The sequence below is a fragment of the Cupressus sempervirens genome, chromosome 5 (genome assembly GCF_028749045.1).
Source record: "Cupressus sempervirens isolate cs-2001-9-10 chromosome 5, ASM2874904v1, whole genome shotgun sequence".
Lineage (NCBI taxonomy): Eukaryota > Viridiplantae > Streptophyta > Pinopsida > Cupressales > Cupressaceae > Cupressus > Cupressus sempervirens.
This window is the reverse complement of record NC_143122.1, coordinates 652,192,859-652,264,947: the sequence shown is the minus strand read 5'-3', so window position 1 is coordinate 652,264,947 and position 72,089 is coordinate 652,192,859. Positions and strand designations below refer to the sequence as shown.

At 34.1% G+C, this 72,089-nt stretch overlaps 1 protein-coding gene across 1 annotated transcript; it reads right to left on the bottom strand.

Moving 5' to 3' along the window:
- Positions 1 to 31,141: 31,141 nt before the first annotated feature.
- Positions 31,142 to 36,746, bottom strand: LOC149557581 (leucine-rich repeat protein 1-like). Its single transcript, XM_089832220.1, has 7 exons — positions 36,493 to 36,746; positions 36,259 to 36,391; positions 36,100 to 36,171; positions 34,681 to 34,824; positions 34,446 to 34,517; positions 34,277 to 34,348; positions 31,142 to 31,698 (listed from the first exon to the last, which is right to left on the bottom strand). Exons 1-7 carry the CDS (start codon positions 36,590 to 36,592, stop codon positions 31,629 to 31,631), a joined length of 663 nt encoding a protein of 220 aa, XP_089688346.1. The 5' UTR covers positions 36,593 to 36,746; the 3' UTR covers positions 31,142 to 31,628.
- Between the last annotated feature and the right edge of the window lie 35,343 nt (positions 36,747 to 72,089).

Genomic DNA, 72,089 nt, shown 5'->3' with positions numbered 1-72,089 from the left:
ATGATAAATCGTCGAGGCTTGGTAACCAGACCTAGGGTTGCATTTAACGTAGTCTTGCATTACATACCTCATTTGCATTAGCACGTAATTCGATGGTCATTCTGTTCATACTACACATACATCAGATTCCTCCACGGTTGCACAAGCATTTGGTTTGTCGATTCACTCTCCTAAATGGAATACCTATGACTATCAAGCAAAAACACGCAACACTACGTGAGATGTCAGTTCATACATATGCGTTCTATCTAAGTACAACATACATCTCATGTACATCAAAGTAAAACAAAATAGACAATGACATGTACACAAGAATACTCGGCTCAAAATCTCATATATATATATCAAAGAATGGGTCAGTACAAAAAATGGGCGCTACTCGAGCGCAATCGATCAAAAATGATATATGTGGTGTTGGAACACCAAATAATACATAGCCAAGGATCAAAATCAAAAATCATATACAGAGCATCTATCTCTGTCCGAAACCCTCACCTCCAAGAGGAACAGGGGCAGCTAGTGGCGGAGGCGGTGGTGGCATATCTGGCCTAACAAGAGGTCGTGCGCCTCCAGACTCTTGCACGTACTGAGAGAATTGCTAAACCTGCAATGTCTCATCTGGTACCGCGCTGGTATATGTAGCATAATAATAAGCTGCTCGCGCTGACTAAAAGCGGATCTCATCCTGTGCCAGCTCTAGCCTCCGCTCTACAGTCTCCACACGCTCCCTCTGACGATCTGTCTCCCGCTGTCTCTCTACTAGCTGCGCATCCCGGGCTGCTACTGCAATCTGCAACTCTCCCAACTAGCAGGAGGCAGCACGAACCCGCTCCCAGTACCTTTGTACTGCATCCTGCACCCCACCTACCAACTAATCCAGCATATCCTCATCTAACATCTCAGGTTTCTACTACTGTGGTGGTGCTTGTGGCTATGGTGGCACCTGCTGCTGTGGAGCCTCCTGCTGAGGGGCCTCCTCCTCTGTCCTCTGCCTGCGGTGTCGGCTCTGTCCACTCCCACTACCCTCAGCACCTGGATCTGATCCCATCTGACGTGAGGGAATCTACATCTGCTGAACTCGGTGCCGGACTCATGATTGCTGCTATGGCTGAACTAGCAATTGTGGCTATACCTGCTGCTGCTAGGGTGCCTATCTCTCTGTCTGCACTACCTGCCCTGCCATTCCCACTAGACTTGTAAAACATGGGAATGGATGGCTAATCAAAAATGCCTGATATGCAAGCATCATCCCTGCATCTACTACCTCTAGCAGGTAGTCCCACTGAACAATAGCTAGACTATGGATATCTATCATGGATCACCCTGGATCCATTTGTGGAGGCCATCCCCGCTCAATATCCCTCTGCACCCTAGCATAGGCACAATACTCATGTGAAATGTCCTGGGGATGGCCATACTGTCACTACACTCGCGAGATAACAAATCTCTTGATCACGGATGTCGTCCTGCCCGCCAGAGGTCGAGAACTAAACATCCATGGCAGCTCTCTAGGGGCATCATCCCAGTCCTCTGTCTCTCTCCAAGGTCGCCATACAACGGACACCAGGTCATCAAGATGTGTCCACCAATGCTCAGTCTTACCTAGGTGGGCCTGGGTAATATGCCCTCGATATCTACATATGTAGGGCTCCATAGGCTCCCGGGCATCCTCAAAAATTGGCCTACATACGGGAAGATGCTCCTAGGCTCAAATCTGCAAAACATAAACTCCCACTGCCATGGTCTTCTTCTTGTGGAAGACGACCTCGTGCATCTCATGAAAAAGGTGAGCCAGCATGCACTGACCCTACCCAAAGATCTCGAGTGCCTCAACCATCCTGCAAAGCATGGCACCCCACCCACACTCCAAACCATGCTATCCTCTGTCAGGACATAAGAAACAGCTCAGGAATATAGCTAGCACAGATGCCAGCCTGTGTGTCGGTCCATATGTGTGCATGAGCTCATCCCAACTGATGACCCTACCCCTCGGTAGCTCTCTCCTGAACACAACTGATAATGCCTCTATCCCTACTCGGGGCACTGTATCATAAATGACTCAGCCACCGTGAAAGGGAATCTGCAAGATACTCCAGATGTCCTCAAGAGTGATGGTCATCTCACCCATCGGCAAGTGGAAGGTGTTCATTTTCGAATGGAAATGCTCCACCAAAGCTGCGAGTAAGTCGTGATTCACCATCACGGCTGGAATCTGGCATAGAGAGGACAGCCCCAATCAGGCAATGTGCGCCCGATCTACGTCATCAAGACTCCGCAATAGCTCTCCATATGGTGGATAGTGTGATCTGAATGACACATCTCCAAAGACCTCCTGCACGCACAAACAAAAAATGACAAACAAATGATCAGTATCAAGTCAAAACGAAGCATCAAAACAAACTAAAATGCAATTTTGGAGTGTGAAAATCAAATTTTTAAGCATAACTATCATGGGATTTCACGCGAAATTTTTTAAATCTCGCGAGGAGCTCTAAAATTTTGTGCGAAATCATTATTTCTTCGCACGAAGATTCTCGTGTTCAAGCAAAGAAAGATCTGCTCGCGCGAAAAAAAACCTACTCACACGAAAAAAGAGATCCACGTGAGAAAAGACATTCTCGCACAAGACATGAATCACCTCGCGTGAAGAATCTCAATCTTCACGCGAAACCTAATTTGTCCCGCGCGAAGATCCTCAGGCCGTACGCGAAAAAATAGTCTACCCTATTTTTCGCGTGAAGAAAGAAGATCTTCGTGCGAGAAGAGATTAGCTTCGCGCGAAAACTAAATTAAACATTCCTAAACATGCTAAAACGTGCAATCAATGACCTCAAAATGCGTGAAAACAAAAGTACGAAGATGGGAAATCGATGACTCACCAGTGGTCCGTAGTCTGCTAGCCGATTGTGTCATCTGGAGCGCTCAAAATGATGATATCTCACGTTCACTGCCATGTCTCTATGAGAGCTCAAAATCACTACAAGACAAAAGCACAAATGAATTGAAAATGACCCTTCGAGCCCTTATATAGCTATTGACCCAAATTTTTCAAAGTGCTCGGATTTGCCAAATATCACACCCCTGGCTAATTGGACCATTCTGGATCCATTTCCTAAGAGCCTCAAAAATGCATTTTAAAATTTTGGGGACCAACGCGATCGAATGCTTGTGCAGCCCAAATCTTTCTGGTACTTTGTGATTCTTAGAATACTTTCAAATTTACATTCTCCATATTTTCAAAATTCATTTTGAAAATAGTCAACTCAAGTCAACTGTGGCTAAATTTGGTCAACTCTTGGTCAACCTTGGTCTTTGCGACTTCGCAATCACTTCAAATCAACCCTGAATCTTCTTTAGATCGTTCTGATCTCTTCTAGATTCAACTGAATCTCATATTTCTTCTATATCTATTGCTATATTGCTTCACATCTATTTCTGGTGTGTCATCTTTTGATTTCGCTCTTGAGGGGGCAGGATGATTACATCATTAAATACTTATTGCTCGGGGCATCTAGTTCCCATCTTATGTCCTTATCACTTGAGGCATCTCATCACTCGGGGCATCTTGTTCCCTTCTATCTGGCATCTTCGCCATCTATCTTATCTTTTCATCAATTGATCAACCTTATAACAACTCTTCTCAGAGTTCGATGGACAGGTATTGGGACAGTCTAAACCCTGACTCCTGAGGATCAAGCCTCGTTCTAGGGATGATTCTATGACTCATGATATGACCTTGTTATCTTTTATCAATCTTAGGTATCTAGGTGTTCTATCTGGATCCTTGAAGGTTAAGCTTCATTCTGGAGATAATCTTCTAAATGCTTTCAATTTCAGGTGTCTAGGTGTTCTATCTAGATCATTGAAGATTATGATTCGTTCTAGAGATAATCTTCTAAATGCTATCAATTTCAGGTATCTAGACGTTCTTTCTAGGTCCTTAAAGATTACGCTTCATTTTGGAGATGATCTTTTAAATGCTACCAATCTTAGGTATCTAGGTATTCTGCTTGGATTCCTTGGGATTAAGCTCTATTCTAGAGATAGTCCTTAAAAGCGTATTAATTGGTCTCCGTGTAATCAACTTCGGAACCAATCTCATGTTCAAATCATGCTTTCTAATTATCTTTGAATTGAACGTGCTACTCGCACATTCATTCAAAGAGGGGCAAAATGTAATACCCCAAAATTGGCTCATTGCCATCTCAACCAATTCTAGTCTATTTCTGATCAATCATAAAGTCCTATTCCATTAAGAAAATTCTTATTCTACTACTCGCTACTTGACTTAATTGTCAGATGTAGAAAACCCTAATCTGCATTCATCATGCTTATTATTTAATTCCTATAGTATTTACTCATATTAGTCACATTAAACCTACTTGATTTAATTATAATTTAAAGTATTTATACTTTATTAAATTAAATTACTTTTTAAGGCTAATGTACTATGAAATTAAATTTATTTAATTTAATAAATATGCCTATCTTGATTAATTAAAAGTAATTATTTAATTAAATGGGAAAGGTATTTCTAATTAATTAAACAAAATTATTTAATTAAATGGAGTACTTACTTCTAATTAATTAAACAAAGTTATTTAATTAAATTGGAAGTCATTCCTAATTAATTAAATGAAGTTATTTAATTAAATAAGAAAAGTGTCTCTAATTAATTAAAAGATTATTTAATTAAATATAAAAGGTAATTATGAGAGCATATCTCATTTTATTAAATTAAATATCTCGCCAAAATCTCTCTTCAGTTCAAAAAAGGAAATTTCCTGTTCACTATTGATCAAAAATGAGTTAAATCAGTTAACTCCTTATTTTACTCAAATTAAATCAGTTAACTTCCTTTAATTTGGGAATCTTCCTTTATGACTGAACTTCATCTTTAATCCTGATCGTTGATTGAAATCGATCTCAATTGTTGATGGATTTCAGGAAAGTATATTTAAGAGACTCTCATCTCTTCATTTTGAGAGAGGTTGAATGAGAATTTGCATCGAATTGTTGCTGGATTGTGCATTCATTTGAGCTCCCTACTTTCATACTCATTTTCTAGTTTAATTCTCATATAGATTTAATATGCATACATTTAGTATAATTTCTTTTAAATGTTCTTAGCTTAAATGTGCATACTCCATTCTAGATTAATCTGCATTCTCATATAGATTAGTCGCATTTTCTTTCAAATCCTTCGTTCTTACAGGGTCTGGTTGCTTAAACACCTCGAATCTGAGGATATCTGACAAGCAATTCCCTTTAGATAGAAGGCAACAGGTCGCCTTGCCGGCTGATTTTAGGATGAACAAGCCAATGTTCATTTCGGGATGAATCTGCATACAATGACCATGTTGAAGTGTGTGTGTTAGCATAGGCCGCATATTCACGCATACAGGATACACTAATTAAGTCTAGAAGAACAAGTAAGAAGAATTGATTCTGCCAAGCTTGATTGATTGGATAGTAGGTGTCGAGAAAAGTTAATGCAAGCCAAGCAAAATATCAATTGGAGCTAAGAAAAGTCAAAGTTTAGTGTATATCGAATGATACAGCGTAAGCCAAGTGATTTTTACTTGATGTTGATCACCAGTAAACTTTAGTGTTTGTTGAGTTATCTAGTGGATGATGAGTGGAAGAAGAGTATGGAAGCTGAGTGATAGCATATTGATGTCTAGTTCCAGTATTCATGTTAAATCATGGATTTGATGAATTCAAAGGGGATTGAAGAAGAAGTTTCTAGAAGTGACTAAAATAAAAGGATAGGTAGATTCATTGAATCCTACCCAACTCAAAAATGGAGGACTATAGAGGATGAATGACAAAAGATCTAAATTTTCTATTTATGATCTTTTCTATTTATAGAGGTGGCTAGTCAAAAGCAAAGGTTTTCATGTGCAAGAACCTAAGGAAGACAAGGAGTCTAGGGTATTGCTTCATTTAGAGGCCAAACATAAGAGACTACTATTGGAAAGAAAAGCAAGAAGGATTAAGGGTACAGATGCTTGAAGGGTGAACAAGTTATCAAAGTTGAGGTATATGAAAGCCAAGTAGAATGGAGGATTGAAATAGTGATGTATAATTTGCAAAGTGAGTTGTAAGTTGTTATCAGATCAAGCCTTACTATTACTTTCTAATCATTGTAACAACCTAGGTCAAATCTTTTAGATTAAGGTTGACATAACAATCATTTGTAAATCCTTTAACTGGGTGACATTCCAAGTGAATGATCTAAAGTCCTCGAATAAGGCTCACTCCTAATAGTGTGATTGAAATCCTCTAACTAGGTCACATTTAACAGTGTGCATTAAAACCTTTAACAGGGTTGGTCTTTCATAGGGCATCACTTTAGAAGAGTGAGAATGAGTAGCATGTTACTAGTGTTTTTTCCCAAATTGGGCTTCCACGTAAAATCATTGTGTCAAATGTGTTATTGTATCTTTTATGTTTCATGCTTACATTTCTACAAAGTTGATTTGATAGTAACTTATAAAGTTTAAGTGATTGCATGATCTAATGGATGCATGCATGAATACGTTTTATGATTATGGGTTCACTAAGCTGTGAAAAGTTTTAATTGTACATCTAGACCTTGGATAACTACTTCATGCCCCTCTTATTTATTATAAATAATTCCAATAATAAGTTCTACCTACTACACCATGATTAGATGATGCAGAAGCATGGTAATCAGCATTAACCAAAATTAAATGTCATTTTATTTGCTTCAAGTTTTAAATTTCTAACTATGTGCTCACCTCATGTTTCAGTCCAAAAGTTGGTCCATTGTTCAATGTGGATGGATGATGGACATGGATATCCATCTAAATACTATATTGAATAGTTTTGTCAAATGATTTAGTTGCAGTTGCTCTTGTATCTATGTGTGGAAAATGTAGAACACATGGGTAGAATGCCTAAAAGAAATAAATGTATTTTTTTGGTGGAGTGAAAAGTTGGAAGGCCATGTGTCTGTGCAGAAAAATTCATTCAAAAATTAGGTGCATCAACTGTTAATAGAAGGACAATGATAGCAAGAATTCACAAACAAAATACGTTAGTCATAAAGCCAAATTCCACTTCCTCTTATAGCAACCACAGAGCCCAAAATTTAATGAAGTGGATGTTTTGGAATGGTTTCATATTGATTTTTTTTAAATATTCTAGCAAGTTGTCACAACTACGATGACTTGTTCTAATGGGACATCATTGCCCCAGTAGTATTGTTGTCACAAACCCGTCACAATTGTGAAGGATAAATCCAATGGATAGTTTTCACACCCATGACACTAGTGTTGTATTTCATATGTTTTTTGATGGATTATTGTCAGCCCTAGAGCATTGGCATCACTATTGTGATAGAAGACTAGATATGTAAGATGGCATAATTGCGATGGTGACCTATCACAATTATGACAACCTGATGATGAACTCATGGCCTTGCCTTCTTCCAAATAGTGATAGCTTTTGGTGTCAGAATTGGGATGGATGAGCTTTCTGTCATAAGTTGTTACACCAAAAGTCTGAGGCCCATCCAATGAGAGTCAATTATTGGTAGGGCAATGGGTAGATGTCATGATTGTGATGGCCCACCGTCACAATTCGAGTCCAAATGTACTAGTGAGAGATATTTTTTATACTATTATATTTTAGTTACTATAGCATAAAACATCATAGACTTATTGGACCTAAAAACTCTTTGAAATCCTATAATATCAATTAGTGGTATTTGTAAGTCCTTTAGAGAAGGCCACTATTTAGATAAGATGAAGGAATGATAAGGTCTAAATGATCTTTTGGTTAAAATCCTCTAACAAGGTCACATTAACAATGTGCATGTAACTTGTAACAAGGTTGGCTCTTAGTCAAGCTCACTATAGAAGAGTGAATTTTTTTGGGTTGCTGGTCCTAAGTAATTGTTTCCTTCACATGATTTACACATTCAAAATCTTGTGTCAAATTTGTTATTGTTGTTATATATTATAAACTAAGTTTCATGTTATTTTCATTTGCTATAACTGGTAACAACTAAGTTAATGGTCAATAATAACTAAGTTTTATGATTGTCAATCAGTTCTAATAAAATGGGGAATGAATAATTTGGAGTAAAGTGATTGAAATAGTTAAGTGTGAAGTCGAATGAGTACACAGAATGATTGTTTATGAATGTTTTTTGGTACTAAATTATTTGAAAGAGTTGTAGGATAATTGGTTATAACTCAAAGATTGTTTGGCATCATTCTAAACTATCAAATTCTTATTCAATATTTCAATGTTTGACTTTACCCTTTGATGCTATCAATATACATATAGAGATTTTTATTATGGATTGATTAATTAGAATGCAAGTAAACTCAATAATATGAAAACATAGTTTGAAAATAAGAAATAATGATAACATCCATTTTTAATCAAATGAAAACCACGCATTATATATATTTCTTATTGATCATATAAGGCCATTCCTCTTTATTGGAGCTGTATATTGTTGTTACTAAATTGAAATATATTGTTGCTATATAAATGGTAACTGAAGCATGCACAATTATTTGAAAATCTTAAATTGAAAAACATATGTGAGTGATGTTAAATTATATGGATTTTATGTTTTATTTATAGAAGTGGTGGTAATTTAAGACTTCTAGTATTTTGTTTTGAAATAGGATTTCTTTTAGGCTTAATTGTATATCAAAGTGATAAGATTTTTTCATGTTGGAATATATAGATATATAATTTGATGTAGCGTTTTTTACTCAATAGATTTTCTTTTTTCTTTTTTCTTTTTGTTATGCATATAAGTATTGTGATGTGATGATTTACCATCCACTTCAAAGGTTTTCAAAGGTAGGGTGAGCTCCCATAACCACTGCTTGAAGCTAGGAGACTACTCTTCTACATAGCAATTAAAAGAGAAGTTTGAACAAAAAGAAATCATTATTTTACACACTTAGAGTTAAAGGTCAAACTAATCAAGAAAACCTTTACTAAATATTTTATTTTGTCCACCTTATAAAATTATTGTTGTATACTAATCAATGTGCATTTTTAACGATTTTACTTGTATAAATGAGTTCATGTGTAAAAGTGAAACTTCATCTTCACTTATGTTGAAGTAAATCTAAAACAAATACAAAGATATGATTGATAAACAACATACTTTCTACTGAAATTATTGAATTACAAAAATAATGACATCTTTGTTTTCATTGAACAATCATATTGTAACATAATGAATAACTACACATCTTGACCAAAAGTCATCCTTGAGCTAATTAATGCCCACTAATAACAAGATAATTTCTTTTGCAATTAATTCAAAAAGCATTTGCTTTCAATATAACAACACATTATAAATTATTGTTATTATTTTGATAGAAATGAATACTTATTTTATTACTCAGAAACCAAAAAAATATACATTTTCAACCTGATTCATGGGGGATATACCCATAAGGAAGAATCCATTTATGGGGGACATACCCATAAGAAAAAATCCATTCATGGGGGACATACCCACTAGTATAGATATCTTAAATAAATCTATCTAAAGAAATGTCAATAGATATCCACTACAAAATAATTATAATTTAATTTACTATATCTAATATTATTTATATTTGTTTTATCTTCATTTATTTAATTTTTTACTCACTTGATCTTTTTATTTTAATTTCTTAAAAAATGGATGATTTATATCTCTAAATATGCTAATTTAAATAGATATTTTATGTGGTATTTATTAAACTATTTCTAATAAGATTTCAACTTTTGACATATAAATAGTTGTCAAATTTAGCGTAGAAGAATAAAAGTTAACATTAACATGCTCACTCCATTCCATTCCCCCATTCTGCCATTGTAGAATGCCTATCAGCATTAACAAGAAAGAACAAAGAGGAGAAAATCCCCAATTAAAGGCCTTATGCAAATAACCACAAATTATCATTCTAACGAAACGAAACTTCGAAGATCAGCGTTTTTCGGGAACAGCATCACGCTTCATTTCCTTGTATGAGAACATTAATTCTAATAAATAAGAGTGGGAAATTAGAACGTTCCAAATTGTAGTCAAGGGCGCAAAGACCTCTCATCAATCCCTTGCACACGAAACAAAACACTAATAAATAAATTCAGTCTGGATGAGAAGAAACTTCACTAACTCATGGGTGTGGATCCGTACTCTCTACACAATCTGTGCAGGTCACTGCTTGCTCTTACAATCGCTGCAGAGAAGACAATATAGAGGAGGAGGAGGATGGTATATTTCCACTGCTTTCTTAGATGCGAAAAGAATAACTTCATATTCACCTGAAATGACTGTCGCTGGTGGAGTGGCAATATGTGCGTTTGGGTGGCCTCTCTAAACTGCACAACACACTCTTCTGCAATTATGGCGAGCATTCCAGTGAGAATAATGGCCGAAATAAGGAAAACAAGCCACCATATTTTGCAAATGAGGCTGTTGCGCTTTAACTCTTCAGATAACATGGGTACAGCTATTGCTATTTGGATTCCCACACAGAACTTAACGTGTTCTCGCAGAGGAAACTCCATGGCTGCGTATTTCTTAAGGTGTATTGTTGTGGTTTATATAAAGAAATCCAAATATTTGAAGGAAACGGCGACCGGTCAATGGAGATGGAATCCAAGGGCTGTAGGGAGTGGGCATGTCGCTATTAAGATTATGAACAATTTTGCTTTTGCTTATGCAAAAAAAGCAAAATGCTTTTGGTTCATAAGTATTTTGCTTTTGATTATAAGCAAAAGCATTTTACTTTTGGTTCATAAGCAAAAGCATTTTACTTTTGCATATTGTTCATAAGCAAAGCCATTTTACTTTTGGATATTGTTCATACTCTTAATAGCGACATGCCCACTCCCTACAGCCCTTGGATTCCATCTCCATCGAACGGTCGCCATTTCCTCATACCTTTGGATTTCAACAGCAATAGTCCTTAATAAGAATACAAAGTTGGGTGGTTTCCTCTCCAATAATTGATTTCTAAGATGCAGTCCAAGGCTTCTGGAACTAATCTGCACCTTGCACCTTATCTTACATTGCCCTCTTCTATCAGGACAAAGGTGGAGACTACCGGATTCTAACGCTTATATAGTTATTGGATTCTAACGCTTAGATATTAATTACTAATTAGTTCCTGAAGCGGGCAGGAAACTTATGGAAACTTGCAGTTCCATTAAAAACAATAAAAACACTTTTGCCCACCAATCAAGTTAAAGTAATTTTTAAACTTTTAAACTTTTATTTATTAGAATTTTGAATCTATTTATTCGAATTAAAAAACGATTCTTTTTCTAAAATCTCATTGGCCATTCTGAAAAATTCTGAGTAAAATGATTTTCATAAAAAAATTAAGAAAATGTCATATGTAATATTAGTGGGGATGCCCACCGATTGACCCGCTGATTGACCGACTCTCCTGTTATTTCCCTCATACAATCTGCTCGGCCCAATATGACAATTAAAATTATTTATTTAATACAACTTCCAATGATCATCTTATCATAGAACAAGTACGCACCTCAAATTTCAAATTTGGCTGGGTATTAGTAAATAAATTAATATATTATAATATATTTAATTATGTATTTTTAATAAATGAAGTGCTATTTTTAAATAAATAATAATATTAATTATTTTATATAATTATATTTTATATTAATTATACCAAAACAATAATTAATAATAATGTTTTAATATATTTTATATTTAAATCAATTTGTTAAATATATTTTAAATTTTATAATTAATAAATTTATTTCAATATAAATAGTGAAAAAATAGTTTTATTAGAAAGTAAATAGTAAAAAGCACTCTTATAATAGTATTTAAAATTTTAATTATCTAATATTTAATAGAAATTTTAAACTATTCCATTCTATTATTTTTTAAAAATAAAAATTATTTTATTTTACTAAAAAATAGAAATATCACAATTGTTTCAATATCCATTTGCAAAATATATGTGTTACTTCTAGTCAACAAATATTGTAATTTTTAACATACTTAAATTTAAAACATTAATTTGACAAAGCCTTATTTAACTCTGAAGACAGCAGTTTAACTCTAAAGACAGCAGCAATGCCAAAGATCTTAGGAATAAATGCAAGGAGCTTATTCCCAAGAAAATTGCTAAGGATGATGCCTCCATCCTTAAGGATTGGATTTCGGTCCAAGAGATCTCTGATGCTATATCTGTTGTTAAGAAGGATAAAGCGCCTGGGTCGGATGGCCTCCCTGCTAAATTTTACCAATCCAATATTGATTGGATTGCCAAGGATTTATTTGATCTATATTCAGAAGCCTATGATCATGGCACTCTTGGTAATTCTATCAATTTGGGGATTATTAAACTCATCCCTAAGGATGGAGACAAGTCTCTTATCAAGAACTAGCGGCCAATTACTCTGCTCAATGTTTCATACAAAATTCTAGCCAAAGCTTTGGTCTCTCGACTTGTTAATATTCTGCCCAAATTCATCTATCCTACCCAAACTGGCTTCATCAAGGGTCGTTATATTCTAGAAAACCTTGTCACTAGTTCAGAATCAATGGATTGGACCAAAACTTCAAATTAGAGCTCTGCTATGTTTCTTTTAGATTTTGAGAAAGCTTATGACCATGTTGAATGGGATTTCATCCTTTCTATTCTCCAGGCCTTCGGATTCCCTAATGAATTTATTAGGTACATTCAAGTCCTGCTTAAGGATTCCTCTACTAGAATTGAAATCAATGGTTTTTTATCTAATCCTATTCCCCTGTCCCGGTCCATTCGACAGGGATGTCCCCTTGCTCTTGTTCTTTTGTTCATAGCTTATGATGCCTTATATTATATCCTCAAAGACAATACTATCTCTCCCAAAGTTAATGGGATTTCTCTCCCTAATAATTTTGAGCTTCTCAATATCCAATTTGCGGATGATAACTCGCTCTTTCTTAAATTATCTTGTCTTAATATTCAGCATCTCAATCTGAAACTTGATTTGTTTGAAACCATCTCAGGTGCTCACATATCTAAATCCAAATCTATCATGCTTGGATGGAAAGAGGAACCTCCAAATTGGTTTCCCCAGTTTGGATACTCTTGGGGCGGAGCTAATAAAATTGTTAGATATCTGGGGGTTCCTTTTTCCATCTCCCCTTCACTCAAAGACATGTGGATTTGGGTTAAGGATAGAATTATCAAGAAGCTTTACAGTTGGGATAATAGGGTACTTTCGCTCACTGGTAGAGTGCAGGTGTGCTAGAAAATCTTGTCATCCCATAGTATATACTATTCTTTTGTTTGGATGTTCAGTAATTACCAATTGTTTGAAATTCAGAAGGCCATCAAGAGATTCCTATGGTCTGATGGCCAAGGTAACTGAAAGAAACATGTTGTTAGGTGGAGTTGGTGTCATATTGATAAGAAATCAGGTGGTTTAGGCCTTAAAGATCTTAGGATCCAAGGAATTTATCTTGCTGCTAAGTGGATTTTTCAGGCTCTTGATGGTCAGGAGCCGTGTACGATTCTCCTTAGAAATAACATTCAATCTGGTTATCCTAAGCAGGCCAAACATTGGAAGAATCTTCCATTTGTTGACCTTGTTGCTAGAAGGTTCCCTGTCTCTGTCCAAGGTTCCCTGGTTTTTAAGTCTATCTGGAAGGCTTGGGAACTTGTGAGGGGCTTTATTTATAATTCTAACTTTTCTAACAATAACTCTATTCACGATGAGCACTCTATATCATGGAATCTACAACATAATGGTAAGCCTCTTGCCATGACTCAAGGATGTTCTGCGAAACTTTGGAATAGCCATGTTATCAAGAGCTTTATTGATATCTTGGAAAATGATAACCTTGCTAGTTGGCAGGATATCAGGATTAAGTTCAATCTTCCTAACTCTCACAAGCATACCTATAATATGATTGTCAATGCCTATCACACTCTCAATCTTCCTCCTAGATGTGATGTGGACTCTCATAGATTTCTATCTTTCCATTAGGATGATGGATCCCTCCTACATAAAATCAAAGCTAAAGATATATAAGGTGCTTAATAAAGACCACTCTATTATATCACACCTAAATACCATTTGGTATATGAATTTGGATTCTCTTGAACGGCAGAAAATTCTTGATAGATTTTGGAAGTCTCATATTCCTCCCAAAATCTTGCATTTTAAATGGCAGCTTCTTGATAGAATTCCTGTTAAAAATGAAACTGGCGATACTGACTCTTGTTCTATTTGCAGGACTCCTGAAAGTTTAAGGTATACTTTCTTTACTTGTCAATTTGCTAGGATTATATGGAAGTTTTTTGGAATCTTTATAGTTGATCATGTCTCTATTCTTGATACCATTCTTGAAAACATATCTGGTCTTAAAAGAAGGATGCTAACTTTTTCTGGAATATTCTCTCTTCTCATATTCTTTGGTTTATTTGGAAATGTAGAAATAAGGACAAATTCCAAGTTGAAAAGGTTTCTCCATGATGGGCTTGCTACAATGTTCATATACAAGATGAAGCATGGGTTGGAATAGGCCAGCACTATTGACAACCAGCCTACTTTTGAAGAAGCTCTTAAGGAGCTTCTCAAAGAGATGCGGGATACTAGAGGCCCCTTGTTTGATAGACTTGATTTGTTTGCTCAAATTCTTGAGTGGAAGAGAGTCGTGTGGATGGAAGGAGAGCTAGGATGGATAGCTTGGTTTGATGACCATGATGATATTCTGGACTAGCTTATATGTTTTCCCTTTTTGTAATCTCATTAAAATTGTTACATGTTGTGCTAAGTTGACTGATTATGGTTTTCAGTTGAACTAGGTGGTTGAGGCTTGCCTCCCCCCTGCTTTTGATTTTGTACCTTCTTTTTGATCTTTCGATTATTTAAATTTTTTTTTTAAATATTAATCAACAATTGCATTCTTTAAAGAATTATTTCATAAGAAATTCTAAAATCTTTAGAGATACAAATATAATTGAGTTCAAAGCTTGGTCACTCTTTAAATGACTTTTACATTGAAATTATTTCTAAGCTAATCTTATTCTTCATAAGCAATATACCATTTTGAAAGTTTTAGTTTATTTAGTTTAATGTCAATATTTGTAAACTATAATACAATAGCATTCATTTTACAATTAAATGTACAACTTCGCTCAAGTCTTACCCCAAAACTCACCACATTAAAGGAGTGTGCAAGTCACGCCTTTTCTCCAAGTTAATTCCATGTCTATTTCCTTTGGAAACTATTTTTATTTTATTTAAATTTATTTTATGCTTACATTTCTTTTTAAAAAATCACATACCATTTAATTTATTTCCTTCAAGATAATGTTACCTATCTAGAATACATTGGCATATCTATTGGTATTTCTAAGATAATTAGAGATGAATGAAGTTTTTTATTTTTAAATTTATTTATTTTGAATATTTACAATAGTCAGTACTCGAAGGTGTTCTATTATTGTAAGCAGTCCATTCCCCAACCCTCTTGGTCTTCAAGTGGTTGCCCTCCTTAACAATCCGCATAATATAATCAGAGAGGATGATTAGTGGATGAATGGACCTATGCCTTGGGATTATGGGTGAAGGAACAGTTAGTACTAATATTTCTTTTTTATTAGATATGTCTCTTTTGTTGTTGTTGGCCTGATGTTTTAAGAGAATGATCTGAACAAGCCCAGATCCTATTTATGATGTGATCTCTATTATGCTTAATAGACGAAAATGTTTGAATAAAACAAATGTCAAAATAGGTATGCTAATAATAATTTCATGTTTATTTTTCAGAATTATTTTTTATTTTGTTTAAATTTATTTTATGTTTAGATTTCTTTTTAATGAGTCATTTAAAAATATATTTTTCTATAAGATAACTTATCTCTCTAAAATATATTGAGATATCTATTGATAATTTGGTATTTGTAAAATAGTTATATTTAAGATAGTTAAGTAAATGAAAAAATACAAAATTTAATTTAATTTTAGAATTTATTTATATTGAATGCTTTTAATAGTTATAGAATTAGTTGTATCAAAAAAAGGTTCATTAAGTACGACATTAATTATATGTTGAAGAACATGAAAATGTAAATATAAATATAAATATAATTGAGACATGTTGTTTATAAAATGTGTGTACCATGTTAAAATTGAGTAAATAAGTCTTCTCTCCAAGAATACAAACTTATAATCCTCTATCTAAAAGTCATTATAAACTCCATTATGAATCATATTTGAATATCTAATGGTTGAAATAAAGCTACAAAGATTCACCCATCAAATACAATAAAATGTCAAAAATTTAAACACTCCAGATTATCTTTTATTATCATTACATTTCATTAATCCCAACAACAATTAAAACTTGAATGAAAAGGAATTTTAGATAAGTTGTAGTTACAAGCTAAATAAGATAAAGGTGTAGAATGGCTTTGTGGTAGTAATACAAAGCTCTAGGGAAGTGTGATCCAACACCTTCACAAACAACAACTAATAGAATTTTGAGAGTCAAATTTAAACCACAAGAGCAATCTAACAACTTTGAATACAAATGAACCTTATAAATATTGTGATAAATTTTAAAGTATAAAAATAACCCTCAAATCAGTTGCAAATATAATAGCAAAACTCATAAGTTCATGTTTATAATAATTTATTGAAGAATGTGATTGGTATTATGTAATATTGTGGGTGTGGTGTAATCATCCTCTTTTGACCAAAAGTTAGACAATTCCTTTAATCCTCTTATTGAACCCCTCAGTGTGGGTTCATCTCCTCAGTCTTCCCATTCATTTTTTGAAGAACTCTTTCTTTGAAGTCCTTAGCAACACTATTTTTCATTTCTTAAAGGTCGATGAAGTTACAATAGTAGTAGGTTTCTGATGCAAGAGCATCTTGGGTGTGAGGGAAATCTTGCATCACCCAAAAATATTTTTACTTTTAGCTTGTATCTTTTTTTGTTTTATTTCAGGCTTTTCTATTTTAATCTGGGCTAGTAGACAGGGGGTTACTATTTTTGGGAACTTTCTGGTTTTAGTAAGTTTTTCATATGAGCTCGAAATGTTTGGATTTTCCACGGGAAGGTTCATTTCAGAATTATAAGACTGCCATAAAAACATCATGGCTCCAGCTTCCATATAGAAGTTATTGCACATTTTCGATGGAAAGTTTTAGAGAAAAATATTTGAACTTAGTTTTGAAGGCTTTAGAGACTCCGGAATGGGGTCAAACCCCAGCTAAATGGCTCTTTGCATCTCAAAAATTGTAGTTCGGGATCTACCCTTTTTGAAAAGTGGTTATAATAGTCAATTGAAGTTACAGTTTGTGAGTTATGATCTCTGAAAGTTAGGTTACCTTACTCATGGTCATAAAATAAAATTTATAATTCTTTGAGCCAACTCTAATGTAATAAATGTCATATATGTAATTTAGGGTTTGTCAGACTCAATGGTTAATTTCTAGAACCTTCCTAGGCAACATAAAATTGCCTATTTAGGAAAGGCTCATAAGATTGTTTAGGACAATTCTAGGTAGCTTTAGGTGATAGTTTGGAGTTTTGTCTTGCAGATTTTTGTAATGAAAGCACCCATGTGGGTTAGCATATTGTAATCCTAAATTCTATAATTCCGCATTTGTGGCAATAATAGAAAGCCCATACTTTTTTCTCACAAATTGATGTTGTTTCTTTTCTTTCAATTATGTGTTTGTGGTATTAAGGGGAGAACCCTTCATCAAGAAGTATTAGAGTTGGAGTTCCTAAGTGTGTGGAAAGAGCACTGATTGTGAGGCAGTTCACACTAGGACCATGGTTTGGGCTGAGCATGTAGACAAATCACCAATTGTGAGGTAGTTTTGCACTAGGGTTTCAACGGAAGTGCGAAAATGCCTCCACAAAGAGAGCATAGTGGAAGAGTTGTAGGTGTCACACATGAGGGTTTTAGAGCCCTTGAAAGACAAATGCAAGCTTTGGAAGAACAAATGCATAGAGGAATAAATCTTGTCATAAGAGATGAAAGTGAGGATGAGGAAAAAGTACAAGAAAATGTTGAAGCAGTGACAGTTCTAAGCCCAGAGGAATAGAGGTTTTTTAAGGTCATCTCCAAGATTGGGAAAAGACCTAAGTTTGAAGTTCCCACATTTTCAAAAAATCCTAACACAAAGGAGTTGATCTATTAGATCAATGAATTGGAGGAGTACTTTGAATATGTAGATATTGAAGATCTAGATAGAGTCAAGTTTGTGAAGGCCAAACTAAAGGGTTACACAAAGATCTGGTGGCAAGAGGTTTAGTTGAAGCAAAATAGAAAAGGAAATGATAAAATCATTAGATGGAATCAAATGATAGCTATACTTAAGTGACAATTTATTCTTATGGATTATGAGCTTGATCTGTTGAAGAAAATGCAAGGGTTGAAGCAAGCAGGAAGATCTATTCAGGAGTATACCGAGGAGTTCTACCAATTTCTCATTAGAACTAGCCATGCAAAAGTTGACAACGAGAAAGTTGCTTGTTACCTTAATGGGTTGAGGCCAAGCATTCAAGAGTAGCTAAGCCTGATTCAAATGACCAGTATTGAGGAGGCATACCAGTTCACCCTAAGAGTTGAGGAGAAGTTGAGCAAGAAATATGATAACAAGAATAGTGGAAGAGGTCACGGTGGAAGATTTGGTGGACAGTCCTATGGAGGCTGAAATGATGATCAGAAGAATAAGGATGAGGCTGGAAGTCGCAATTAGAACCAAAGGGGAAACAATTCCAATCATTTCCATGATTAGAACAATATAGATTAGAAAGGAAGAGGAAGAGGACAAGGATCTAGAAGAGGAGGCTTCTATGGGAAATGTTTTCACTCTGGAGAAGAAGCGTATAGAGCATTTAAATGTTCCCAATGCCAAGGAAGAATTGAAAGAAGAACTGAAGGTTAGGCTAGAGTTGTGCATGTCAATGAAGATGCCAGATCATCACATTCTAAAGAGGATGAAAGAGAAGTCCTAGTCAATAGAAGAGTCATATTAAGTGATGAGAATGAACTTGATCAAAGAAGGAGCTTGTTTCGCACAAGGTGCAAATATAAAGATAAGTTTTGTGATGTGATCATTGATGGTGGAATTACTGACAATCTAGTGTCAAAAAAGATGGTCACAAAGTTGAAGTTGAAGAGGCAAAAACACTCGCATCCATACCATATTGCCTGGGTGCAAGATGACTACAAAGTCATGGTCAGTGAGCAATGCTTAGTGAAGTTCAAGATCAGATGCTACTAGGATGAGGTACTTTTTGATATCATACCTATGGACATATATCATATGTTGCTTAGTAGGAAGTGTCAGTTTGATAGGAATGTTGTATACGACGAGCAAAAAAATACCTACACTCTAACCAAGGATGGAGTGAAACATAAGTGGAAGCCATTGAAGGAGAAAGAAGGAAAGGTATGTAGTGTTGCCAGAATATGATTCATTGATGGAAAGGAGTTTCTCAAAGGTATAAAGCATGATCATATGTGTTTTGTCGTAATTCCAAAAGATGATAAAGAAGAAGTAAAGGAAGTGCTTGCAGAAGTTGCAAATATGTTGGGAGGGTTTCTAGATATTGTATCAGATAATGTACCTAATGGATTACTACGAGTAAGTAAGATCAATCACCAAATGGACTTGATTATAGGAGCCAATTTTCTGAACAAGGCAGTGCATAGAATGACACCAGCAAAAAGTGAGGATTTGAATAGACAAGTGCATGAGTTGTTGCAGAAGGGGTTGATTCAAGAGAGTCCAAGTCCCTATGTTTTACCATCAATATTAGCACCAAAGATGAATGAAGAATAGAGGATGTGCACAAATTCTTGAGCTATCAACAAGATCACAATCAAGTATAGATTTTGATTGCCAAGGATGGATAATATTATTGATTTTTTAAGTGGAGCTATGTATTTCACAAAGATAGATCTCAAGAGTGGGTACCATTAGATTTGCATCAAAGAAGGGGATGAATGGAAGATTGCTTTCAAGATAAGGGAAGGATTGTACAAGTGGTTAGTCATGCCTTTTGGGCTAACCAATGCACTGAGCACTTTCATGCGGCTCATGAATGAGGTACTGAAGGATTTTCTAGGTAAGTTTGTCATTATTTACTTAGATGATATTATGATCTCTAGTAAGACATTGGAGGAGCATATGATACATATTTGCAAGGTGTTTGAGAAGTTGAGAGAAGTAAAGTTGCTAATAAATCTGAAAAAGTGTAGTTTTGTGAAGGAGTTGGTGTACTTGGGATTTGTAGTAAATTAGTAGGAGGTCTGAAAATGGACCTTGAGAAAGTGAAGGCTATTCTTGAATGGCCTACTCCAAGGAGTGTGACTGAGCTAAGGTCTTTAATGGACTGGCTAGTTTTTATGGAAAGTTTATCAAAGGTTTTAGCAACATTTGTGGGCCTTTGAATGAAATAATGTGAGGGGATAGGAAAGAATTTAAGTGGACCAGAGGAGTAGGTAAGAGTTTTAATCTATTGAAACAAAAAGTTATTGAGCAGCCTATTTTAGTACTTCCAGATTTTAACAAGGCGTTTCAAGTAGACTGTGATGCTAGTGGTACCACAATAGGAGCTATTTTGAGCCAAGAAGGTAGACCTATTCCTTATTTCAATGAGAAGTAGAATGATACAAAAAGAAAATATTTTATTTATGATCAGGAATTTTATGCTATAGTTCAAGCATTGAAGAAGTGGAACACTACCTTCTTCCTAAGGAGTTTGTTTTGTATACTAATCATCAAGTTTGCAATATTTGAATAGTCAAGGAATATGAAACCAAAGGCATTTGAAGTGGGTTGAGTTTTTGCAGAGTTATGCATTTGTTTTGAAACACAAGAGTGGGAAGTATAATAGAATTGTGGATGCTCTTAGCAGAAGACAAATTTTGTTGACAAAAATGCAGATTGAGGTGGTTAGGTTCAAGGAACTCAAGAATTTGTATCTAGATGCTCCTGATTTTGGTGAAGCATGGAAGGCTTGTACGATACCTGTTACACCTGACAAGACACTTTGGTTGATATAAAACCATTGCTTTGGTTGTTGAGAATTACTCATGGCCATAGTTGTAACAAAATGTGAAGAAGTTTGTGCAGAGTTGCAGAGTATGTCAGATGGAAAAAGGAGTGAAGTAGAATATGGGATTGTATCAACCATTACCTATACTAGAGAATTCATGGGAGGATGTCAGCATGGATTTTGTTCTGGGATTATCGAGGACTCAACGAGGACATGATTCTATTTTTGTGGTGGTCAATAGGTTTTCAAAGATGGCACATTTCATTTCCTACAAGAAGACTAGTGATGTTGTTCATGTGGCAGAATTTTTTTTCAGAGAAGTGGTGAGACTACATGGTTTGCCAAAGATTATAGTTTTAGATCGAGATACCAAGTTTATTGTATATTTCTGGCATACATTGTGAAAGAAATTGAAGATAGATTTGAGTTTAGTTCATCACATCATCCACAAACTGATGGACAAACAAAAGTGGTGAATAGGAGTGAAGCAGAATACGGGATTGTATCAACCATTACCTATACCAAAGAAGTCATGGGAGGATGTCAGCATGGATTTTTCTCTGGAATTACTTAGGACTCGGCGAGGACATGATTCTATTTTTGTGGTGGTGGATAGGTTTTCAAAAATGGCACATTCCATTCCCTACAAGAAGAATAGTGATGTTGTTCATGTGGCAAAATTATTTTTTACAAAAGTGGTGAGACTACATGGTCTACCAAAGAGTATAGTTTCATATCGAGATACCGAGTTCATTGGGTATTTATGGCGTACATTGTAGAAGAAATTGAAGATAGATTTGAGTTCAGTTCATTGCATCATCCACAAACTGATGGACAAACAGAAGTGGTGAATAGGAGTTTGGGAAATTTGCTAAGATGTTTGGTTAGAGACAAACCAAAGGGCTAGGATCTAATTTTACCACAAGTAGAATTTGCAAATAATAGTTATGTCAATAGGAGTGCTAGTAAATCACCATTCCAGATTGTATATGGGAGCAGTCCCAGAAATGCTTCTAAATTGCGATAGTTGGATAAAGGGGAGATAATTAGTACTAAAGTAGAAGAATTTGTTGAACATTTGAAGAACATCCATGAAGAGGTGAGGAAGCACATTACAAAGATGAATACACAATACAAAGCTAAGGCTGGTGAGAAAATGAGGTATAAGGAATTTCAGATTAGGGATGAAGTCATGGTTCATTTGAGGAAGGAGCGTTTTCCAGTGGGTACTTATAATAAGCTCAAAATGAAGAAGTTTGGACTATGCAAGATAGTGAAAAGGCATGATTCTAGAAATGCCTATGAAGTAGAGTTTCCTACTAAACTAAATATTTCACCAATAATTTTAACATTTCAGATTTGACAGAGTTTTATGAAGGAGGTGATGAAGATGCAGTTGCAGAAGAACAGTGGAGTATTCTAGCAACTACTTCAGATACAAAGGAGATTGAGGAGATATTGGACATTCGTACTACCAGAAGTACAAGGAATAGAACCTATGAAGAGTACTTAGTCAAATGGGAAGGGTGACCAGTTGAAGATTCATCATGGCTAGCAAGGGAGGAGGTTGACCGTCTTGGTTTTCCTCTGAACATCGAAGATGTGATGGAGTCACTTCTCAAATTACCCTGGGTGTCTGATGCAGGAGCATCCTAGGTGTGAGGGCAATCTTGCATTACCCAAAAATATTTTTACTTTTAGCTTGGATTTTTTTTTTTGTTTCAGGCTTTTCTATTTTAATCTGGACCAATACATAGGGGGTTACTATTTTTAGGAACTTGGCATTTTTAGTGAGTGAGTAATATGAGCTCAAAATGCTCTAATTTTCTAGAGGAAGGTTCATTTTAGAATTATAAGCCTACCATAAAAAGCTCATGGCTCCAACTTCCATATTAGAGAAGTTATTGTAGATTTTCAGTGGAAAATTTTGCAGAAAAATCTTCAAACTCAGTTTTGAAGGCATTAGATGCTCCAAAACGGGGTCAAATGCTAACTGAGTGGTGCTTCGCATATCAAGCATTGTAGTCTAGGATCTAGCCTTTCCTAAAAGTGATTATAATAGTCAATTGGAGCTACGATTTGTGAGTTATGGTATTTGAAAGTTAGGTTACCTTACTCATGGTCATAAAATAAAGTTTGTAATTCTTTGAGCCGACTCTAATGTAATAATTGTAATTTATGTATTTTGGGGTTTGTTAGCCTCAATGGTTAATTTCTAGAACCTTCTTGAACGACATAAAATTGCCTATTTAAGAAAGGCTCGTAGAATTGTTTAGGACAGTTATGGGTAGCTATAACTAATAGTTAAGAGTTTTGTCTTGCATATTTCTTTAATGAAGGCACCCATGTGGGTTAGCATATTGTAATCCTAAATTCTATAATTCTGCATTTGTGGCGATAATAGAAAGCACATATTTTGTTCTCACAAATTGTTGTTGTTTCTTTGCTTTTTGTTATGTGTTTGTGGTATTAAGGGAAGCACCCTTCATCGGTTTCTCTACCTTTGCTCACCTTTTAGTTGATGCTAATATTTCCACATCCCTTGGAAGACGATCTAGTCATTGGTATTTAGAATTTGAAAGTTAAATATGTTTAAGATAATTAAAAAAATGAAAACATATAAAATATCATTTTATTTTAGTATTAATTTTTTCAATGCTTTTAATAGTTTCAGACTAGTGCTTGTATGAAAAGAAGGTGTTATAGGTAGGTCAATAATATTATATGTTGAAGAACATGAAAACCCAAATATGATTACACACAAATATACTTAGGATGTGTTGGTTAGAAAATACTTGTACAATGTTAAAATTGGCTAGATAAGTTTTTTCTCCATCAATGCAAACCTATAAACCTCTATCGAAAATTCATCATGAAATCCATTAGAAAGCATTTTTCATATTTTAATATTTAATTTTTGAAATAAAGCTACCAATATTCACCCATCAAATACAATAAACTGTGAAAAATTAAACACTCCAAATTATGTTTTCTTATCATTACATTCCATTTAGTCCAATAACAATTGAAGCCTAAATAAAAGAAGGAAAGTTATATAACTCGTAGTAACAAGATAAATAGGATAGAGATGTAGTGTAGATTTGTGATAGTAACATAAAGCTCCAATGTAGTAGCATACAACCCATTCACAAATAACAAATAATCGCTTCTCTAGCCAAATGTAAATCACAAGATAAATTTAACAACTTAAAATATAAACAAACCTCCTCAATAGTGTGATAAAATTGATGAAATAAAAGAAGCCCCCAAATCACTTAGAGAAAATAAAATAGGAAAACTTAGAAGGTCATGGCTATGACGATATGTTATGGCTATAACAATCTACTAAAGAATATGATATGGTGTTGTGCAATACTCTGGGTGTGGGGAAATCACTCTCTTTTGGCCAAACCCTAGACAACTTATTTCATCCTCTTATTGAACCCCTTGGTATATTCCTTGCTAGCAATGTTTTGTAAATATTATGTTATAGGATAAAACTTAATTGAAATAAGAAATAATAATAATAATAATAACTAATTAGTTTGAATTAATATATCAAACCTTGTTATAGATTGGTGTGTCCCTAGAATGAAACTTCTCCAAATATTTGCAATTAATTAGAGAACTATTAAATGGTGTTCCTAGAGAGCCAACAAGATAGTAGACTAGGAAAAAATATTTGAAAGAGGAAATTGAGAATAGTTTTGAAATTATATCTCCTTGAGACCTGTAAGAAATTGAGCAAGAGACAATATTTTGAGAAGTTGCAACTTGGAATGGCATTACCTATAGCATGTTTGGTTAAAGGGGAATCTAAACTACTTCAAACTCCAAGCATGTAACCTTTATCAAGTCTTTGATAAATATCAAGGTAGACCCAAAACCCTATGTAATTGTGAATATTTAGGTATGTGTGTGTATTGCAATGAATCATTAAATCTAAATTATAAAAACATGACTATCTATCCACTTGATCATATGAATGAATGTATGATCTATCCTCTTTGAAGGAAAGTTACAAATGTTGTTGATGTTTGTATTGTTTCATTTGGTTTGTGAAGAGATTAACAACTACAATGTTTAATAACACATAATGATATGTCTATCATGGTTGAATAATCGACCAATTTTAGCTTTTATATTGTCAAAAAAATCAATAGGAAGGTATGTACTACACACTCCCAATTTAATTAAGAAATGAACCATAGTTTATACATTTAATAAAATATTGATAAAAAATATATATATTAAATTTTAACATTAGGAAATAGGCCAATGGAAGAAAAATTAGATTTTAAATTTAAATCTATTAATTTTAGAGATAAATAATTCAATTGTGGTAAAATAAAATTAATTCTTAGATCTTAAAATATTCAATTTATTGGTGGTGGGGGTGGGTGAGGTAACATATTTTAATATTTTACTCCTCTAATTTGAAATAAATTTCAAATTTTAAAAATAAAATAAATTTAAAAAATATATTAAAACCCCACAAGGGGCTGGTCAACCCCACATGGTTGAGGCTGAACCTTGGTGTGGTGAGGTCCTTAAGGTGGTCTCTTATTAAAAAGGAAAAAGAAGTTACTATGTGTTTCTCTTACACCCAAGGTTGCACAAGCACTGAAGGGGAAAGTATTCACACAATAATATGGGATGAACAAAATATTGAAGAGCAACGCAAAATATTATTTAACCTTAGAAAATAAATATTTTGTAATCTAATAAATAATAAACACGTTAGGTTTATGACAAAGTCTTCTTTCAACATCTTGAAACAAGTGCATTAGTAGTTTAAGATCAAGTTTTCTCTCAACTATTGTAACTTGCTAAGATATGTCACTAGGTTCAATTTTGGATCTTCTATAAATGGAGGACAAGTTGTGTTGATTTTATTAGTGGCCAAACAATATAAAATAAATATTTGTTTCAAAAATTGAATGCTTCTATCTTTCAATTAATCAACTCCAACTTGTGTGACAATTCTTTCAAAGCTCAATAAAATTGAGAATCGTAAAATGGTTTGGAAAGGTAAGACTGTGATCTAGTAGAGCTCAAAGTCATTTGAAAATTTCTACTTGTAATTTTTTTTATGTATGAAAGAATACTACAAATTTTAAAAGACCAACAACGAAATCAAAATCATGTTAGCTTTCAAATTTCAATGAATTGAAAATAATTAAATAATTTAAATATTTGGGATTGAGATCTATCAGACCAAGAAACCATTTTGCACAATTTTATGGATGAAAGAAGAGCACGATTTTTTTTTAAATAATAAAAATCTTTGAAAATTTAAGCAAACGTTGTCATTTTCATGGTAGCAAACAAGGTCTAGCATTCAAGGATTAAAGCATTTAAGACATCATCCATGATTAAATTCATATGTCCCTACATGAATGAAGACACACACGAGCTCTCTTCTAGTATCATCAAACTTTCATAAAGGCTTCAAGACAAGAATTTTTAGCATTGTTGAATTGACATCTTTTATTTAAAATTGAACGTTTCTTTTATACACATTTTTTTATAGGGAACATTAAATCCTAGAAGGCGTTTCCCTAGGCAAGCCCCTATACAAACCATAAACTTCTTTGTCTTCTTATTATGTGCAAGTTTTCAGATCTAAAAGAGAAGAACTGCACATCCTTAAAAAACTAAGACTAAGAAATCCAAATTTTGGAAGAGCGAAAAAAAGTTTGAATGATATGGCTTAGCATAGTCTAATACTTATTTTGTAAAACATTAGTGACGTTGTCAAAGTGACATCTAAACATAGAATCCATTTTTGGTGGAAGCATTAAACTCTTGGCTTGAATATTGCTAGAATCTTCAAGAGGAATATTTTGATATATATTCATAATTTGAATATAGCTAGAAAGGGATGCCTCTTTCTAAATATTGTAGGAGATTCTATGTTTAATCTATAATTTATCTTAGATTGAGCTCATGGGTTAGGATTTTGTTAAGATCTTAAAGTTCACAACTTAAGTGTGTTGGTTAAGTGGTGGTCTTATTGCCCTTGGTAGGGTCAAACCATGGTAATGATTCCCGGTTTTTGGCCAAGTTTGACACTAAAATAGATATTTTCAACAAAAAATTCATTTTCAAATGTATATTATTAAAAAATAATAAAGAATTTGATAATGATGTAAACTAGTGAATTTTAGCATATATATATATATATATATATATATATATATATATATTTTCATTTGAAGTCCATTTTTCCTTCTCCTTTGAGAAGTGATTTATACAAAATTTGACATTTTTAAAAAGTGATGTGTGTTTTGATCAACATAATTTTCTTTTTTAAATATGATAGTTTAAATTGTCTTTCATGGCTAGAATAACAATATCAATATCAAGTTTTGTTGGTTTTGTTCAATTTTGTCAAAGCTTTAGGTTTTATTTAGTGACAAAGTGACATTGACAATAATTAGACATAGGTTGCTTTTGATCAATATAACTTGATTTGTATATAGCGAAATGAAAATTTTCTTGACTTGCTAGAAAGCTAACACACATAGCTTCGATGATCATTTTTTTTTAAATGTTCTTTACTTTTATTTTTTTTCTAAAGCTTCAAATAGAGATGTCTAAAATGACGAAAAAAAATTTAATAAAACTAAAAATAAAACATCACAATAAACACAATATATGCTAAAAATATATTGATTGGAAAGCTTATTGAAAGGACAACACTTTTCCAAATTTAGTTTCAGAATTTAAACTTATTTGACCCTTGTTTGAGCCCTCGAAAGAGCAAAAATCAATAGAAAATATGAACAAATTTGGAAATTTCCTTTTTTTGAGGCTTCACCTGAAGATTTTTTTTTTGGGTCTTCACCAAAAGAGGCTTCGTATGAAGCCATCAAGATAGTTTACCACCTTTTGATGGGACTATTTCTCGGCCATAATGGTGGCCGTGAGGGAATGACCAAGGGGGCTTTGAGCGAAGCCCCTTGGGTAGCCAAAAAGCTTCGAGAAAAGCCCCTTGGTTGACAGGGGACTTCGTTTGAAGCCTCATGCTACCCTCGAAGCCCCTTGGCTGCGCTCTTGGCTTAGAAAAGCGTACTTATTGGCCAAGGGGCATTCGCACGAAGCCCGTCGACCCTAACCTTAGTCTTCCCCTCATAAAATGGGAAAACCTCCTATTTTGACAATCTCCTTACAAACCGGGCTCTAGACTTGCTCTAAGGATATACCAACCTAGATCTCTACTCTAAGCTCAACAACAATATTACAGACTGGTGCAAACTAGTGCAAATGGAATCTGTGATCTAAGCATATCAATAAGCTCCTCAAGACTAGTCAAAATCTACTGACATATACCTCTATATAGATGATCCTGACATCTCTCAATAGTTGATCTCAATTTAGCAGTCTTTGTGGTTGCAAACTACAATAGAGTTATCATATCAGGAATGCGAGGGTGGACAGGTGGTACATCAACATGTGGTCCCTATCCCTGGGCCTTAGCCTGTCCCTTCCCCTATCCTTGTCCCTAATCATGTCCTTGATCTTGAGGCCAAGGCTAAGGTTGTCCATGATCGTGGGATGCCATCTACGGGCACAACATATGCAAACTAAATGCTAACTTAATATTACAAGAACATAAGGGGCCAATAAGGGAATGCCAAATAATTACAAGAACATGCATTCAATAAGGGCTTGTGATAGGTTCTATCATTAATTTAAGGTCATAAGGGGTCCTATTAAGTCTTATAAGCATTTCTAAGGTCTTAACATGTCATATATAAGGTCCTATTATGTCTTATTCATAATCTAAGGTTTTAATCATAATAAACTAAATGTAGGAGAGAGAAATTGGAGAGAGAGAGAGAGAGAGAGAGAGAGAGAGAGAGAGAGAGAGAGAGAGAGGAGTTCAAGGAGAGAGAAAGTGTGTGAGAAGAAAGAAAGAGATGAGAGAGTGAGGAGGGATAAAGTGATAAGTGAGAGAAAGTAAGGAGAGAGAAAGTAAGGAGAGAGAAAGTGAGAACAGAGAAAAAGGAAAGAGAAAGAGAGGAGAGAGAGTGAGAAGAGAGAAAAAGTAAGGAAAGAGAAAGTAAGAATTAGGGGAGAAAGTGAGGAGAGAGTTCAAGGAGAATGTGTGTGTGTGTCTGTGTGTGTGTGTGTGTGTGTGTGTGTGTGTGAGAGAGAGAGAGAGAGAGAGAGAGAGAGAGAGAGAGAGAGATAAAGTGTGTGAGAGAGAGAGAAAGAGAGAGATAGGAGAGAGAAAGTGAGGAGAGAGAAGAGTAAGGTTGAGAAGAGAGAAGAGTAAGGTTGAGGAGAGAGATAATGAAGTGAGAGAGTAAGGAAAGGGAAAGTTAGGAGAGAGAGAGTGGAGAGAAAACACTCTAGAGAGTTTTTCTAGATATCCTAAGGTTTTATTTTTTTATTCATCTAGAGTTTTAAATCATTTTTTGTTTTCTACAACTAATCCTATTTTTGGTTTTTATTGCCTATCTGCCTAACATTTTACATTTCTAAACATATTATTTCTTCCATTGACTACAATTTTAACTATGGTTTTTCAAAATTTTCTAACATTTAAACTAATATACAACATATAAACATAAAACTAATTGATGTATACTAAAAATAACAAAATACCCATAAAAATTAACTAAATATTCATTAAAAACAACTAAATATTAATAAAAAAATACTATACATTCATCAAAATCAAATAAATATTCATTAAAAACAACTAAATAATCATTAAAAATACAAAAATGAACATACCTAATACCATAAATACTCAAAGGAGGTTGAAAATGGTAGGCCAAAACAATGATGCAACTAAAGACGTCACGAAGTTCACTCTAAGCCCTTCTACAAATCTGTCGCTATAACACTGAAGTCGAAAATGGTAAACCTACGTTTATAATACTATTGGAAAATTAACATTATGGTTTAAGAGGGCATGTTCAACTAGACCATCTCTAGAAAATGTATATAAATGAAGAACCAAGCTTTCTAGAACAACGTGTAGATTTATAACCCTTCAAATTTGTATTAAAAAAAAATGACATCACTCTATATTTTATATATCAAAAATCATTTTTATTTTGTCCACTCTGATATTTATATTATATAATTTTATAATTAATATTAATTATTTTATTTAGATTAGTTACAACAATATTACATTGATATAATTAATAATAATCTTAAGATTTTTACAGCCAGTATCCAGCCCTTAAAATCTAATCTCATCAAGGAAAGTTCTTCTAAAAACCTGAGTTCATCGTTAAATTTTAAAATATGATTGCTTGATGGTAAATACACGCCCAGTGAAACGACGTGGCTGCTGCTCTCTACCATTATGCGGGTTAGGGTGTTCCTGCTTTGCAATTTCAGCAGGTTTCATCTGTGTTTGCTGTTCGAATACTTCTTGGATGGACGAGGAGAAGCACATATTACTCAGCACATTAATGTGAATGAATGACTTCAACTATAAACAAAACAAATAGCTCCGAATCACGAAAATGTGGTTACCGAACTTACAAAACTAGTAGAGTGGATGAAAGTTAACCGAGCTCAATCTTGAATTTTGCAATGCTGGGTGTCAAGTCTCTGAGTTTAAAAATGAAAATGTAAGTGAATTATCAAAATGATGTGCTTCTGGATATTTTGGAGCCCTAAATACCAGAACTAACTAGTATATGTACGTAGGGAATAGGTACAGATAGTTTGACTTCTAAGAGAACGAGTCCAACTTCACACTGCTTTACAAAATATTGTATGTTCTCTCGAAACAGAAACAAATTTATACAGCAAGTGTTCTTGCTTTGCAAATTTGACTATTGCATATAAATAACTGTAAAGAAAATTTGAAAGGGACCTCTATATTTGTAGAACTACATTAGGCAAAGTTAGTAAAAGACAGTATGCAATGTGAACGGCAGTCTCAAAAGACGAATGCAACTCAAAAAATTCTTGACCATCAGATTTACAGGCACTGAGGCCTTTAAAATGCTTAACGATGTATTTAGATTACTGTAAAACATCTCATCTCAAATACTATTATACCAAAAAAGACTAATGTGAAAAATGGTACCATTTACGATCATTACATGGTTTCCCACAATAAATAGTGATAGATGCTCATATATTTCGCCTACAATTTTACATAGATCATAGCCGCCATAACATTACCTTTACATTTCATGCCTCATTTCATAGGCGAACTTTAAAACAACCATTAAGGCTATACCATTCCGCAAGATATCAATGCTATCAGAGCAATTTTAATACTCACACTATAGCTATCCCACCAAGCCTTTTTTTAAGTAGGGAATGAGCTGGCGTAATATTCTTCTGCTAAAGCACACAATTTACCTTAGCATGTTAGCACAGTTCCTTGCAATGATAACAAAGCATTTATTTAGATAACTACCCTGCACTTGGAAAACAAGATTGTTTAATCAATCTATGTTTCAGGCAGCAGTTACTTAAGATAATGTTATTAGAAGGGCGCCTCTCTTATTCAACCAGGACTTCACCCTGTAGAGTATTGAAGGAGAAAAGATCCAACTTATGCTTAGCAACATCCTTGTAGCTTCACTCAGCATCCAGAATCATATGATACCAACCCTTGCAGCTGTGGACCACTAAGCCGAGGGTTGTTGTCAAAGCTGAAATAAACAACAAAAGAAATGTTATATATCCATGTAAATTTCCCCAAGATTGGAAACTGTCACCTATTCAGGCTCACTGTGTAAATATTATTTAGATAGAGAATTAGTTTTGCTCATCTGAAAACGATAACTGCTGTAAACATTCACAGGAGGAAAAGATTGCAATAAGGACTAACTCAACCTATACTTAAATAGGAGGTCAAGCACGCCAATGTATTTCATAATGACTGCATTCTAACAAAATAAAACCAAGAAACACATATATAGAAATGGTAAAATTCTAACTTCAATTTTTCATGCCTGCTACATTTAATTCTATGTTAAAAAATAAATTAAAAGACATTAATTGAAACTGTGGTCCATAAATTCATGAACAAGATGTTGAACTGAAATATCCATTAATGGTACTCAACTGTATCTGCATTTGATTGTATTGGAGCTTTTTCATCTATGTCAATCTATGCATCTTTATTTACATGAATGCAGTTAATTCTATGCACTGATTTCAAATGGCATCCCCTTCTCACTAACCTAGAACTCAATGTGACTATGACCTGAACATGTAATACAGAACCAATAAAACCTGGGGACTCGCTCCCCCCCACCCGCTCCCAACCTTCCAGTTCGAAAAACCTCAAAGTACATGTCCCTGGGTCATCGCTGCTCCAGGTATTTGGAGTGCCCAAGTACCCTCACTTGGGTATGCCACAAAGCCATTGGGAGAGGTACTTATGTTTCTATTTGATTTTGATTTTTGAATGTTACTATTGGGCATGTACTATGTTACTTTGTTGAACGCTCAATGGTTCTAGCACTTCAAGTTCTATATGTATAGTATACAACACCCCCCTCCGCCTCCCCTGCCTGCCACTGCCATCCCCCACCATCCCGAAATTGAGGCCCTTTGTCTCCCCATTCCGAAACTCAACCTGACGTACCCAGTGCAAGTATTAAACTGTAAAGAAACAATCAGCCTATTCCAACATTCTAATAATTTTGGGCTCTATGTATGTTCGAGCTGGTAGAATCTTAACTCTTTTCCTGTAGTTATGACAGTCAATAAATATATGTCATTTTTGTAAACTCCTACAAAACCAGCAAAATAAGTTCCTCCAAATCTCTTTCCAGATATATTCAGAGATTTACATTTGTTCCTATGATCAGAAGTCCCAATCAAATTAAATAACTAGTCAACCTATTCCAGGCTTCTTAAAATTTTGGGCTTCAAACATGTGTTCTAGCTTCTGCAATCTTCAATCTTTTTTCTTAGTTATTCTGGTGATGGATAATTAAATGTGATGCTACAAAGTTTTCTCTAGAAGTTTTTTTCCATCCTTTCAAATACTGTATTGCTTATGCATGACCGGTTAATTACCGAAAGCCAAGTAGAAACATCACTAAAGCTACTTTTGTACACTCCTCCAAACCAACAAAAGAAATTCTTCAAAAAAAAATTTAATTTTTTTTTTGTTCTTCAATTTATTCCTTATCATTTAAATGCTAGAACTTTTTGTATAACACCAAATTGAACATTTTTTTAGCCAGATAATTTGTGATTTTGCCAAACTGGGGCAGTTATTTACAAACCTAACAAATCTGACATGAAAAAAGGTTAGAGATAGCACTTCCTAGAAAATAGTTGGCAAAAACCACAGTTTTCAACTGCGCACTATCCACAAGCATCAAAGCTTGCTTCTTGAATAACAATAAAACCTTTTACAAGTACAGTTTCCAGATAAGAATCTTCATTACAAATAATAGACCATACTCTCAAATTCTTTGGTCATAATCTCATAAATGATTCAGGTCAATATGGAACAAACTCAAGTTGCAATATTAAGACAATGGAGACTTGTTTTACAGGGTTGTCATATAGACCAATGTCTATGAGGGTCTGCTTGTGCATGTGAAAACAGAGCCTTTCTCAGCTCATATCTTGCTTTTCTTGTTTTCGGTTCTATTCCAAGTTTAACAAAATAGTGGTCTACAAAAGATAAGTCCTCCCTTTGCTGTTTAATCTCAAAGTTTAACATCCTTTTTCAACATTTTGCAAATAAAATAATTGGCATTAAACATTTATTTAGATAAATATCAATGTTTAACATCCTTCCTAAACCCTTCTCACCATAGTCGATCAATACACTGTAGTCGTGTCTATCATTAAGGACATAGGATGATGATTAGGGTGTGATGCTATTTCAGAAGCTATCCAGGTTCAAACCCTGTTTGTCCTGGTGCAATCATGGTGCTATCCAGGTTCAAACCCTATCCCAGTTATTGCCTAAATTAAGGACAAGGATGCAACAAAACCGTTAATTTACAGATCAAATATGTATATATGACCAGCTAGGTACATCATGCATTTATTGCCGACTCTTTTCACACGGTGTATAACTACATTAACTGCCACTCGATAAATGGATTTCTCTACCTCAACCTCCCAAGCCAAGCAATCTATATAGGAGAAGGAGAGAAGGTAAGCCAAGTGACTCGACCAACATAGGAGGTTGATGCTGGAACCCAAAGATATTACATACAATAAAACCAAAGAAAGTGAAAGGGACTAAGCTATTACCTCTCCAAAGGGAAATGCTGAAATGCCCCATTTGTAGGAATAGTTCCACACAAATCATTGTGTGAGACATCTCTGTAGCATGAAATATGAATATGTCAAAAATAATGACTGAAACTTAGCGCGAGTTAAATAAGTCAGAAAGAAAGCTTCAAAGAATTCATGTACTTACAAAATTTGGAGGTTTGGAATGGTAGTAAGCTCCCTTGGAATTTGCCCAGTCAACCTGTTGTTGTTGAGGCGCCTGTTCATCCAAAGACCAGTATAAACAAATGAAAACAATGTCATACAGCTCATCCATAGTTGAAACTCTTTTTAAGTTAGAAAATTAAACGACTCAACTAACGTGACCCATAGCTATAATTATTCAATAGGTGTGTTGAAAGGTATAAGATGAGTGAGCTTACAGAAATTGGAGTTTCTTCAATTTGCCCAGAGAATGAGGAATTTTTCCAGATATCTTGTTACCATACAGATCCATACTAATAAGTTTCTTGAAACTGCCAAATTCCTCAGGAATAGTTCCTACAATTTCATTTTGATAAAGCTCCCTAACATACAAGGCAGATCACAACCATATTAGAAAGTAGATGATTTCAGGTAATTTCCTTCAGAAAACTAAATCTCAACTTCCACAAGAAATGTTTCCAACCTCATCAAGCATATAAATAAGAAAGCAAGAAAGGATCCTTTGCTGTCTTCATTCTGGCATGATATTATCAACAACTAGAACAGCTTGGAAATACTAATTAAGCATTTCCCATAAGATAACATATGGCACAACATATTGGATTTCCAGATCAAGCCAAATGGAATTGTCTGTTACAAAAACCAGAAGAAACAAAATTATTAATGGATTTGTACAGTCAACTTTGGTTTGGTTTGTCGCAATCATAGGCCTAGTTCTCAAGTTACCCTCTACACTTTTGGTTAAGCAAGAATATAAATTTTTCCTTCTGGATTTAATTGTGTATGTTTTTTTAGCATAAAAAATAATCAACGCTATGCCAAGTTATTGTCTAGCTTCATACTAATGTTCATTTATTAGCAAGAATAGAATCTCTTAATTGGTCAGACTTAGGTGATTTGATTGGACATCTGGTTAGTTTTCCAAGTTTTTGTCTATTGCAGAGTCAACTGTTACTGTTTAGACTTGTCATGACTATGATGCTGACCATCCGTGGCCTGTGGCCGTTTGGATGGTAGAGATTTCATATGACAATAACTTCTTATTTATAGGAACATCTAAAATGCCTAAGATTCAACGTATGAATTAACCAAAATCATAATCATAAGGTTTCTTCCGCTTGTTTGTCTGGACACTTTAGAACTGGCATTTACACCTGTCAAAACCTATACGGTCCTCATCCCAAAAAGAGAAGAAAAAAAAGTACAAAGTCTACTCCACCAAGCCACAACAATTACACAACCTGTTCATCACGGGTTACGCCTGCCAGCTTTGGAACAGGGGTTATTGCCAGAGGTCCAGACCAAAGAACGTGGAATCCCAAAACTGTGTTAAATTAGAGAGTTCTCTTGCAAATTAAAATCCGTTAAAATCATGTCTGCTCCCTGGTGACCATGTAGAGACTTATATGTTCTACATTTTTTTAAAGATAGAATAGTACCAAATTTATTATTTCTAGACTTTTCAAAAAAGCGGGAGCTAAAGATCACCCGTTACCCCCAAGCAAGTGCAAATTCAATTTGTAAGGGGATTACACTAGCCCAAATCTAAATAATACGACTTCCTGGAAGACTAGAAGTCAAAAAATCATGTGTAGAAACAGAGAAAGAATAATTCCTGCCATGAAAAGAATACTTACAGGTACTGCAAATGCTCAAGCTTCCGAAGCTGAGGTACCAGACGCCCGGATATGTTACCGTTACCTAAATCCCTGAGAACGGAAACAAATTTGGTAAAACGAATAAACCCTCTTTAAGATATCATTGGAATTTGGGAGAAAACTGAACGTTACACTTACAGCCTAATTACATGATTGTTCAGATCACAAGTCACATGGAACCAAGTGCAAGGATTCACAAGAGTTGGGTCCCAGCTTTGCAGAATATTGTTAGGGTCTGACAAACCACTTCTAAAAACATGCAGAGCATCCCCTGCAGAAGAACTGTATTAGCAAACAAACCCTTGTGAACAAAACGGAAGAGAAATCAGACTAAAGTTCTTTCCTATTACTGGTGATGAACGCATATAAGACCTTCAGAATTGGAAGAAACAGACGGAGACGCCATGAGGGCCAGCATCACCACTATCAACACAACTGTGACAAGATTCCATGATAGATTTGTGGCAGCCATTTGGGATTTCTTATTTTTTTGTGTTTGAAGATCTCTTGCACTAAGAATTTCAGCTATCTCCACCGAATCCGAGCACAAACAAGAAAAGCAGTAATTCTCCACTTGTTTTGAGGAAAACCCAAATGCTGAATCCACAAAAGAAATTTAGGTACCCACTATGAATTATCCGATGTATTATTTTTAACATGTGAGGGGGCTCACCGAAGGGCATAAGGTATTCCGTATGATCTGAAAGATGCTCTGTAGATAGCCATAATAGGACAGCTATGGTAGACGTACATACCTACTACTACACATAGGTCAAGATCTTGGGGCTATAAATCCAAATGCTAGTGTGCCTCAATTTGTGCTCTTTACAAGGCCCACCTTATTTGCTGCAGTAATTGGGGCCTTTTTCGACTTTTTTGTCCAAATATGCCGACTCTGAGGTCGATCCATAATTGTATTATGAAGGATGGATGCAACCTACATGTCGTAACCGAATTCGATTGATCTTGAGCGTGATGGAGGAGGTGAGGAGAAGCGCTGTTTGATTGCTGACCGATTACAGACATGATAAATAGCACACGTTTAAAGAAGTGGGCATGACGTAATCCGATATGAGTATTGTAATGGCAAAAATTGCACGCTCGGACCTGGTTTTTTTTAATGCTTGAGCAGGCAATCAGTCTATATTTTTATTATTTTATGTGTTTTACTGTGAAATACGGTATATTCTGTGTATGAATCTGATGAATTTTATTTGTTTTCAGTTTTTTTTTTGAACTTTTGTCACAGACAGCTTTTCCGCGTGATCAGTTCTTTAAATAGTTTTCACCCCCTTGGATGGTATATTTTGGACACAATTATTCTGAATACAAATTGTACAGTGAAGAGTACGTGTAGGCCAGTTTGAGTGGGTAGTGCCCCAATAGCCGCTGCCGTTTGAGGGGCCTTTAAGTTTTTATTTAATTTTAGGAGGAGATCTCATATGAAGGGGAAAAAATTTAATTGGACAAATGCAAGAATACATACATGGAAAATAGGAGCTCAAACATAGGTCTTATGAAGGATAAATATTTTTTTTAAATGGAAAAATTGCAAGAATATGATTATACACCAGGAAAATAAGAGTTCTTATGTTTGAGCACAAACATATGATGGAACTAAAATTTGTCAAATATACGCACCAAAATAAAAAATTTCACCAAAATGCAATTTTGTAGAGAAAATCAATATATATTTGATGAGAGCACTAGAGAATTTTGAGTTGATTTGCCTTATAAATAATGAGACCTTTAGGTTTAAAGTATTCTTCAAAATTTTCTACCACCTACACCCACTCCATGGAACCCCACTCTAATATTTAGGTCGTGATGGCTAGATAAACATTCCCACCATTTGTGCAGGGAACCCTAAGATATTTTAAATGGGCAATCCTAAGCCAAATCTAATATCTAGAGACAATAGTTTCCTTTCCAAGAACGGGATAGGTGAGAGACTCAACGGAAGCTATTCTAATGAATCAACATCCCACCATTTGTGCACCAACTTTTTAGATATTAATTTTTAAGGAGTCAAATAAATTATAGCTAAAAATTCATTGATAAGTTTCACATATACCAATAGCTCAATAGCTCATCATTTCTTGGTTGTTTTGGTTCATAATTGGTCCATTTGTGCACTACTAGAACATTTGTCTATAAGTATTATTGGGACATTTCTAAATAGGTGGGCCACACTTTCAAATAGTCTATTTTCTCACTAAACAATTTCTATGTGGAATGCGTAAGCAATCAAAAAATTATCATTGAAATTGTATGTATAGCTTAGGCTCTACAAGTTTGTGGAGAACACTTCTCTATCATTTGAATACGACAATGGAAACACGTTACTTATTTGTCAATAAGCATATACTATTGTAATCAGTTTGCTTTAACTAGTTACTAATAAAACCAGTTTCAACTAAAACTTATTATTTTTTAGTTTTTAAAAGTTTTGAAATATTTTCTAAAGTAACATGTACAAATTTCAAATAGTAAAATGATGAAATTAATTTATCCTGTAATGCCCCGCCAAGGGATCCAAAGAATTAACCTAGAATTTCACTAAGTTTAGTAACATTTTTTTTTTAACATGAAAGTAAATACCATACATAACTTATTCACAATAACGGAAGCAATAGCAATGTCCATCTAAAAGTAAACATAACATACATAACCGATTTCATTCTTTAAGAATCCCTTAAGGTTGAATTACATACAAGAATCCATCTAGTACAACATCCACATGAAATAATAATGATAAGTCCAATGTTTAAACATTACATTTCCAAATGCTCAATCATCCTCTGTACATGTCACAGGGTATGACAAGCTCAAAGAATATACATATGTAGAATAAGGTACATCATCCTATTCCAATCCATGATACATCAAAGTAGAGATAATCACATGATACATCATCATAGAAGACATATACATCCATCATAAAGATCAAACAAAATAAACTAAGTGCATGGTTCCCCCCGACCGTTAATAGCATCATTAGACCATCGTGGGCCCTAGCCATCCCTCCGTGCGTAACATCCCAAATCACCGAAGAGATCATTGGTATTAACATAGTAGGAATGTCACTCCTAACATATACAACATCATATGTAGAAAGTAATCTAACATGCAAATATAAGCATAAGATAACATCATCTAACATATGCTAATCATCAATGAAAGGATACATATCCACCATCACGAAGGACGCATCAGCCACGATGTCTCAATGAATCTCAAAATGATAAGAGTGGAAAATACACTACCACCCGACCACGTGGTACCTAAGTGGTCCACTCCCACCGTGCTGAGGAGATAATCTCAAGTCCCAAATAGGCTATCAAAATCACATAGCACGTCTCTCTATAAGTCCAGGAATCCTAAAAGTATACTAACTCAAAGGTTCCAATCACAAAACTGACATCTACTTCCCAGAGGCACACGGTGACATGTAGGAACCTACTATGCAAGCGGGAAAGTGTCATCGCATTTATCACATACAAGTTACCCTGGCAGTTAGCTAAACTCCACGGGTCCATACTGATCTCATGCGGCCACTAGTATCCTCTCATACTGACAAGGCATACTATGGAATGCAAGGTCGCAACCATGCGTTCTCACTACTCCCATCCTAGCCTATACAAGCACTCAAGGCATGGGCGAGAACCAAAACTCTTATCTTTTTAGGTTCATTCAGTTAGTATTAGGTGTGAATGTTATCACTTATTAATCCAACTTACAATGAGTTACCCTGACAGCCTCTTAGGACCCTGGCCCCCATTGCAAGCCACTTCCCGTCACTACATGCAGATATCCTACCCTAATGCTCATGGACTCATAAATCTCAAAATCACAAAAATAATCCATAATAAAATCATCAAATATGCATAAAAGCATTAAATCTCCATGAGCAAACATCCATAGAAAATCATGAACACAACAGCTCTCTATTGGCAACTGAAGTATCACTGATAATCAAAAGTATCCAATGGTTCTCAATAACCAAAATATATCTCAATTATACTGATCGAAGACTCCAAAAATGGTTGAGTCAAACATGTCACAACATGACATCATCAAGAATATATCCACATTTCAGTCCCATCATGGCGACTAGAAAATAACTAAGGATAACTGATCGATGACAAAAAATAATGGTTAAGTCAAGTGTCTCATAAATAAGAAATCTCAACTATAACAATTAGTACTACAACCAATACATAGAGCATTCCATCACATAACCATGGTTGGGTTTATAAAGATCAAGATTAAAACATCATCATGAAATCACAATCACATAACTCCCAAGCCTTTGGTAGACGTCCTATAACTGGTCAACACTAGTCAACCCAAAACCCAAAACAATAGCATAAAGAATACACAATGTAAACACATGTTTTGGTTTTGCTAAGTTTTCAATTTTGAATTTAAATGCAAAAGTCTCGGTTTACGTTTCCAAGCTTAGAGAAAGAATTAGAGGATCATTTTTTCCATGTATTGTTTTTGGATGGATAAAAGTTTTCCTTTATAAGTCTAAAATCCAATTTCCAATTACAATATTCTATTGAAATTGTTCCCCACCAACTTTTAATTAAATTTCGTATACTTTATATATTTTATAATTTAAAACTATTAATTAAATTTTAATAGTTAAATTATAAAATTACAAAATTATTCATTATTATAAAAAAAAGAAATTTTTAAATCTTTTATCAAATAATTTTAAATTTATTAATAACATATTTACATATTACATATATATATATATATATATATATATATACATATACAATATATAAATATTTATTATTATCGCGTTTTATAAAATCGAATAACATCGAATTCGATTGAAACGAAATATCATATGAAAATTGAATTACGATTTCATTTATATCAAATGTTAAAAGAACTTTTAAACAAGCATATATACGTGACCCGCGGATCGCAGGGTACGCTGCAGTCGCAGGTACGCTGCAGACCGCAGGTACTCTACGGTACCGCAGTCCATTTGGCATTGCCGCCGGCGGGGGTGGGAAAAAATCACGTCCCCTCTGCCCATTCACATTTTAAATTATATTTTTAAATGTTGTGTTTTATTAAAACGCCTTCCTCGATCACGATGCGTCATTCGCTCGCTGTGAAATATGTGACATTCGAATTTTTTAATGAAATATATATATATATATATATGTATATATATGCATACGTATATGTGTGTGTGTGTGTGTATATATATATATATATATATATTAAAGTATATATATGTGTGTGTGAGTGTGTGTGTGTGTGTCTATATATATATACATAATTTAATCAAATATCACAGTTTATATATATATATATATATATATATATATATATATATATATATATATATATATATATATATATATATATAATTGAATTTATATATATATATATGCATATATGTATTCAGATTTGGAAATATAAATATATATATAAATTTCAGTTCTCAGAATTTTCCTATAAGTTTTTAAATCACAAAATTATCCAAATATTAATCTAATGGATTTGGCCACAATTTAAACCCTAGCCCCATTTTCCTTTCAGATCTATGCAAATAAAATTCTCAAATAAATTTAATTGCCCATATTGAAAATGCATAAAAATATGAAATTCCTCAGAAGACATATGGAAGACACGAAGAAGACAGGGAAAGCAAGATGCGAAAATAGCATAAGTAAAATCACAAGAATCTACTCGGATTCTGATGCTAAATTGCTCTTCCTCAGAAAACCCGTAGAGCAAGCTCCCTTCTTCAAAACTCTCGAATCCTCCAATGCTCCAATTGCACTCTAAACGCTATGTCTAAGCTTCTAGGAATGCCTGAATATAAAGAGCTCTTAGGAAACCTCGAGAATGCTTCTAGAAACAGCTAGAAGGTGTCACCAACTAAGCATAGGTCTTTTCCAACCTTTTTGATGAGCCATAGGGTTGTAGACACCATGTGCTTAATTGATGCACTAACCCCCATGTTGTTGACACTTGAGAAATAGAGAAGTGCGTTAATTCCCATGCAAGCTTATAACTCCAATTTACTTTTTATATAATTTTCATTTAAATTTTATAACTTTCATTTTAATTTTTATAACTTTTATTATTATTATTTTATTTATTATTTTATTATTATTTTATAATTATTATTAATTTTAATTTACTAATTTTCTTTTATTTTAATTCTTTTTCCTCAATTAATTCTCATTTAATTACTTATAATCAAAATATCAAAGATCATGATATTTTATTAATTTTCTCAAATAATTAATTTATTAATTAAATCTATTTATTAAGACTTAATTAATGGAAAATTCACCATAGACCTCCAAGATAAAATATGAAAACCTATCATAGAACAAATCATACAAAATCAGTCTAAAGGGTTAAAAATCACGAAATATGTCATCTGACACATTCGGTGGGTACTCAACTCTGATACTTGTCCTAACTCACTAGGACAAATGGTTTTTAGGGTTTTGGATTTGGACTTGAGAATTTATCTCCCTTCTCTTATCATTGAGATAGTATAATAGGGTACGCTCATCCTGGCAATTTAGGAAAGTCTATACCTGGTACCTGCAACCTGCAGAAAAATCATGCATGTACATACAATATATATAATGCTAAGCTAAACAGGCAATGGCAAGAAGTGGTGCATCGTGTAGATCCCGACTAAGCAGGTGACTACGACTCCCTTCCTTAACCACATCAGAAACGCCATACAATAAGAAAACACGCACACCATACACATGCAAGTATGGGGTAAGTAACCATAATAAAACACATGAGATAATAAACCATCTAACTAATCATCATTAATAACTGAAAACAATGTAATGATCATCATACATGCATGAAATTTAAAGTCTAAATGATCTCATCATATATCAACTGAATCCATATCATAATATCTGATAGTGTCAAAACAATACCACTAAACCATCAACATAAAACTAGTCTACATAGTCTGATAATAATAGCAACAATAAGTCTAGAAAAGATGTGAACGAGGGTAGGCACTACATCCACCCCCCCTTGGATTAGGCTTACTCCTGGAAGCCTACAAACAAATAGGGATATAACTCCCTCATTCTAGCTGCATCCTCCCAAGTAGCTGAAGAATCATCAGTAGGGTCCCATTGGACCCTTACCTGCTCGATGGTTCGACCCCTAAGGGTCAACTCTCGTTGCTCCAGAATACGAACCAGCTCCAAAGCCAGCTGCCCGTCCTCTACCTGCAACGCATTCCAATTAAGAACATGCACGATATCAGGAATATACTGCCTAAGCAATGAAACATGGAAAATATCATGAATGCGAGCTAGGCTGGGTGGTAGAGCAAGACGGTAAGCAACCGGGCCAATCCTCTCCAAAATCTCGAATGGTGCCACAAAGCGAGGTGCTAGCTTAGAACCCTTTCCATATCGGATCGGACTCTTTCGCGATCGCACTCTCAAGAAAACCTTATCACCCACAGCAAACTACTTATCTGTCCTATGAGCATCAGCATACTTCTTCTGCCTATCCTGTGCCGTAGTCAAATGCTCACAGATATGCACTACCTATTGCTCCATATCACAAAGCATCTCAAGACCCAACAGAATGCGATCTTCAAGGTTGTGCCAACTCAAGGGTGTACGACAAGGACAACCATATAAAGCTTGAAAAGGTGCCATGCCAATAGAACTATGATACCCATTGTTGTAAGCAAACTCCACTAGGTAGAGATAGTCCTCCCAATGTGTCTGCCTATCCATCACATACATTTGTAACATATCCTCCAAAACTTGGTTCACCCTCTCTGTCTAACCATCAGTCTCTGGATGATATGCCGAACTAAAGTTTAACTGTGCTCCAAGCTCATGCTGCAACGATGTCCAAAATGCAGATGTGAATACAGGATCCCTGTCAGAAATAATCTTTCTAGGAATACCATGTAATCTCACAATGTCACGCATGAAGACATTAGCTACAGAAGCTGTTGTGTAGGAAGACCTGATAGGTGAAAAATGCGCCACCTTAGTCAACCGATCAACGGTGACCATGATAGCATCATGACGTCGAACTGTCATAGGTAATCCTACTATGAAATCCATGGAGATGATATCCCATTTCCAAGAAGGAATGAGATTAGGCTGCAATAGTCCTGCCGGGTGCTGGTGTTCTGCCTTGACTCTTTGACACTGAAGACACCTAGCCACAAAATCAGCAATGTCTCGCTTCATCCCAGACCAAAAGAACAAACGTCTCAAATCAACATGCATCTTCTTGACACCTGGATGTGCTGAGTAAGGTGTACGATGGGCTTCTACCAGAATCAAGGTGCGAAGCTCATCCAGTAATGGCACATAAATCCTCCCCAAATGTCTCAAAAGACCATCTGATTCTCGAACATAACCTGCAAACTTACCTTCCAAGGGTATTCTTGAATCTATCTCTCTGCACACTTCTTGATACCATGAATCCGTAGGAAGTGCCTAAAGAATCTGACTCCTCAAATCAACACTAAAAGTCATCGATGATACCACATGTCTCCTGCGACTCAAAGTATTTGCCACCACATTCTCCTTACCCTGAATGTACTTAACCTCAAAATCATACTCGCATAAAAATTCCATCCATTGTCTCTGGCGAGCATTCAAATTAGGCTGAGTAAAAATATACTGAAGACTACGATGATCACTATGTAGCTCAAATCTGTGCCCCAACAAGAAATGTCTCCATCTTGTCAAAGCATGAACTACTGTTGCTAACTCAAGATCATGTGTAGGGTAATTTAACTCATGATCCTTGAGCTTGCATGATTCATACGCAATCACCCGTCCATTCTGCATCAACACTGCTCCAATCCCTTCGAGAGAAGCATCTGTATACACCATGAAATCACCTTTTGGATTGGGTATAGCTAGAATCGATGCACTAGTCAAAAGCTCCTTGAGCACCTGAAATGCTTCCTCACATTTCTCTGTCCACACAAACTTCTTACCTTTCCTCTGAAGAGAAGTGATAGGATGTGCTATCCTAGAGAAGTTCTAGACAAATCTGCGATAATAACCAGCTAGGCCCATGAAACTACGAATCTCTGAAACATTAGTCGAGGTAGGCCAATCTATTATCGCCTGAATCTTTGCAGGATCCACTGAAATACCATCACCTGAGATGACATGCCCTAAATACCGAATCTCCGATTTGAAGAATTCACACTTAGTGGCATTGGCATAAAGTTGATTGTCTCTCAAACACTACAAAACCAATCGCAAGTGTTCCTCATGCTCCTTCTGAGTCTTAGAATATATCAATATGTCATCAAGAAACATGAGAACAAACCTGTCCAGATATGATCGAAAAACACCATTCATCAAACTCATGAACACTGATGGAGCATTAGTCAACCCAAAAGGTACCACTGTGAACTCATAATGCCCATAGCGAGTTCGAAAAGCGGTCTTGTGAATATCTGCTTCCTTAATACGAAGCTGGTGGTATCCTAACTTAAGGTCAATCTTGGAGAATATTGTAGCTTCCTTGATCTGATCAAATAAGTCATCAATCCTAGGAAAAGGATACCTGTTCTTAATAGTCACCTTGTTCAACTGTCTGTAGTCAATACAAATGCGCAAAGAACCATCTTTCTTCTTCACAAAGAGCACTGGAGCTCCCCATGGTGATACGCTAGGTCGAATGCTCCCTTTGGCCAGAAGTTCCTCTAGCTGAAGACGTAGCTCACCCAATTCCTGAGTACTCATACGATAAGGAGCTTTAGAGATAGGCTCTACTCTAGGAATCAGATCAATACTAAAATCAATGTCCCTCTTTGGAGGCATGCCTAGAATCTCACTTGGAAAGACATCTGCATACTCCTGTAAAATTGGGTGATCTAAAGTCTTCCTCACAGGATCTTCCTCATCAAGATCATTTACCATAACAACAAATATCTAACATCCCTTACAGAAACTCCGCTTCATTTGCATAGCAGAAATCATCCGCAGAGATATAGGCCTTGGTATCCCAACTATCTTCACATCATTCCCTTGGTCATCTTGGTGCAAAATAATCTTCTTCCTGCAATCTATACTGGCTCTATGAGATCCAAGCTAGTCCATGCCTAAAACCACATCATAGGAGCCAAGGGGTATGACTCGAAGATCCACTGCAGTATCAAAGCTTCCTAATCTAATCCCACACTTATGAACTACAGAATCCGTGGAGACCTTGATCCCTGAGGCTAGTTCCACTTGCCAACCATGATCTTGCTTCACCGCATCCAGCTTACACTTAGAAACTATAGATGGTGAAATAAATGAATTTTTAGCTCCTGAATCAAACAATACTGAAAGAGATATACCTCGAATAACACCCGTGGTCTCAACCATTGTTCCCTGATGATCTGCCTGATGCTGATCAACTGCTACAAAAACTCTATGAGCTCTACCTGCATCACCAACTGTAGGTTCTGAAGCTGTAGGCCTAGGTCCTGAAAATTGAGGTGGTCGTTGTGGACACTGAGCTGCATAATGTCCAATTTGACCACATGAAAAACATTCTGTATTCCTGCCAGATCCTCTTCCCATAGGTGGTACATTAGATTGCTGGCGATTGTTCCTACTAACAAAAGACTGGCTACTCTGAGCTGGCTGATTGGGTTGATTCTATTTATTGTGTTGAGCATTGTGATTGTTCTTAAAGTTAGAACCTTTGCCACCACCTTGAGCCTAAGAATTTGATCCCTTCTACTGCTACGTCTGCTGATACTGTTTTCCCTTAGAAAAGAAAGGCTTCTTGTTACCACTTGAATTGATGTTGCCTTTAGATCCTGATGTTGTTGGTGCTCCTACAAAACCACCTTGACCAAGGTTGACACTTTGCTCAACAAGGATTGCTCGATGTACCGCATCCTTGAGAGTTTTTGGCTCAAATACCTTGACACCCCCAATTATATGATTATTCAAACCCTTAATAAAGTGTTGTGTCAACTGAGCTGAATTTTCACTAAATCCTGAAAAAGACATAAGCTCATAAAAATTACGCTCATACTCGATCACTGACATAGTGTACTGCTTGAGATTATGAATTTCATTTGCCCTTTGATACTTCCATTCCTCTGGTAGGAATCGTTCACGAAAACTCTCTAAGAATAGTTCCCACATGACACTGCTCATATCGATTCCTAGCTTCTTCTCCTCAATTGTCCACCAAGTGGCCCCAAATTCTCTAAATTGGTGATCACAAATCTTGCCTTAACATTGTTGTCAAAATCCTACATGGAAAAAATTCTTTCGAGGGAAATCAGCCACTGCTCGGCCACATAACCAGAACCTTGCCCATTGAAAGGCTTGACCTTGGATCTTGAAAGATCTTTCATCTGAGTGGACACAATGGACCTCTGACGATCCTTCCGAGGACTCCTAGACCTGGGTCTATGCTCTTGTTCTGTCTGATGCACTTTAATCTGTTCTTGAATAGGAGGTAGACACTCTAGAATAGTCTGCATCATCTGTCTCAGACTAACCTCATTAGACTCAACTTGGTCCTGTCTACGGCTCTCTTCCTGCTACCTACTAGAGTGCTCTTCCCTGCTCTCTACACGAGTTGATCCCTCATGGGTAGACTCATGGGTACTGATGGCTCCGCCATGACCATGGCCTCTTCCTCGGCCTCTACCACGGCCTCTAACAGAAGACCTAGTCCCAAACACCATCCTACAACAGAACAAGGTACTATTACAATCAAAAGACACATGTTTGCAATAGACTAAGTTCAATTCTATGTTTAGGTTTAAGTAAAATTTTCAGTTTTGATAACTAAGTGTTGAAGTATGAAAAATATAAAAGTAACAGTTTAGGTTTTGTTTCAGTTCACCTAGTTTCAAGTTGAAGAGATACACTTAATAGTTCACAGTTCTAGTTGTTCCAAAATACCCAGAGCTCCCAATGTAGAAACTCGAGCTCTGATACAAAATGTAATGCCCTGCCAAGGGATCCAAAGAATTAACCTAGAATTTCACTAAGTTTAGTAACACTTTTTTTTTTACATGAAAGTAAATACCATACATAACTTATTCACAATAACGGAAGCAATAGCAATGTCCATCTAAAAGTAAACATAACATACATAACCGATTTCATTCTTTAAGAATCCCTTAACATTGAATTACATACAAGAATCCATCTAGTACAACATCCACATGAAATAATAATGATAAGTCCAATGTTTAAACATTACATTTCCAAATGCTCAATCATCCTCTGTACATGTCACAGGGTATGACAAGCTCAAAGAATATACATATGTAGAATAAGGTACATCATCCTATTCCAATCCATGATACATCAAAGTAGAGATAATCACATGATACATCATCATAGAAGACATATACATCCATCATAAAGATCAAACAAAATAAACTAAGTGCAAGGTTCCTCCCGACCGTTAATAGTATCATTAGACCATCGTGGGCCCTAGCCATCCCTCCATGCATAACATCCCAAATCACCGAAGAGATCATCGGTATTAACATAGTAGGAATGTCACTCCTAACATATACAACATCATATGTAGAAAGTAATCTAACATGCAAATATAAGCATAAGATAACATCATCTAACATATGTTAATCATCAATGAAAGGATACATATCCACCATCACGAAGGATGCATCAGCCACGATGTCTCAATGAATCTCAAAATGATAAGAGTGGAAAATACACTTCCACCCAACTGCATGGTACCTAAGTGGTCCACTCCCACCGTGCTAAGGAGATAATCTCAAGTCCCAAACAGGATATCAAAATCACATAGCACGTCTCTCTATAAGTCCAGGAATCCTAAAAGTATACTAACTCAAAGGTTCCAATCACAAAACTGACATCTACTTCCCAGAGGCACACAATGACAAGTAGGAACCTACTATGCAAGTGAGAAAGTGTCATCGCATTTATCACATACAAGTTACCTTGGCAGTTAGCTAAACTCCACGGGTCCATACTGATCTCATGCGGCCACTAGTATCCTCTCATACTGACAAGGCATACTATGGAATGCAAGGTCACAACCATGCATTCTCACTACTCCCATCCTAGCCTATACAAGCACTCAAGGCATGGGCGAGAACCAAAACTCTTATCTTTTTAGGTTCATTCAGTTAGTATTAGGTGTGAATGTTATCACTTATTAATCCAACTTACAATGAGTTACCCTGGCAGCCTCTTAGGACCCCGACCCCCATTGCAAGCCACTTCCCATCACTACATGCAGATATCCTACCCTAATGCTCATGGACTCATAAATCTCAAAATCAAAAAAATAATCCATAATAAAATCATCAAATATGAATAAAAACATCAAATCTCCATGAGCAAACATCCATAGAAAATCATGAACACAACAGCTCTCTATTGGCAACTGAAGTATCACTGATAATCAAAAGTATCCAATGGTTCTCAATAACCAAAATATATCTCAATCATACTAATCGAAGACTCCAAAAATGGTTGAGTCAAACATGTCACAACATGACATCATCAAGAATATATCCACATTTCAGTCCCATCATGGCGACTAGAAAATAACCAAGGATAACTGATCGATGACCAAAAATAATGGTTAAGTCAAGTGTCTCATAAATAAGAAATCTCAACTATAACAATCAGTATTACAACAAATAAATAGAGCATTCCATCACATAACCATGGTTGGGTTTATAAAGATCGAGATTAAAACATCATCATGACATCACAATCACATAACTCCCAAGCCTCTGGTAGACGTCCTATAACTGGTCAACACTAGTCAACCCAAAACCCAAAACCCAAAACAATAGCATAAAGAATACACAATGTAAACACATGTTTTGGTTTTGCTAAGTTTTCAATTTTGAATTTAAATGCAAAAGTCTCAATTTACGTTTACAAGTTTATGGAAAGAATTAGAGGATCATTTCTTCCATGTATTGTTTTTGGATGGATAAAAGTTTTCCTTTATAAGTCTAAAATCCAATTTCCAATTACAATATTCTGTTGAAATCGTTCCCCACCAACTTTTAATTAAATTTCATATACTTTATATATTTTATAATTTAAAACTATTAATTAAATTTTAAAAGTTAAATTATAAAATTACAAAATTATTCATTATTATAAAAAAAGAAATTCTTAAATCTTTTATCAAATAATTTTAAATTTATTAATAACATATTTACATATTACATATATACATATATATATATATATATTTATATTTAAATATATATATATACATACATATATAATATATAAATATTTATTATTATCGAATAACATCAATATTTATTATTATCGCGTTTTATAAAATCAAATAACATCGAATTCGATTGAAACGAAATATCATATGAAAACCGAATTACGATTTCATTTATATCAAAAGTTAAAAGAACTTTTAAACAAGCATATATACGTGACTCGCGGATCACAGGGTACGCTGCGGTCACAAGTACACTGCAGACCGCAGGTACTCTGCGGTACCGCAGTCCGTTTGGCATTGCCGCCGATGGGGGTGGGAAAAAATCACGTCCCCTCCGCCCATTCACATTTTAAATTATATTTTTAAATGTTACGTTTTATTAAAATGCCTTCCTCGATCACGATGCGTCATTCGCTCGCTGTGAAATATGAGACATTCGAATTTTTTAATGAAATATATATATATATGTATATATATATGCATACTTATATATATATATATATATATATATATATATATATATATATATATATATATATATATATATATATATATATATATATATATATATATATATATATATATATATATATATATATATATATATATATATATATAATATTAATCTAATGGATTTGGCCACAATTTAAACCCTAGCCCCATTTTCCTTTTAGATCTATGCAAATAAAATTCTCAAATAAATTTAATTGCCCATATTGAAAATGCATAAAAAATATGAAATTCCTCAGAAGACATATGGAAGACACGAAGAAGACAAGGAAAACAAGATGCGGAAATAGCATAAGTAAAATCACAAGAATCTACCCTGATTCTGATGCTAAATCGCTCTTCCTCAGAAAACTCGCAGAGCAAGCTCCCTTCTTCAAAACTCTTGAATCCTCCAATGCTCTAATTGCACTCTAAACGCTATGTCTAAGCTTCTAGGAATGCCTAAATATAAAGAGCTCTTAGGAAACCTCGAGAATGCTTCTAGAAACAGCTAGAAGGTGTCACCAACTAAGCATAGGTCTTTTCCAACCTTTTTGATGAGCCATAGGGTTGTAGACACCATGTGCTTAATTGATGCACTAACCCCCGTGTTGTTGACACTTGAGAAATAGAGAAGTGTGTTAATTCCCATGTAAGCTTATAACTCCAATTTACTTTTTATATATTTCCATTTAAATTTTATAACTTTGATTGAAATTTTTATAACTTTTATTATTATTATTTTATTTATTATTTTATTATTATTTTATAATTATTATTAATTTTAATTTACTAATTTTCTTTTCTTTTAATTCTTTTTCCTCAATTAATTCTCATTTAATTACTTATAATCAAAATATCAAAGATCATGATATTTTATTAATTTTCTCAAATAATTAATTTATTAATTAAATCTATTTATTAAGACTTAATTAATGGAAAATTCACCATAGACCTCCAAGATAAAATATGAAAACCCATCATAGAACAAATCATACAAAATCAGTCTAAAGGGTTAAAAATCATGAAATATGTCATCCGCCACATTCGGTGGGTACTCAACTCTGATACTTGTCCTAACTCACTAGGACAAATGGTTTTTAGGGTTTGGGATTTGGACTTGAGAATTTATCTCCCTTCTCTTATCATTGAGATAGTATAATAAGGTATGCTCATCCTAGAAATTTAGGGAAGTCGATGCTCAGTACCTGCAACCTGTAGAAAAACCATGCATGAACATACAATATATATAATGCTAAGCTAAACAGGCAATGGCAATAAGTGGTGCATCGTGTAGATCCCGACTAAGCAGGTGACTACGACTCCCTTCTTTAACCACATCAAAAATGCCATACAATAAGAAAACACGCACACCATACACATGCAAGTATGGGGTAAGTAACCATAATAAAACACATGAGATAATAAACCATCTAACTAATCATCATTAATAACTGAAAACAATGTAATGATCATCATACATACATGAAATGTAAAGTCTAAATGATCTCATCATATATCAACTGAATCCATATCATAATATCTGATAGTGTCAAAACAATACCACTAAACCATCAACATAAAACTAGTCTACATAGTCTGATAATAATAGCAACAATAAGTCTAGAAAAGATGTGAATGAGGATAGGCACTACATATCCTCTCTTATTTGATAATAGATTTGAGATCTTATACACGATTTCATGGAAAAACTCTAGTTTTTAGACTATTTGTTCCATCCAATACCTCTCACTTAAGAAAAGTATAGAAATATTATATGTCATTAACTGATTTGATATTATCAATCAATTAATATAAAACTTTATTGTTCAGATTTTCAAATTAAACATTTTAATATTAAGATGAGAATTTTATGTAAATGAACCAACATATACATTAAAATTATGAAAATTTAACTTTTGTATACTATTTTAATAATTTAAAATAAATAATTCAAAAATATATATAGTAATCTAGAATTATAAAAAAGTAATTTATCATTTATCATTTACACTTAAGTTAATAATAAATAATTAGTTTATTTTAAAGTTAGATTAATAAATTTAATATAGTTAAATTATATATAATTGAATATTATAACAATAGTTATAATGAATATTTTAATTATAAATATATTAATAGTTTTGATTAAGTAAAAATAGGTTTTAAAGGACCTGAAACCTTTACAAAGTAGCTAACAAGAAGAGTAAAGAAGCCTAGAAGAACTATGGATCAACACATAACTAAGACAATAAGCCTTAATACTAACAACAGGAAAAGATAGCAAAAAGAAAGCAAAAAGATAGCACAATGACAACTACATGTTCTTTTGTACATTAGTAGCCTGATTTGCAAGGATATTCATGTTAACCATAGAGGCCTTCAAATCATCCATTTCTTTGGCTTCCATCACCTCAGTCTTCTTTCAGTTAGCCCAAGTTTGTTTGTTAGGGTCATGGTCCTCTTTCAAGTCCTTTAAGCCTTGAACTCTCCCCTGTTCTAGTTTATCTAGCAAAGTGTTAATGTTATCTCCCATAGTCTTCAAGATGGAGCCACTTTGGTGAGCAAGTTTCTTAACCACCTTCTTAGTGTTGACCACTCTGTTATCCATGTCATACAACCTTTTCTGCAAATCCTTCATCATATGTTCCATAGCTCTATTTTTGGCTTCCAAGGGTGGGATTCTCTTCATAAGATTCTTAACCTTTTCTACATTACCAATCACCTTAGAAAGTCTATCAAGATGTTGACTGAGAGTTCTCTCACCTCTAGTGGTCTTGCTTAACTGATCAAACTCTCACCTTATCTCCTACATCTGCTCCTCCATTATGCTAATTTCCCTTTTCATCATACCCGGATTACCAATGGTTCCCTTCAAATACCCCTATTCGTCACAGTCCTTGTTATGAACCAAATAATCCTCATCCCTTTCCATATTATCTCTTTCAGTATCCTCCTTCTTAAGACCTATATCATCAACCTTCCCTTGACAAAGCACATTCTTACCTTTATGCTTAATCCTCTTAATCAATGGTTCATCATCAAAGGGAATGTTTAAACCCCTATTAGTTTTCTTCCCCTTGTTTCTAGTAGAAGTACCAAAATTTCATGTGGTTTGCTTCTCTATACCCTCCTCTGACTCCTCAGAATCCGTGTCCATCTCAAAATCCAACTCCTTAGTCTTCCTTTTCTTTGCACATAAGCTCTCGAGCGCTAGCTTTTTCCTCTTCTTATCCTCCATCTCATCTTCTTCCTCCTTCTCATCATAGCCCTCATCCTATTCAATCCCCTTAGTATCACACTCCAAAAATTTCTTACTAAAATGGGGTCCCTCCACTTTCTTTTCTTTAAGAAAAAACCATCAAGCCCTCATGGCAAGCATGGTCACCCTTAGGATTGTTTACATAGCTAAAATGGTGTTACCCAATGATTGCTTGAGGTAGAAGGGGAGATTAAGTCTAACCCTATGCCTAAAATGGTTAACCAACATAAAATGGTGCCCAAAAATCTTAGTAAAATGACCATCAAAGGTTAGGTACCCAATCACCACGAACATGAAAAACCTCCAATGATGAGAAATGAAACCAAGGCTAAATTAGGTATTGGCAATTTTAACCAACCTATTGTGCTCCTTAGTCATCTTTGTTAACTCTTCAACATCACAATATGATAACTTCCTATCCATGTAGAAGTTGATACCCTCTGTATCATGTAACGCCCCACAAGGAACCCAAAAGAAACTAACCTAAAGTTTTACTAAGGTTTCCAAACAATTTTTTAAAGATATTGACTGAATAATATAATAGAAGCAATAATACACACATAAGCCCATACTGTAAAAAAACTACAATTCTCAAGGGTCCCATGACATTGAATCACATTTAAGTTTAATTAATACTAAATCCACTATATAACAAATCCACATCAAAGAATGACTACATTTAGAATTCCATTTAAATAATATACAATTACAAAGGATGCCACTTGGCATAACCAGAATGTACAATCATCCTATAACACCCTGCCAAGGGATCCAAAAGAATTAACCTAAAATTTTACTAAGTTTGTCAAACATTTTTTTTTAAAATCATGAAAGATAAACCATTCACATCAAACACATAATAGCTGAAACAATAACATAAAATCAACTGTAAGCATACATAACAGGTTACATTCCTTAAGGATCCCAAGATGTTGAGTCACATTTAATTTAATTAATACTAAGTCTAACCACTACCACATCCACATGAAAGAATAAATAGAAAGTCCAATGTCCATATTACACATTTGTTCCGAATGCCTCTTGGTAATTAAATTCAGAATGCTCAATCATCCACTGTACATGACACAAGGTATGAAAGGATTAAAAGAATATACACATGTAAAAATAAAGATACATCATCCTCATCGAATCCATGATACAAGTGCAATAAAGTAAATGAAACCAATAACATACATGATACATCCATTATTCAATAAAGATATAACAACCATCATAAAAGATATCCATCCATCATAAAACACATCTAATCTAAGTGTACAGTTCCTCCCAACCATCAATAGCATCATTAGACCGTCGTCAGCCCTAGCCATCCCTCCGAATGTAACATCCCAAGTCACCGAAGAGATCATTAGTATTATCATAGTAGGGATGCCACTCCTAAAACATACTACAACTTATGTAGAAAGAAATCTAACATGCTACAACATATGCATAAAGAAATCTAACATGCATGAATAAAACATAAGATGATCCTACAAATTAGATAACATCATCTGTCACATGCTAATCATCAATATAAAGAAACATACTACTAAATAACATCCATCATAAGATATAACATCTATCATAATGATCGAAGAACATAATGAAGATAAATGCCAACAAAGATAACATTGGAGGAGATAGTCTCAAGTCTCAAATAGGATATCTAATCACATATCACAAGATAAAAAACCACATAACATAAGTACTCTCTAAGTCCAAGAATCCTAAATGTATACTAACTCAAGGTTCCATCATAAAAAGGTCAACACCTATACCCAGAGGCACAACAATGACATGTAGGAAACCTACTATGTAAGTGGGAAAGTGTCATCGCACAAATCATGCTTGAGTTACCCTAGTAGTCTCTCAATAGACCTCAGCCCCCTAGTGATCCCTATGTAGCCACTAGTATCCTCTCGTACTGACGAGGCATACTACAGAATGCAAGGTCGCAACCAAGTGTTCGCTCTATTCCCATCCTAGTCTGTACTAGCACTCGAGGCCTGGGCGAGAACATACAATTATCTTATTAGGTTCATTTTAATCTCCATTTAGTGTAAATGTTTTCACTTATTAAGACAACCTAGAATGAGTTACCCTGGTAGCCACTTAGGGCCCCGGCCCCATTGCAAGCCACTTCCCAACACTACAAGTAGATAACCTACCCTAGGCTCAATAAAAGCACAAATCCATAATCACATAAAATCACCTCAATCCTGAACAAGTGACTAGAAAAAAAATACCAAAAGATAATCCACAATAAGAACATCAAATATCCACAATATCAAAGATAATCATAATATCCATTGGTCCTCATCGAGCAACCATATAAATCTCAATATCCATATCAATGATAAATCACCATATCCATTAGTTCTCAGCAAGGAACCAAAAAGGCATCTCAAAGAAAATAATATTGATCGAAGACTCCAAAATGATCGAGTCAAAACATGTCACAACATGATAACATCAAGAAATAAATGAACACTTCAGTCCCATCATGGCAACTGGAAAGTAGTCCAAGGATAATTAATCGATGACTAAAAAATGGTTAAGCCAAGTGTTTCAATTACATACACCTCAGATTCACACATGAAGATTGGAAAGCAATAACAATCAGTAAATACAAACATCTCATAGAGCATTCCATCGCATTACCATGGTTGGGTTTTAAAAGAATCAAAACCAAATAACATCAACATCCCATCACATTCGCATAACTCCCAAGCCTTTGGTAGACATCCTAACTGGTCAACACTCTAGGAACACCCAAACCCCAAACATGGATAGCATAAAGAACAAGATACAAAATCATATTTTAGTTTGCTTTCGCAATCAAATGGTTAAGCCAAATATTAGGTTTCAGTTTTCGTTTTCAAATACATTTCAAGTGTATAAGATTCTTCATTTAATTTACAACTCAACCCATTTATTTTTTTGAATAAAACATAGAATTATCCCTCCGTTATTTTAAAACAATTTTCTAAAATAATCATAAGATAATTATTTACTTATTTAAATCATTGAACTAGTTCCCATTGGCTTTTAGATAAAATCATTCACATTATTCAAAACATTAGAATAATACTTATCAACTTTCAAATAATTAGTTTACAATTTCCTTAAAACACTTCAAGGACAATCATTTATTTAAAATAATCCTCATTGATTTTAAGTAAAATCAATCTCATTAATAATTCAATTATTTAACTCCACTTATTAATATCTCTTTCTTTTAATTTGCTCTCATTTAAAAATCTATTTACTTAAATTGACTAATAATTAATTACACTTCTTCTACTATTAACTGGTGCAGGAGCACCAGGGCCAAGGACAAAAGGCTTAGAGGAACTAGGGTCGCTAAATAGATCCTAGGGGGATCAAAGGATGAACATGACCTTGAAGGGTCATTTGGTTGTAATAAGTCCACAATGGTCACTTAATAATGTTTTGTTTATGTTTTAAATGTTTTGATTGATCACTTTGTAAAAGGATCAATGATGTAGCCTTAATGGCATTTTGGGAGTTAGTGTACCTAGGGTTCACTTTGGGATTTTAAGGTAGATGAGTTATTTAAAGACCTTCAAAGGTCCAATTTATTTTAATATGGAAAGTAGAGCCATTATATGGTATCAAATGCACTTGAAGTGCCTAAAAATGTAAATTGCCAAAAATTGGCAAAATAAAGCCTACAAGGCTCGTAGAGGGTTTATGGAATTTAAGAGTGGTTTGAGGATTTAAAGTTGGGATAAAACTTTGGAAAATAATTTGGAATATTAATAAAATGCATAATGATGTAAGGCTATCAAAGTTGACAACCATGTTGTCAACTACACAACAAAACATTCAACTAAATGTAAACAGTCATAACTGACTGTAACCGGTTTGAGGAAGTTACAACTAGTTTGAAATGTATTATTAGCATTGATGAGAAGGAGGTTTAGGAGGGGAGGAATGGTAGGGAGTTTTTAGGGTGTCTGTGGTTGAAATGATGCAATGTAACAAAGTTTCATACAATACCAAATTAAATTCTCTACAAAGTCCTAGCTTACTACCGTAAGGGCACAGTTTGCTTTTTGTATTGAAAAAACTTCTCATTTAGATAAAATCTTAGTATAAATGTCTTAGATCTATGTTGGTTTAGTTTTTAATTCAATCCATGCTTTGATAGATTATTTTTGTGAAGTTTAAGCACAAAGAACTCCTGATTATGGAAAATGGAGGAATGACTATCATTGAATAAAAAAGTCCCAGTACAGGGGCCATATCTCCCTAATGAACTGTTGGATCAAGCCAAATTTGATATATGTTGGAGAGGGCCAAGTTGCACCAAATCTGACTAGAGTGATCAAATAAATTTGGTCAAGGTAAAAAGTTATGAATGTCTGAGTTCGGGTCTATGTAAGGGACAACAACAGGGCATTTTGTGATGAATTTCCTTCATAAATAAAACTAGGGTTTCCTAATGTTTTCTTCGCAACCAAATAAAAATTAACATACATATCTAGATTCCAATTTCAAGATTGAATATTTTTTCATGGAGTATATTCAGACACATATAACAGAGACGATGAAGACAGGAAGAGAAAGAATGCAAATGGAATATGCGAAAATCACGAGTGCACCTGGATACTGATGTTAATTTGCTATGTCTTACAAGTCCATAGAAAAATTCCTTCCTTCTCCAACATTCACCATTCCTCCAAGAATCAAACCAACTGAAACCCCCAAGTGACTAGAAGTGCTTGTAGAAGCATATGAGCATGTAGAAGCATATGCGCTTCTTGAATGCATGTAAGCTTGTTCATACACACTAGGAGAGCCTCTATATAAAGACCTCTAAGATGCATCTAGAAAGAACTAGGAGATAAGCATGACAACTAAGCACGTAACTTCCACGACAAGAAGATAGACATGATGAGGTCTCTAGAATGTTGTAGACACCATTTGCTAACTCCTAAGTGTAGACAACACATGCATAATTAGAGTGCAAACTCTTGTGTTGCCAACATGACAACTCCCAAGAGCTCGCATACTCCTATGTGAATAAATATTAAAATAATGCACATTAATTTATTTAATATTCACTTTATTTATTTTTATTAATTTATTAATTTTAAATCTCATGCACTTGTCATGTGGTCATGAAATTTTAATAAATTAATTTTTTTTCCATTTATAAATTTATTTTTGAAACTTAATTGATAAAATATATAATAATATTATTTATCATTTATTAAAAATGAACTCTAAATATATTATTATTAAAATAAATATTGTCACGTTCCAAATTTAAACTTATAACTTTCATCTCCAAATTTAATTCTTGTATTTAATTAATTTCCCAATTAATAAAATAAAATAAATATTAAAATATCATATTAATTTTCCATTAAATTAAACCATTAATTAAATCTTTTAATTAGGCTTAATTAATAGAAAATACACTAAAGACTCATAAAATAAAATACAAAAACCCATCATAACAAAACACATACAAAATCAAACCAAAAGGGTTAATATTATGAATTACGTCATCCAAAGTATTCGAAGGGTACTTGACTCAGATACTTGTCCTAATTTTCAATTAGGACAAATGGCTTAAAGGGTTGGGATTTGGACTTGAGAATTTATCTCCCCTCTCTTACCATTGAGATAATGTGATAGGGTATGCTCACCCTGACAATTCAGGGAAGTCGATACTCGGTACCTGCAACCTGCAACCTGCATAAAATCCATGCATGTACAAGCACAATATATACTAAGCTAAATAGGCAATGGCAAAAAGTGGTGCATCGTGTAGATCCTGACTAGTAGGTGACTATGACTCCCTTCCTTAACCATATCAGAAATGCCATAAAGAAAGGAAAAAAACACACACACCATACACATGCAAGTATGGGGTAAGTATCCATAAGAAAACACATATGATAATTAATCATCTAACTAATTATCATCAACAACTGCAAACATATACATGAACTATAAAGTACCAAGTAATCTCATCATCTAATAAACTAAATGTAAAAACAATATCTGATAATCTCAAAACAATGCCACTATTAATCATCAACATAAAACTAGCCCTAAAAGAGTTCGACAATGATAGCAAAAATGCGAACTAGGGGCAGGCACTACACATCCATTGTACAAGTCACATGATATGAAATACGGAAACAATATACATCATGAATATAATACATCATCTCATAAGAACTTTGATAAACAAATATAGTACAATAGAATATAATCATCTGACAAAAGTACATGATCGGAAAGAAGGATCAACTACCTAAGCACCTCCAACAATGACATCCAACAGTCGGATCTCAATGGTATAAGAAAATGCACTACCAATCGACCTCGTGAAACCCAAAAAGGTCCACTCCCACCGTGTTGAGGAGATAAACCCAAGTCTCATATGGATATCAATGACATAAGTCAAAACCAACATCTAAATCAAGGAAACACCTGAAAGAAAACTATCTCAAAGGGTACCAAGACACAAGTATCAACTAATCCTAGAGGCGACAAAGACACGTAGGAAATCTACTATGCAAGTGGGCAAGTGTCATCGCATGAGCCAACTCTAAGGTTACCTTGGTAGTCTTTTAATACTCTGCCCCCCTAGTGTCTTTATGTGGCATTAGTATCCTTTTGTATAGACAAGGCATACTAACGAAGCAAGGTCACAAACTCCCATCCTAGTTTTTACTAGCACTTGAGGCATGGGCAAGAAAAAATAATGACTCTTGTTAATTCATTTTAAACGCATTCAATAAAATGTTATCACTTATTAAAATAACCTACAATGGGTTACTTGCCAGCCTCTTTAGGGCCTTGGCCTCCATTGCAAGCCACTTCCCAACATGATGTACAAATAACCTACCCTAAGATCAGCAAAAGAAAAAGATTTCAAATGACTATAAATCAAACATCAGGTCTTAAATAAGCAATTGGAAAGCATTGAAATATTACTGATCATAACCATAGATTGCACCAATACAATCATCCTAAATAGGACTGATCCAAAATCAAGTACACATATACCGAATCCATGTCATAACATGACATCACCAAAAATAAATCATTTAATCACCTCAATCCTATACAAGCAATTGGAAAGCATTCAAGGATAACTGATCAAAGACTCAAAGGCTATATCAGGAAAGACACATCATCCACCTCAATTCTATACAAGAACTGGAAAGCCAATCAAAATCTCTGATCAAACTCATCATAGCACACACATGACACATCACCATGGTTAGGTATAAAAGATTTTAATCAAAATTCATCATGACATCACAAAACAAAACTCCCAAACCTCTGGTAAACATCCTAATTAGTCAAAGCTAAGTAAACTCAAGCCCGACATAAGTAAATCACACCTTGCATACAGTACATACAATGTAATTTTCATAATTCATACGATTTTGAAAACACAAAAGTTCAATTTTCACTATAGCTTTTTCAAATTTTCATTTTCATTTTTAGGTATTACTGATTCGCTAAAGTTCTCAAGTCCACATGAGTCTCAACACTCAACAAATCATAAAAAGTTGTTTAAACATAAAACTGTAAATGTAAAACCACACATATCTCATCAAAATCTTTTAAACATTTGTTTTCCTAGTTCGTTAGGTTTTCTTCAAACATAAGAGTTTAGTATACAAACATGGTTTATGTTCTCGTTTCCAAGTATTACAGTTTATAGAGTTTTTTATTACAATCAGGGTTAACGTTTTTGTTTTAAGTCTTAGACTTGCCAAAGTTGACAAATTTCCCCTTAACATATAACTGATTATTTAATTAAATCACTAATAGATTTAAAAATAAATAATCCAAATATACCCAATTAATTATGAAAACTAAAATCCATTATCCAAAAACTTGAAATAATACTAACGTAATAAACTAATGCTTTTATTAAATATTATAAAATAATTTAAATAGTAATTATTAAATTAATTAAAATAATAATTATTAAATTATTAATAAACTAATACCAATTTATTAATAATCATAATTATTAAATAATAAATAAAGATTATTTTAAATTTATTATTAATATTTAATGTTAATTAAATTACTTAATAATGATTTAAAACTATATTATTTAATAACCATTTAAAACCTATAAAAAAATTGTTTATTAAAATATTAAATTTTAAATACTTTAAAAAAACTATCAAACAAACCTCTAAGCAAAAATCGGCATGTTTAAAGGCTTGTCAACCTACAACAAATCTGTTGCTATAGCAGTAGTACATAGTATTGTTGTTGTTGCAGTAGTACTTGTTGTGTAGCAATACACAATATCATCACCGGGGGATATAAGGTAGGAGGAGGGGAGGTGGGGTGTGGTGGCCCCCCTCCAATTTGATTTATAATATATATATATTTTAAAAAGATTTCCTCAAATAAATCCAATGAGAAAAATATGAGAATCCAACGAATTATATATATGTTCTTGAATTCTTTACCAACCTTATTTGTATCAAATACAATTCTCTAAAAGTTCTTTAACAAGAGTTTCCAATCATCAATTCATTTACACACATTTTTAGAATGAAAAGCAATACATTTATGAACAAAGGTTTCAAAGTTTTTGATTCATTTACTGATGTCTTCGAAAACAAACAACAATAAAGATACAGACAAGGGTTTCAGATTCTCAAGTTAAATACAAAGGTTTCTCAAATGAAGAACGATAAATCACATACAAGGATTTCATCTCAAAGAAATTCTGAAAACATAAACACAACAAACACGAAGAAGATAGATAATTACAATGCAAGAACTGCTGTGCAAAAATCACAAGATCCTACCTAGATCTAATGCTAAATAATGAACACACAAAACATGCAGAATTTTTTCCTTCCTTTCAAAAAATGCTTTTCTTAGAAATTGCTCCCTCCAAACATCGGTTATTACAAAATGAGCTATAGATCTCTGATAAATAGTTGTCCCCTAAATTTAGGGCTTCAATTGTGCAATCACACAAGAAGACTTGTTGATCTTTATCTTTTATTATTTTATTATATTTTAGTATCCATGCACAACCTTTTTGACATTTAATTAAAACATCTTTATTAAATAATTTTCTTTCTCTCTTTAATTAATTTATTATATTTTGATTTCATGCATAAGCTTTATGAAATTTAATTAAAATAAACTTTATTAAATTTATGTTTTCTCTCTCTAGTTTTTTAATTTTTTAAATTTTTTTTAAATTGGTAAACTATTGAATCCTTTGATTATATTTAAAAAAAAATAAAGATACATCATAAGTATCTCTGTTCAAATAGAGACTAGTAGGAAAGAACAAAGAAGAAAACCTCTAGTCTTGCCCAGGCCCGTAGTCCTTTATTACTACAATATAAAAGGGGCATACCCCAGTTTCAAATTTGATTTTTATTACAACGGAGTGGACAAGAGTCCTAATTTGTATTTTTTCTGTTTCAATTAGACCAATCTAGTTTTATTCCTGTTCCAAGAGAACTCCTCTAGCCAAAGTTTTAGATTCTTAGCGGGCATCCCTTCTTTGTTGTTTTATTTGAAACTCACATGCCTTACTATTCTGCTAAATAGTAGACTGCAAAGAAGAAATTGTTAGTATTATTACTTAAGAGAAATTTGAAAAATGTCTTTCCTAATTAGATGTTGATGCGCTTTGCTAACCCATAATCAGTTAAAAAATTGAACATTTCCAAAATTGATTGAAAATTTCTCTTAGTCCTAACATTCTTTAATAAATTCAAATATCATCTTAAAATTAGAATCCTACTAAAGACCATGTTTTAATTTAACATTATGAATTCCACAGAGTCATTAATACTAACATAATCATATAGGGGATATAGACTAGAATGCCTTAAAAGAGGTCCTATTATTGGACTTTTCTAACTTGATTTATTTTTGGTTATATTATAGAGTAACTTAATTACCTATTTTAAAACTATTTAGTTTATTAGTTGTTATTTGTATGGTCCTAATCTAAAATATCTACTATCCTTGTTATAGTCATAGTCCTAATTTTTTACTCAAGCGAGGACCTTCCCTAGCTTAATAAAGCTAGCAAAACTACACCATTCAAAATTGAAAATCTACTTAAAATGTTTGTTTCTACTTTAGATTTGATTAGGACTTCTCTACAATCTATAATATAGAGATTTCAAGAAGACATTAACTAATAGTGAGTAAGGAAATACAAATTAGCTTCATTTGATTTTATTTTCAGTTATTGAAAAACTAAGCTCATTACCGCTATAATTGATGAGAGACTACACAATCGAGCAAGATAGGAGGAAAAATCAAGAGCCTCACAAGCATCAAAGTTCAAAAGTGATAGATAGTCAGAAAAAACAAGACCACAAATATAGACGTATCATCCATATATATTAAGCAGGTAAATTACATATTAATAAGGTTCATGATAGATATAAAACCCTATATACAAACCAATATTAGGAAAAGGGACTAGGAAGCAAAATAGAACCAATATCTATAATCCTTCCATGCTCTATAACAAGCTAGATACAAAATAGGAAGAAATAGAATGGAACATAAACAAAAAGATAACATATTGCCGCATTGAGAACAGGGGGGCAAAAATAAGGGACACCCCCAACCAACCTTGTTGGAAGCTAAACCAAGAGCAAGTCACCAATGCAATGTATGAAAGCCCACCTAGCCTGGATGCCTACTTCTAGTAAACAATAATAATCTCTGATATATCATTGGGCTTCTCAAGCTAGAAGTTAGGAGGGAATTCAAATGCATTTTTCTCCCTGTTGGATTTCTCTATGTTTAGGGTATAGAAATTCAAAGCCTCCAGGTTTTCCAGAACCACCCTTCCATGAATATAAGCCTTAAAAATGTTAAGGTAGTTTATAAGCTAGTCTTTACTGACATCTTCAACAATCCCTCTCCACCAGAGGAGGAATTGAATGCTAGCCTCCATTTTCAGCCATTCCTTGTAGAAAGCCAAGTTCTCATGAATGACTAGGGAAGGACACCGAAAAACTACATCCAAGTCAAGATTGCGAGGTGGATGTGCCATTTATCTTTCTGGGAGGGGAATCCTAAGCTTGTCATCAATGCTTTTGATGGCTTCTTCTAGCCCCTTTCACGAAACTGGGTCAAAAATATTGCAACAAAGCATAATCATAACTCACTGCTCCACCCTAGCTTTGCCCAAACAACCAATAAATGTCCCAATAATATCACTGTTGGTCCACCATATATAATCATATTTGAAAGAGCCTTCACTAATGGCCCAACTAACCATGATCCTAGTCATATCATCAATAGGCTTCAAAACTCTACTTCATCTCTTCGTCTTTATATTTCCCCAAAATGCCATTGTTTGCACCTCTGAGGTATGAAAAAGATAGATATTAGAATCCATCTAAAAGGTTAAATTTGCTCCAAATGATAGAGATGGAAAAAGACAAAAAAGGTATAAATGGAAAAATTTATTAAGGAAGGACCTAGAAAAGATTAGAGGTAATGACATCATCCATAAATGATGCCAACTAGGGCTAAGGCACAAAGGAATCCAATGGGCATCTAATGATGGAAACACAAAGAAGAATGCCAACAAAACAATCATGAAATGATAGGACATAAAACACGACTAGGACCAATATAAGGGGATGGATTACCGACTATGCCTGAAGATTAAGCAAGGATAGAAAAAGGGGATCTACTAAAAGGAGATAAATGAAGGAGATGTAAAATTAGCTATAGTAATGGCCTAAAAACTAAAACTCTAATCCACCAAAGATTACAAGCCTGCAAAAACTATGATTATACATTTGTCACAAACATAGCATAACTGGGAGGAGAAAAAGTATTAATATAGTATTATATGGGGAGGAATAAGATTACTAATAGAATAGTATAAGGATGAGGAGGGGATTAAAAATAAAAAACCTAGATACTTAAGGAGATATTAAAAAGCTTCACCATCTAGAAGCCAGCTGGTCTGCCATCTTATTTCCTACCAGATAGATATGAAGAATATGAGCATCAGTAAAATAGTACAAGATTTTGAGGACTTCTTCCAATTTTGAATTAAGGACCCAAATAGGAGAAGAGTGTTTCCTAATGGAATTAAGGACAATTTGAGGGTTACCAGCAATAATGACCTCTGATACCCTAAAACACTAGTAGAAGGGTACTAGAAAGAGTAACAAACCAACCAAGACTCAATTAAAACATAGTCCAAGGATAATCGATAATTATAAAGGATATAATAAAGAACTTCATTAATTTGGTAAAAAGTGGTGAGGTGACCCAAGGCTTTTGATAAGATTGCTGATCTTTGATAACTAGATAAGTTTTTCCATTAGCCCCCTCATTCGCCAATCGGTCTGCCTTCTTGTTACCTTCCAGAAAAATGTGATAAATCTAAATATCTACAAACCTATCAAGAATATTGAGAACCTCTTCTAATTTTGAACTCAAAACCCAATTGGGCATACCTCTTTTCCTTATAGTGTTTAATATGATCTGGGAATCTCCTTTAATGATGATTTTGGATAGTCCTAATTTTAGGTAGAGCTAAAGCCCGTCTTGCAAAACTTCAAGCTCAGCTAAGTTATTAGTGGTTGGGTCAATAGATTTAGCCCTTTTAGCTACCCAATTGCCTAACTTGTTGGTAATGATGCAACCAATGCTCAGTAAGCCTAGGTTGCCTCTAGAAGCTCCATCAAGATTTAACTTAGACCATCCCTTTGGAGGGGGTGTCCATCTACAATTTTCCCTTACCTCTTTATTCTTCTTCTTATAAGTGAGCAGAGGATAAATAAGGTTAGTCCACTTTTTTCTGATAAAGCCATCCCAGCTTGAGAATGATCCTTCTTCTTTTTGGGACTTCTTGAGGTGGGAATTTAACATCTCGACTATGCTTGCTTCTAACTTTTTAACAATCTCTTCTAGCTACATTTCTTGGTCCCTGAATAATCTTCTATTTCTTTCTTTCCACAACTCCCACATGAGGATAGATGGGAAAATGTTCCAAATTCCACTATAAACACCTTTACAAATATTAGTGGGATAACTATTAAGAAGATCAACTAAAGAATTCAGCATAGAAGCATGCTAGCCTAACATGTGTCTGAGCCAATCCCAATAATGTTGGCTGTAAGGGAAACTGAATAAGATGTGATTTTTATTTTCACTATTTTGTCTACATAACACACATCTAGAGGGACCTTCAAAACCTAGTTTATGGAATCTATTAGCCATGAGGATCCTGCTTTGGTATGCCAACTATAAAAAAGAACCCAACCTTTGGTAGACATGAAGGATCCCAAAAAAGTTTGAGTGGGAGTTCCACTTCATCCCATCTTTGGGAGTGAATAAGGGCCTTGTATTCATTTTTAACATTATACTTGCCATCTTTTGATGCTGCCAAAATTAGATTATCATTCCTCTCTAATTGTTTGATTTTCCTAATCTTGATGATCTTTTCATATATCTCTTTTGTCAAAGGTTCCAAATCTATATCATCCAAAGATTTTCATAGCCAACTAGTAGTACCATTAAAAGTGTTCTTAGTTTTGTAATTACTGACCTTGCATCCCCATAATTTGACTAATTTCTCTTTGAGCACTACACGAATCTCCAAGCTATCTATAGGAGGATGCCCATCCCATGAGTCCTCCCAGAATAAGGCTTCATCCCCCTTACCAATGTCCCAAGTGAGATATTTATTGATGAGGGCTTGAAATCTAACAATAAAATTCCAACTCTCTAATCCTTTAGGGAGAGTCTTTATCCTAAAAATGGAAAAGGGGTATGTAGCATTAAGATACTTGCTATACATAATTTTAGCCCACTTGTTGTTTATTTTAACAAAGAGGCACCATATTAGTTTGGCCCCAAATGCTTCATTTTGCCAAAATAAGTTTTTAATGCCTACACTTCAAGAATCCTTTGGTTTACAAATGTTTTCCCATCTTATGAGGACAAGGTTTTTGGAATCCTCACAATCATTCCAAAGGAAGCTTCTAAGAATTGCTTCAAGCTTCTTATTGATATTCTTAGGTAGAGGGAGGTAGGATAATGGATAAATAAGGATGACACACATAACTGATTTACTCTTGGTGATTTTGCCAGCTTTCAAGAGCCATTTATCTTTCTAGCCACCTATCCTAGTCTCTAATCTATCTAAAATATCTTGCCATACCTTGATCGATTTTGTAGTGCCTACCCTCGTTCGCATCTTTTTTGGACATATTATTGCTATTATTATCAGACTATGATAGACTAGCTTTATGTTAATGGATTAGTGGTATTGTTTTGACACTATCAGACATTATGTTATGGATTCAGTTGTTATATGATGAGATCATTTAGACTTTACATTTCATGTATGTATGATGATCATTATATTATTTTCAGTTATTGTTGATGATTAGCTAGATGGTTTATTATCTCATGTGTTTTATTATGGATACTTACCCCATACTTGCATGCGTATGGTGTGCATGTTTTCTTATTGTATGGCATTTTTGATGTGGTTAAGGAAGGGAGTCATAGTCACCTGCTTAGTCGGGATCTACACAATGCACCACTTCCTGCCATTACCTATTTAGCTTAGCACTATATATATTGTATGTACATGCATGGTTTTTCTGTAGGTTGCAGGTATCGGGTATCGACTTCCCTGAATTGCCAGGATGAGTGTACCCTATTATACTATCTCAATGATAAGAGAAGGGAGATAAATTCTCAAGTCCAAATCCCAAACCCTAAAACCATTTGTCCTAGTGAGTTAGGACAAGTATCAGAGTTGAGTACCCACTGAATGTGTCGGATGACATATTTCGTGATTTTTAACCCTTTAGACTAATTTTGTATGAATTGACCTATGATGGGTTTTCATATTTTATCTTGAAGGTCTATGGTGAATTTTCTATTAATTAAGTCTCAACAAATAGATTTAATTAATAAATTAATTATTTGAGAAAATTAAATATCATGATCTTTGATATTTTGATTATAATTAATTAAAGGAGAATTAATTGAAAGAAAAGAATTAAATAAAAGAAAATTAGAAATTAAAATAAATAATAATTATAAAATACTAATAAATTAATAAACAAATAATAATAATAAAAGTTATAAAAATTAAAATAAAAGTTATAAAAATTAAAATGGAAGTTATAAATATTTAAATGGAAATTATTTAAAAAGTAAATTGGAGTTATAAGCTTGCATGGGAATTAACGCATTTCTCTATTTCTCATGTGTCAACAACACGGGGGTTAATGCATCAATTAAGCACAAGGTGTCTACAACCCTATGGCTCATCAAAAAAGTTGGAAAAGACCCATGCTTAGTTGGTGACACCTTCCAGCTATTTCTAGAAGCATTCTAGAGGTTTCCTAAGAGCTCTTTATATTCAGGCATTCCTAGAAGCTTAGACATAGCGTGGATAGCATGGAGAACAATTGGAGCATTGGAGGACTTGAGAATTCTGAAGAAGGGAGCTTGCTCTGTAGGTTTTCTGAGGAAGAGTGAATTAGCATCAGAATCCGGGTAGATTCTTGTGATTTTACTTATGCTATTTTCGCATCATGCATTCCTGTCTTCTTCGTGTCTTCCATATGTCTTTTGAGGAATCTCATATTTCATTATGCATTTTCAATTTGGGCAATTAAAATTTATTTGAGGATTCTATATGCTTAGATCTGAAAATGACACGGGGCTAGGGTTGAAAAAATCTTAGTCAAACCCATTAGATTAATTATTGGAAATTTTGGAAATCCAAGGTTTATAGAGAAATTCTGAAAAATGGAAGCTTGTATTCATAAATTGTCATTTTGCTTACACACACACACACACACACACACACACACATATATATATATACTGTGATATTTATAATTCTGTATATTATTTATATATATATATATACACATACATATACTTTTATATATATATGTATAGATGCATATATATATATATATATATATATATATATATATATATATATATATATATATATATATATATATATATATATATATATATATATATATATATATATATATATATATATATATATATATATATATATATATATATATATATATATATATATATATACATATGTATTTACATGTGTTAAAAATCGGATGACATACTGCGGGGGAAAACATTTTATGAAACGTTTTTAAAAAAAAAATTCCATATCACACAATCCAATTTAAAATCGCGTAAGCGATTGTTAAGAAATAATAATATTCATTTACATTGTGATTTTGGGAGGGCGGGTATTTATTACCCCACCCACCGCAGGCCTGCGAGATCGTAGGGTACTTGCGATCCACAGTGTACCTGCGGTGCGGACGTATTGATAGCCGCACAATTTTTTTTAAATCGCATTGTGATATATGCCAATTTTTTAATTATACTTGCAACGTTATTTCATATGCAAATTTGATATGAGTTCGATTTTGTCATTTTAAAAATGTTGCAATGTTACTAATTTTTAAATGTTATTATTATATATATATTTATGTATATATATATAAATATATATATGTATATAAGTATATATGTATATATAATTAATTATAAATGATTATTATTAAGCTCTAAATTGATGGATCACTCTTTTAATGATTTAAAGTATTGTTATTGAGGTTATGAAGAGATATTAATAATTAATTTAATTAAACATTAGTTTTAATTAAGATTAATTATTAGAATATATAATCAAAGTTTTGATTATTGGAAATGTTGTTATTCAAACAAAGTTTTTTATAAAATATTATTGAATCAATTAGGAAATTTGAATCTAATGGAGGAACTTTTATCTATCAAGAAAATACATGGGTTAGGTAAAATGTGACATTTCTCCACTTGATATTAATTGGGAAACGTAAATTGAGACTTTTACATTCAAATTTGAAAACTTAGCAAAACCAAAACATGTGTTTACATTGTGTATTCATTATGCTAATGTTTTGGGTTTTGGGTTGACTAGTGTTGACCAGTATAGGATGTCTACTAGAGGCTTGGGGGTTATGTGATTGTGATGTCATGATGATGTTTTATTCTCGATCTTGATAAACCCAACCATGGTTATGTGATGGAATGCTCTATGTATTGGTTGTGATTACTGATTGTTAAAGTTGAGATTCTTATGTTTGAGACCCTTGACTTAACCATTATTTTTGGTCATCGATTAGTTATCCTTGGTTATATTCTAGTCCCCATGATGGGACTGATATGTGGATTTATTCTTAATGATGTCATGTTGTGACATGTTTGACTTAACCATTTTTGGAGTCTTCGATCAGTATGATTGAGACATATTTTGGTTATTGAGAACCATTGGATACTTGATTATCAGTGATACTTCAGTTGCCAATAGAGAGCTGTTGTGGTCATGATTTTCTATGGATGTTGCTCATGGAGATTTGATGCTTTATGCATATTTGATGATTTTATCATGGATATTTGATGATTTGTATTGTGGATATTTGATGATTTTATTATGAATTTTCTTTGGTGATTTTGATGATTTATGATACCATGAGCATTAGGGTAGGATATATGCATGTAGTGTCAGGAAGTGGCTTGCAATGGGGGTTGGGGCCCTAAGAGGCTACCAGGGTAACTCATTGTAAGTTGGATTAATAAGTGATAACATTCACACTTAATACTTACTGAATGAACCTAAAAAGATAAGAGTTTTGGTTCTCGCCCATGCCTTGAGTGCTTGTATAGGCTAGGATGGGAGTAGTGAGAACGCATGGTTGCGACCTTGCATTCCATAGTATGCCTTGTTAGTATGAGAGGATACTAGTGGCCGCATGAGATCTATATGGACCCCTAGAGTTTAGCTAACTGCCAGGGTAACTTGTACGAGATAAATGCGATGACACTTTCTCGCTTGCATAGTAGGTTCCTACATGTCATTGTGTGCCTCTCGGAAGTAGATGTCTATTTT

Excerpts from the sequence above, each read along its gene's own strand:
- LOC149557581 (XM_089832220.1), bottom strand. The coding sequence starts at position 36,592 with ATGGCTGCCACAAATCTATCATGGAATCTTGTCACAGTTGTGTTGATA. Across the intron at positions 36,392-36,492 it reads TGTTTCTTCCAATTCTGAAG|GGGATGCTCTGCATGTTTTT; the intron begins GTCTTATATGCG and ends GTTCTTCTGCAG. Across the intron at positions 36,172-36,258 it reads AACAATCATGTAATTAGGCT|GGATTTAGGTAACGGTAACA; the intron begins GTAAGTGTAACG and ends TTCCGTTCTCAG.